General features: G+C 35.5%; 1 protein-coding gene across 12 annotated transcripts; it reads right to left on the bottom strand.

The window, feature by feature from the left end:
- Positions 1-5418: 5418 nt before the first annotated feature.
- On the bottom strand, positions 5419-25859 carry LOC121212730 (dehydrogenase/reductase SDR family member 7). Of its 12 annotated transcripts, none has more exons than XM_041086097.1 (12): positions 25627-25855; positions 25451-25506; positions 25312-25345; positions 23946-24044; positions 23695-23843; positions 14224-14262; positions 13919-14011; positions 13427-13525; positions 11287-11535; positions 11042-11125; positions 5912-5977; positions 5419-5666 (listed from the first exon to the last, which is right to left on the bottom strand). In XM_041086097.1, exons 1-12 carry the CDS (start codon positions 25703-25705, stop codon positions 5580-5582), a joined length of 1134 nt encoding a protein of 377 aa, XP_040942031.1. In that variant the 5' UTR covers positions 25706-25855; the 3' UTR covers positions 5419-5579. The 12 variants fall into 12 exon arrangements, 7 of the variants coding, with proteins under 7 accessions (XP_040942031.1, XP_040942034.1, XP_040942036.1 ...); XM_041086100.1 differs by having other exon boundaries at positions 11434-11535; XR_005908100.1 differs by lacking the exon at positions 5419-5666 and adding an exon at positions 9221-9469 and having other exon boundaries at positions 5910-5977; positions 25627-25818.
- Between the last annotated feature and the right edge of the window lie 35089 nt (positions 25860-60948).

Here is a 60948-nt window from a genome sequence, read left to right as displayed (position 1 = left end):
AAAATACTTTAAAGATTTTATACCCTAAATAACCTTTCAAAATCATTTAATACCAAATATTAGTTGTTGAACACTAAAATTGACATTGAGGAATGCCATTGTTATAGATAACTTTTACAAATAGGTATAGATTAGCTTGGTAAGGTGATGATGCGAGTGGTCAATTTTAGAAGAAGAGAAGGAAGATAGGAGGAAGAAGAAGAAAGTAGCAGAGAAGAGAGAAGAAAGAGTTGAGAGAATAATACTATAATTGCATAAAAATTAACCTCAGCATGCACTAGGTACTAAAAGAGAGAAGGAGGAATAACGGCCTTAACAACTGTCATTCAATTACAAGGCTGGGCATAAAACGCCCCGTTCTCGTTAAGCAAACCCCTCCCCTAAACGCACCGTATTCATTAAAGTATCCCACCCAAAACGTGCCATTTTTGTGTAACAATTTTAACAGAAATAAACAGAAATTAACAACTATTTTAATCCATAATTATGTGCCATAACAATATTCCCTCGTTGCAGCAGATCCTTGTCCTCAAAGATCAAAATTAGGATATCGCCTCTAAAATTCAGTCCAAATTTCCCAAGTCGAGTCCTCTGGAAATGTGTCTGCCCATTCGACTAGCACTTCCGTAATAGCATGATTCCCCTTTTTGATCATTCTTCTGTCAAGGATTCGTGTTGGTTCCTTCAGGATCGAGCCATCTGTTCCAACAGTTGGTAAGGTAGGTGAGAATGTGGTGGAACCAATATGTTTCTTCAATTGAGATACATTGAATGTAGGATGAATTTTCGTTCCCTCCGGCAGTTTCAATCTGTAGGCCATCGAACCGATTTTAGCTTCAACAGGGTAAGGACCATAAAATTTGGGAGAAAGCTTCTGATTTCACATCTTCCTCAGTGAATGCTGCCTGTAAGGTTGGAGCTTCAAGTAGACGAGGTCACCAACTGCAAACGACCGATCAGATTGTTTCATAGATGCTAACTGCTTCATTCGCTCTTGAGCTCGCTTCAAGTGGATCGTTTCGTATCTGCTAACTGCTTCATTCGCTCTTGAGCTCGCTTCAAGTAAAACCGAAGGAGCTTTTGTAGCGTTTCACGATACTGGAGTGTGCGATCCACTTGGGCTACCATAGATGATCCTGGCAGGTAGGGTAAGTGAGTTGGAGGTTCCTGACCATATAGGGCAGTATAAGGAGTATTGTTGATGGCCGAGTGATGTATGTGTTATACCACCACTCTGCCAAAGGCAGCCAGTGAACCCATTCTGAAGGTTTCTCACCAGTCATACATCACGAATATCCTTCAAGAAACCTGTTAAGGACTTCCGTTTGCCCATCTGTTTGCGGGTGGTAAGCAGTGGAGAGAAACAATTTAGTACTGAGGAGTTTGAAGAGTTCTTACCAAAAGCTGCTAAGAAATATTTTGTCTCTATCAGAGACTATGGACTCGGGGGTGTTATGCAGTTTGTATACATGCTCCAAGTAGAGTTGAGCAACACTTGCGGTAGTGAAAGGATGTGCCAAAGCTAAGAAGTGAGCATGTTTAGTTAATCTGTCAACCACCACCAAGATGGTACTTTTACCTTTGGATAAAGGAATGCCTTCGATGAAGTCCATACTGACAGCAGCCCATGCTCGATCAGGGATTGGTAATGGTTGCAATAAGCCAGGGTAGGCCGCATTGTCGCTCTTGTATTGTTGACACGTGATGTATTCTTGAACCCACTGTTTAACATCTCGTGAAAGCCCCTTCCAGTACAATAAACTACCTATGCGACGCCTCATGGTATGTATTCCAGAGTGGCCACCAACAGCCTCACTGTGAAACAAATCGAAGATTGCTCTTCTAAGGTCTGTGTTATGGCCGATCATCATCTTCCCCTTTCTCGTAAGAATTCTACCATCCCATGAGTATTTGGAATGGAGTTGAGGATTATGGAGCAATTCATTAGATAATTTCTGTAATTTCTCATCATCCAAGTTGGCTTGTAGAATTTTATCCCAGAGCTCGGACGAAGTGAGGGTCGACTCCCCCAAACATTGATGAATTTGAGCATGAGTTCTTTTAGATAAGGCATCAGCCACAATATTTTGAGACCCCTTGCGGTAAATGATGGAATAGTTATACTCGAGCATTTTAGACACCCATTTTTGTTGATATGGGGTAATAGCCTGCTGTTCTGATAAGAATTTTAGACTTTGATGGTCTGTTTTGATAACAAACTGTCTCCCCACCAAGTACGAATGCCACTTCTTAACAGCAAGAATGCAACCAACATTTCTTTGTCATATATAGATAGGGCTTGGTGTTTCACTCCCAAAGCTCGACTAAAAAATACCACGGGTTGCCCTCTTTGTTGTAACATAGCCCCTATGCCATTACCACATGCATCCGTTTTGACACAGAAGGGTTCCCGAAAATTTGGAAGGATTAACATAGGTGCTGTACAGATAGCTTTTTTGAGAGCTACAAAAGCGGTGTGTGCGGAATTTGTCCACTGCCACTGCTGATCCTTCTTTAATAATAAGGTCAGTGGTTGAGCCATGGTTCCATATTCGCGTATGAACCTCCTGTAGTAGCCAGAAAGCCCTAAGAATCCTCGAAGCTCATTGATGTTCTTAGGTGTAGGCCAAGAGAGGACTCCTTCAATCTTTGATAAGTCCATGTTGACAGTTCCTGCTGTTATAACATGGTCTAAATACTCAACCCGATCAGTAGCAAAGCTGCATTTAGACTTTTTAGCATAAAGTCTATTATCCTTTATCAACTGAAGAACTGCTTCCAAATGCTTCATGTGATCATCCCAATCCTTAGAATAAACTAAGATGTCATAAAAAAAAAGAGGACAAATTTTTTGCAGAATCGATTTAAAAACAGTGTTAATCAAGGCTTGAAAACTGGATGGGGCATTGGTTAGGCCGAATGGCATAACCAAGAATTCATAATGGCCTTCATGGGTTCGAAATGCCATCTTATAGATATCTTTTTCCCACATCTGAATTTGGTGATATCCGGACCTTAAATCCAGTTTAGAAAAGAAAGTGGCCTGACCAAGCTCATCCAACAGCTCTACAATAATAAGAATGGGAAATTTGTCTTTGATGGTCATGTTGTTGAGCTGTCTATAATCCACACATAATCGCCAGCTCCCATATTTCTTTTTTACCATGACAATAGGTGAAGCAAAGAGACTATTGATATCCTTTATGATCCCTTCCTGAAGCATTTCTTGCACTAATCTTTCAATCTCGTTCTTCTGAATAGTAGGGTATCGATATGGTCTGACTTTGACCACTCGTGCTTCATCCATTAGGGGGATACGATGATCCTGAAGTCTAGGAGGAAGTAACCTGAATGGTACTTAGAAAACATCCTCAAAAGAGGCTAACAATTGAAGTAGCATTGGATGATCGTAAGACTTTGGCAGAGTGAGTACTGTTTGTTGACTAAAAGATAATAGCATAGGTTGGGGACTGTAGCTGAAAATCTTGAAACATTTTACTGTTTAACTGCTAGACACTAGTTGAAGGCTGCCTGGAACAACTCCCTGCAAGATATGATTTTTTCCTCGATGTTCAAATTGCATAGTCAGAGAAGAAAAATTCCATATGATAGACCCCAAAGATAGAAGCCATTGGATTCCTAGCACAATATTACAGCCCTTCAAAGGTAACAAATAAAAGTCAGTAGTAAATGAAGATCCTTGAGCATCCCACTGAACATTTTTGCAGATTCCCATAGTGGACAACCGAACTCCATTAGCCACCATCACTCGTAAGGTAGCAATTTGTTCAGAGTATAAATCCAATCGCTTAGCCAACTTAGAGTCCATGAAGTTATGTGTGCTCCCTTAATCCACTAGAATAATAACTTCTTTGTGTCTTATGCGAGCTAAAAGCCTCATAATATTGTGCTCTTGCGACCCATGCAAGGCATGCAAAGAGAGTACAGGTGATGTGACCTCAGTTTTTAGTTCCCCTTGTTCCAACTTCTCCTTGCAGTCTTGAAACTCGTTTTCGGGGCTCTTTGGAACGGTCTCACCATCAGAGAAAACATCAATCACCAATTGGTACAGTTGAGATTTTTGGCACCTATGTCCTGGAGTGTATTTGGAGGCGTACCAAAAACAAAGCCCTTTACGTCTTTTATCATCCATTTCTGCCTGAGATAAAGATTTCACAGGACCCTTAGGACCCCCTGTGGCAAAAATGGTTTCAATGGTCCAACGGCCCCTCCATTGTATGGTAGTTTCTTTGCAGGTCCCGAGATAATATTCTCCATCATTCGGGCTAAACGAAATCCATCCATTAGGGTAGAAGGTGGAAATAACCTCAAATATTGTCCTATTTCTGGCTTGAGATTACTAACAAATATGGTAATGGCATGCTCCTCAGTAAGATCTATTTGATTAAGCAATCTGACAAAGGTATCATGAAATTGAGTAACTGACCCGTGCTACTTCAAAGTGACCAGCTTAGACATTGGATCTAAAAGAGTGTCGGAGCTAAACTGATCCCTAAGTCCACGAGCATAGTCTTCCCAAGATAGCTATTGTAACCCACCACGCCTCTGAACAAAAAAATGGTGCCAGTCCAATACCTTGCCTTCCAAATAAAGCATGACTACCTTGACCTTAGCCTCGTCGCTGACGCATTCAGAAGAAAAAAATTGCTCAAGCTTTGACCACCGTCTCTGAAAATCTGTGCCATCAAAACGTGGGCAATCTAGTCTGTATAGGTTATTAGTGACATCACCTGAAAAACCCCATGACAAAGTTCCAGTTTTCTTTGAATCTCGCAAAGGTTTTAGTAACAACTACTCCTCCTTTGAAGGTTCAAGAAGAACACTTCCCAGTATCCCTTTCCCTTTGTCTAAGCTTATTTCCACTGGATTTACCTAGTTGGGACCAACAGCATTAGGTGGTGTCGCTTGCCCCATGTATTGCTCAAATAAAGCTTAAAGACCCGTGCGAATCTCAGTTCGAATCTCCCTTGTTATTGTATCATGGAATGATTAGAACTTGCTATCAATCTTAATATCTAGATCTGACTTTAGCTGGGTGAACTCCTACTATAGTTGACTCATTTCCTTTTGAAGTCTAGTGGTTACCCCGTCGTTGGCCATGAGGAACAAGAGGCTCTGATACCTTGATGCGAGCGATCAATTTTAGAAGAAGAGAATGAAAATAAAAGGAAGAAGAAGAAAGTAGCAAAGAAGAAAGAAGAAAGAATTGAGAGAATAATACTATAATTGCATAAAAATTAACCTCAGCATGCACCAAGTACTAAAAGAGAGGAGGAATAACAGCCTTAACAACTGTCATTCAGTTACAAGGCTGGGCATAAAATGCCCCATTCTCGTTAACAAACCCCTCCCCTAAACGCACATTTGTGTAACAATTTTAACAGAAATAAATAGAAATTAACAACTATTTTGATCCCTAATTATGTGCCATAACAAGTGACATAATAGTAAAGATCTCAATCTAGTCTGCAATAGAAATTAAGATATTTTTTACATCCTGTGATCCCAGTAGCCTAACAAGTAAAAAAGAAAAGAAAAAAGATTTAATATGGTTGAGATCAAGCTGCCTTCTTTTTCCCAAAAAGTAATCCCAACGAGTAGGTGTTGCCTTTCTGCGCAGCAACTTCCACTCGACGCCCTCCAACCTAGACGAACTCACATTAGATTAACATATAAATCAAATAAAACTGAAGTAGTGACAAAAAGAGAAAACTATAAAGCAAAACCCTCGAAACGATTTCGAGAAATTAATCACAAGAAACATGAAATGAAACAACAGTTTAATTGCAGTTAAAAGTATTACAGGGTCTTATGGAAACTTTGGGAGACTATCAACATACAAATAAGATCATGTCGTGGAATGAACTGAAATAAGAATGATAGACCATACCTTGTCCATGAGCCAATAGCCAATTGTAGGCATGTACTGCACCAGATACATTACCGCAAGTACAGGCTGAAGAAAAAAGAGTAAAAACATCAAAATTTGTTTTCACCTACTACTTGCACAAGAAGAACGTTGACAACCCATCTCATGCATGAAAACTAAATAAAATTCTCAATTATACAACTTAAAAAGCCAAGAGGACTTTCAGACTCTAACTCCGTTATTTGCAAGTACATATTACCTGTTTCTTGCTATTGCTTGCTATTTGAATGAATTGCAAAAATATTCAACCATATGTAATTCAAAGTTTAATACAAGATTGATATAACAAATATCAATGGTAATAACAGATATAACTCAAATCTTGATACCAATTGTTAAGAACAATAATAGTTTTAAGAACATTTCCATTTAAAGTAAATTTTCTTCAAGAACTGCTTGATTACTGCAAAGAGCTTTGCTAGTTACAAATACAACCTAATTTCAATTAACAAATGTCTTATCCACATAATTTCACACGTGGACTGTGTCATAACCCTATATTCCAATTCTGCACTAGGCTGAGATACAACATTCTACTTCTTGCTCCTCCATGATACTAAGTTTCACCAACAAAAACACAATATCCAGTAGTAGACCTCCTATCTATCTTAGATCTAACCCAATTAGCATCTACAAAACACTCGATACGAGTATGCCCATTGGGTTGCCCAATGTTTGACCATGGGTGCAGACATAACTAGCTAACAATACTCACAACAAATGCGATATTCGAACTAGTTACAATGAGATAATTTAATTTCCCGACTATCCGACTATACCTCTTGAGGTCATCAAAGAAATCACCATCATCTTTTGTAAGATGCACATTGGGAACCATTAAAGTACTACAAGGTTTAGCTACCAACTTTCCAATTTTTGCCAGTAGATCAAGAACATACTTTCTTTGAGATAGAAAAATTCTTTTCTTGCTTCTCAACACTTTTATCCCTAAAAATTACAATTGACCCAAGTCTTTCTTGTAATAACAATATCAACATATACTACAAGAATGACTCCAACCTCAAATCATTTTTAAAACACCGAATGATCACAACTGTTTTTCTTCAACCCAAACTGTTGAACTCTCACTAGACTTTCCAAACCTAGCACAAGGGCTTTGTTTCATTCCATAAAAGGATTTTTTTCAGATGACAAACCTTTCCATGCTTCCCCTAAGCAACAAACCCAGCGATTGTTCCATATATACTTCTTCGAGATCCCCATAAAGAAAGACATTCTTGATATCTAATTTGTTGTAAAGGCCAATTATGAAAAGCGACTAGTGAGATGAATAGACAAACAAAGGTGAGTTTTGCCACAGAAGAGAAAGTATCTGAATAATCCACTCCATAAGCCTGAGCATATCTTTTTGCAACTAATCTAGCTTTAAGTCTAGCCACTAAGCCATCTGGATTTACCTTAACAGTGGATACCCATTTGCACTCAATAGCCTGTTTACCAACAAGTAAACCCTCTAGGTTCCAAATACCATTTTCATCTAATGCATGTATTTCCTCCAACATTGCATCATAGAAATCAGGATGATTCAAAGGCTCTTGAACTGTCTTAGGAATAGAATAAAATCTAAGGATTAATTAAAGAGTAAGGATGAGACAAATGGTTATATGAAACAAAATTAAAAATAGAATAGGTAAATTGGCATTTACTTTTACATAGAATAGAGTTGGATCTGATGATGGAAACACCGACATCAGACATGTATCGTAAGTCTCTTTTCGTCTGGAACAAATTTAAATAACTGATGGACTTGTCAGAACAAGAGTCCAAATAGTGACAATATACATTAACCAATCATCTTCCTCCCCCAGTTTTGGAAGATTTGAAGGCATCTCTTCTGAAAAGAATGATATTTGTTCTGAGAATGCAACATCAATAGGCACCAAATATTTCTTGAGGTCTAAACTGTAACATCAATACCCCTTTTGAAGACGAGAATACCCCAAAAAATACACTTTAAGGGTTTTGTGACATGAGGCCAAACATCTCAAGCAAAACAAGTACACTAGAAAATTCTTGGTTCTATAAGAAATAATGGTTTGGAAGGAAATAGAATATTGTCTGGGTTATCACCATCAAGTACAAGGAACATGCGATAGATCAAAGAGCAGGCCGTCAAAACAGTACCAACCCAAAATTATTACTTCAGTTCGAAATAAAAGAGCTCTAGCTATCTCAAGGAGATGTTTGTTTTTCTGTTCAATTACACCATTCTAAGATGGCATGCCAACACAAGAGGATTGATGAAGAATCTCATTTTTGGTCATAAAGGCCTTGCAAGAGTCGAAATTTAGCATTATTATTGCACAAAATCCGGCCAAGAAACTAAGTTCTTATCTTAGCACAAAAAGCATGAATATGAAAAAACACTTCTGATTTTTCATAAAATATATCCATGTCATTTGAGAATATTCATAAAAAAACATAACAAAATATCAAAATCCAAGTCTAGATACTACCGAACATGGTCCCCAAACATCTGAATGTACTAATTCAAAAGTGAAACTAGCTCGTTTTTTTTATCTCGATCTCAAGGGGCTCCGTCAGTGTTTCGCAAAGTAACCTACTTCACATTCCAAAAAAGGTAAGTCTTGAAATTAAGGGCATAACTTCTTCAACAAAAAAAGAGGATGTCTCAATCAATAATGTGCTTCGATCTGAGAGAGAATGGGACAAGCCATGCATGCGTAGAAAATATAAAGATCATTAAATACATGTCATTTACCAATAGTGTTGCTCGTTACAATATCCTATAAAAAACAATGATCGGGAAGATAATGAGATGGAGCAATTTAGGTCACGGGTACGTTTACTGACAGAGATTAAATTAAAGGCAATGTTAGGTAAATTTAATATTAATGATAAGGTGATAGGCATTAGGTTAATACTTCCAGAACCAACAACTTTATAAGTGGATCCATCAGCAATAGTAACAAGGGAAGGTGAATTTTGTGACTGAAAGATAGAGAAAAAATTGAGATTACCTATCATATGATCTATAGCTCCTAAATCGATAAATCATTTGGATGAAGAGGAAATAAAACATGCATTAGATTTACCTAGATCTGCAAATGAAGCAAAGGGAATAATGATATGACGAAAGCCAACAAAACCCACAAAAGGAAAGAATACAAACAACCCAAAACAGCACTTGAACAATACTCAAACAGTGGTCATGAACACCCAAATAGTACCCATCAACAGTACTAAAACAATGTGAAACCTCAAAAAATCAAAAAACAACCCACAAACCTTCAACCAATCAAGCACCCAACCACTAGGCTATGATCGGACCAAGTCGACATTGGAAACAAAAGTCGATGGCCGATCACTGCCCCATGCGCCTAGACGAGCCGACACGTGAAGAGGGTACCTGGATCTTCTAGCAGCACATGAGCCTTGATGCCAAAATTAACAGTTTGGCTGTCGAGCTGGTGGCTCACCTCCCTGTGACGGAGTTGTACCCAAAAGATGACTTTGAAAAAATAACCCCAAAATACCCTAATGATCCATGTTCAAAACAACAAATTTCACTAAATCAAGTCAAGGTGCTCTAATACTATGTTAACGGTTACTAAGAGAAGAATAGATTGACAAAAAGTTAACTATATTTCATCTCTAGAGCTAGTTTATTTATGTTTATATAGTGTAATAAGGAAAGAGAATAAAAAACATAATTTAATTTCCTTAGAATATGTAAACACAACCAAAGTTTTCAAATTTCCAAAAATAAATTTTCTTGTTTGATTAAAAATAATAGAGAATTTTAAAATTTGTAAGAAATTTCAAAATAGGATTTTAATAACTTAAAATGATATTCAAATTCTACCCCAGTAAGTGATTTTTCAATATTCATCATAATTCTATTTCATTTCATACACATGATCCTATTATAAAATAAAAAAACTTAAATGTCAAAATATCATTTTCATGTAATTCTAATATATTTTTTTTATAGTGTATATTATTAAAATATAATGATATACATATCACATTTTTTTACATTATTTATTTTTTATGTTATTTTTCTTCTTTTAATAACATTTTTTAACTCATAAAATTTCAATAGCCTATATTTTTCTAAGAAAATTATTATTCAAACAAAATAATCACAAAAAACAACATTTTGAAATAATGTGTTTTAAAAACCTACAATTTTAAAATTCCATCAAAACAAACCCTTAATGTATGTTTTATATTTTTTTAAATTTCAAAGAGTTTTTATTCCTTTCTTAGTTTTCGGTAATTTTTAAAAATTTTGGAAAATTCTGAAATTTCAAATTATTTACTAAGGTGGCATACAAAATCAATAATGAAATACATGTGAACCATCACACGGCAACAATTAACGGCCAAGTTAGGCATTTAATGATCACGTCATATTTTCAATTAACTTCTGATTAATTTGACTAAAAATAAAAGCCCAAGTGTTCATTTGCTTCAAATAAAAGGTAGGAGCAAAAATGGAAAATGTCGTAACTTTGAAAGCTAAGTTTGTTATTATATAAAAACTGAATTAGTAAATAAAAAAGTACGATAAAAAAGCATTAAGTTAAGAGAGAATCAACATGACACTTTTCTTGTAGAGCTTGAGAAATTTAAGTGATTACAGAAGTTATACCTTTGACTCCAAAGTTATTTCTAAAGCTCGAGAAAAATAATGGATTGGACTGTTTAACAATCGAAACTAAGGGAGAAGACATAGGTGCCTTAAGAAAGTAGCAAATCCAGTATCAAGTATTGTGTCTGATTTCTTTATACTTTCTTCTTTTCAATTATGCTTAAATTTTTATATTTCTTATATTTTTAATTTCCCCCAAACATTTTTCTATATTTTTGCTTTTGACAAAATTAGGAGTCACTCCAACTAAACCCCAGCCTCCTTATCCTTGGATTGCTTATCTAGATTTAACATATAGCGTATAGTTATTGGTTATACTGTTCCATACTTCCTAGTTGTAAGGATTGACACATAACATAAAAGATCATCATTAGACATAAAGTGAAAAACAAATGATAAGAAATTAAACTAGTATGCATGATCAAAAAGAAATTAAACTACTACGCAAATACCTGGTAGGATATCCAAACTTCCTTTAAACCATGAGAGGCAGCAATGATTGTGAGTTCTACACACCTTTCAGCTGACACACGCTTCTATAAACCAAAAAAAAAAAAGGAGTATTAAAATCATGTCCAGTGTCTACTAATTGGATCTGAGAAATGTTTTACACAAGTACCGCACAATACTAAATGACTGTTAAAGGGCATGAACATGAAGGAAAACTTTTCATTTGTACAAGAAAGGATGTAACAACCTTGCTCACTTCTTGTGATAGCATAACAGCAGCGAAAAAGGGACAAAAGCTGACTTTTATAGGAGTTAGGGAAGACAACAAATTTGCAGTTAACTGAAAAACATTTTGAGAACCAAAAAGTTTTACTGTTGAAAAAAATGGTCTAACCTCGGAGGAAACCTTAGTTCCAGAAGTAGTTGCTCCAGAGCCATTTGATGTTTCTATTGGCCCTGGGCAAACAACAGTAACCTTGATACCTTTCTGACAAAGCTGCATGCCAGAAAATAAAAGACCACGGGGAAGAATGAGAGAAAGGAAAAAAAGAAGCAGCAGAAGACAGATAGCCATTAGAAAACAAAACATAATTTGTGGTATATGTTACTAGCTGACAACTTCCACACTAAGTCTACAACCAGACAAATTTTTTCTTTTAGGTAGGAAAAGTAAAGTCACCCAAACTTTATACCCTTACTAATTTAGGAATAATAATAATAAATAAATAAATAAATAAACACAGCCTTTGACAAACACAAAAACTTAAGTTGTCATCAATAGTAAATCAACTTAGCCATATAAACTGCAGAAAACCACTCGCTCTTCCAAACACCTGGGATAGGTTAGAAAATGTTCTCATCCTTTATCGTTCAACAATGCCCTTTCCATGCACACATTTCATGGAGGTAAGTAGAAAAAATTTGGTCGCATGAGTTAGTGTCCCTTCAATATAAACTCTAACAGGTTTTCAAACTTCCCTAACAGCTAAGAAACCCGAAACAACTTTAATTCTAATAAAACTAGCCCACCTCTAAAAGTGTAAGGAATCCTCAACTCAAATCCCATGCTGCAGTCCAAATACTCTAAGCCAAAAACTTCTTGAAAAATTCACTTATAAAAACTATGCTAGAACCACAAATCTTTAAACAAACTCTTCCATTATTCATTAGCGTAACCCTTATTGCACTTAATATTGAAATACAGAACATATCATCACAGTTGAACCCTCTGAGATGTTGGACTTCTGTGCATTACCAGGCTTTTCAATTGCAATCTCTTTTAAATTGCCCCCTTCCTACTCTTCCCACTCCTAGATTTGAAAAAGTATCAATCAATTCACTGAGAACTTAACAATTTACCTTGTTACATGCAAAACAACGTACAAATTTTCAAGCAACGAGACCTCCACATTCAGAAGGCTGTTGAAAACATCTCAAAGCACAAAAAAGTATCCTAATCATAACACAGAGAAGCTAAGATAAAATGGTCCGAACTAGAAGACCATTATTTTTCAAATACAAGATTAGTTGTATTCTACGCAGACTAGACTTCACCAAATTCAGCATCCAACATCAAAATTGTCCCTATGACCAACAAATCCTAGGGAATTTGAACTTTTATTGTGAATTTAAGAAAGGCAATAATCTCCTTGTACCATTTGATATTTCAATTGCATAACTAAGAAGATATCTAGAATCCATATTGGAACCTTGCAAAGGATGAAATTACTCCCGGTGGCACCATTATGAAATATCAATTGTATCAATAGTAAGCTTTAGCAGAAACGGAAATGACTAAACCAAATAACACTCTTAACCCTAACAAATTACATAATAATTTTCAGCTTTCACATCTGAATTTTTTTATACTGAACAATGATTTCCCTAATCAATTATAGATAGGAAAATCCATGTAATCAGCATATGCACTACTCAAAAACTGTTGCGTCACCAAACTGAATTCCTAGTAATGTTAAGCCTTCTAAAACTCGTTTTACTTCTTTTGATCCCTAAACACCTGGTTCCGACCCAAGTCAGGAAGACTCTCTGACTCAGGATATATACTATTACTAACAGCATGTTTGTATCCCCACAACGTGTGAATGTTAACCATAGAATGATAGAACTACAGCATCAGAAACTATAGAGTAGGCCTTCTTCTTTTTTTTTTTTTTAACTAAAAACATGTTAAAATGACTAAACCTGCTAAAGGAAAAAGTTGACCTTCAGATGGAAATTGAATTTTTATAGTTTCTATGAAATGGCCCATTGGTTCGTTACAAACAAAAAACTAGTTCAGCATAGGATCTCACAAGAATCATTTCTTAGAACCTGAAACAAGGCAATGAGATGATTCCTTTTCTCATCAGGAAAGATTCTCTACATACCTCAGAACGCAAGGAATGAAAGTATCCATTTAAAGCATATTTAGAAGCAGAGTATACTGCCTGACCAGGTGCAGGTGTCTTTCCAGCAGCACTGCTCATCTGCACATGATTGCAATCAAACCAAACATCTATCACAACCAAATTGATTAAAATCAAAAGAAAAGGAAACAATATAACTCTACTTTCAGCTCTTGACAACTCAGAAAACATGCCATCAACATATAAGATGCTAAGCAACTGGACAGCAAATAGGGGAAAGAAGAAGTCTGTATCACAAAGTAAAATGCAAAGAATAGCAATTAAACTTACAGCCTGCAGCATCTGATCAACCATTTTCCAGAAGTATAAAGCCATGGTAAATGCCCCAAAAATATCATGAATTCATCCAATATTTTAAGGATGAGCTAGTCTTCACATAACTTCCTTTTTCTTACGATTAAAAGAAAATAATTGCAATTTTCTATGGGTGAAATATTATTCAGTTCCACATACCACAACAAAGTGACCTCTTCCCCTCCTCAGCATAAAAGGTGTCAGTAGCCGTGTGAGACATATTGTCCCAAATACATTGACATTGAATGTAGCCTAGTAGCAAAGAAAAAGAATGAAATATTTACTTTCTAAAGACAATAGAAAATTATACATATAATCCATATGTAATGTTCCATGATACCTAGACTGAGAACGTATATTGCCCCAGCAAACCTATGACCATTTGAAATTTTGTAGCAACATATGGAATTTCAAATATATCAACTAGATCTAAAAATTACTATTGCACAAGGACTCCGCCATACCTTGAGGCTTTCCTCGGTTACATCCAAAGCTGTTGTTTTCTGCACATGACAAAAACAACAATAATAACAATAAACAGCATAGGAAAAGCCACTCTATGCTTGAGATGCAACTGTTCAAATAAACAGCTATGAAACTATCTCTAGAAATATTATAGCAAAATATCATGTACTATCATGCACTGACTGTCAATACAAGTCAGTTTGTTTGAGTTAGAGAATTACATAATATGCCTTGTCAGTTTGTTTGAGTTAGTCTTGGGGGATCGCAACACCAAATTTTTTCACACTCGCACTTTGAGGAGAAAGAAGCAGAATCAAATAACCGCCTTAAAAATGATTTGGGAGAGTGGATCATGGATGAAGAGCAGCTAAAGATCGAAGCAGTCAATTTTTATAAATCTTTGTATGGTGAGCATCCTGGCCCGACGAGAGGTTTACCCACAAGCGCTTTCCCGACCCTCACTGACGAGGAATTTTAACCTCCTTAATAATCCAGTTTCTGATGAGGAAATCAAAGTCGCTTTGTTTGACATGGCACCTTTGAAGGCTCCAGGAAGTGATGATTTTCACGCCCTTTTTTACAAGTCAATGGGATCATGTTGGACCCTTCGTTTGCAGATGGGTTAAGGGGATTTTTGCTGGTGAAAACATTGATCCGGATTTAAATAATTCGCTTATTGTTCTTATCCCTAAAACCCAAAATCCAGAAGGCTTTGCTCAATTTCGAACAATTAGTTTGTGCTCTGTTCTCTACAAACTGGTTATGAAGGTTATTGCTAATCGGTTTAAAGTAGTTTTCCCCAAAATTATAGCTCCTGAGCAGATTGGTTTTTTACCAGGACAGAATACCACAGATAATATAGTCATTGCACAAGAGGTTATCCACTCTATGAGGAGCACGTAGAAAAATAGGAGGTGGATGGCCATCAAAATTGATCTGGAAAAAGCTTATGATAGAGTGCGTTGGGATTTCATTGACTCGTTGCTCCAAGCTGCAGGTATTCCTAATTTTTTACATAATGTTATTATGTCTGCAATTTCCAGCTCTACTATGTAGGTGTTGTGGAATGGGGTTCCAACTCCGAAATTTTGACCAGCTAGTGTCACGGACTTAGGATTTTTGCCTCACAATCCGTGCGGCCTTAGGCAGTTTCTTGCTTCAAAAACGCCTAAGTCAGCCTAACTCCCACAATTTGAGGATTCAATAGAATTCCCCTTTGAAAACCAACACAAACGAAAGCAACTCAACGATCAAACAAAGGCGAACGAAGAACGAAATAAGAACAAGCCACGAAATATCAAGAACACAAGAGAGAATAATGTTTGAGTGAATACTCTCAAGAACTCTTATTATTCCTCAAAACTCAAGTGATTTACATTGAGGGGAGAGGCCTCTATTTATAGTAGAGCCTCCCCAAATCTAACGGTACAGATCAAGTACATGAATGGCTAAGATCGAATGGTATCTACAAATCAAATCTCTAAGATTTACAAAATCATATCTCCTAAGATTACATATCAAATCTACGATTGTATATCTTCGAAGATTATGTTTCCATATGTGACGAGCTTGTAGATGGGCCTTCAATCTCTTCAAGCAATGGGTCAGTCCGATCGGGCCAAATGACCTCCTTCCCACTTGATGGATCACACGAATGTGTCATGGTTGCGGGCTCCCATGCGCAACCCATGACATTCTCCCCCACCAAATCTAGCGACGTCCTCGTTGCATCCTTCGCGTGGTAACGATCTATCTTGTCTTGAAATTGCCACAAGGCTTCAGCGGGTTCCCAACTTGTCTCACTATCAGGGAATCCCTTCCATCGGACTAGGTATTCATGCCGCGGTCGATAGTACTTTCGTCTGATCACACGATCCCCCTCTATGTTCTCCACTTCTCTATCATAGGCGGTTTTTGCCCCCATCGGTGCTCGTTTGAACTTGTTTCGGTTTGGGTCTTCTCCATCTTCATGGAATGGCTTAAGCATACTCACATGAAACACTGGATGGAGTTTGAGTTTTTCAGGCAACTCAAGCTTGTAGGCCACCTTGCCTACCTTCTTCAAAACTCGGAACGGCCCCTCATAACGTCGAACAAGCCCTTTATGCAACCCATTGTGTCGCAAAATTTGGTGCAGTTTAGCAAGGACGGAGTCACCAACCTGATATTGCACATCCCTTCGATTCTGATCCGCCCACTTCTTATTGCGCTTACTTGCCTTGTGAAGACAAGCTCTAGCCAAATCGTTTTGCTCTTGCCAATCTCTCGCAAATCGATAGGCTGCTGGATTCGGTCCCCCATAACGAGTCGCAACAGCATTAGGTGTAAGTGGCTGTTGTCCTGTTACTATCTCGAACGGACTCTGGTTTGTCGCCCCACTTCTTTGCAAATTGTAAGAAAACTGAGCCACATCTAGCAACTTTGGCCAGTCCCTTTGTGTGGCACTCACATAGTGCCGTAGATATATCTCCAACAACGCATTCACTCGTTCAGTTTGCCCATCGGTTTGTGGATGCATGCTGGTTGAAAAGTTCAAGTTCGAACCCATTAATTTGAACAACTCCGTCCAAAATCGTCCCGTGAATCGCCCATCTCGATCGCTGATGATAGATTGTGGCACTCCCCAATACTTCACCACATGTCTAAGAAACAAGCGAGCAGCCTCCTCAGCAGGACACTCCTTGGTTGTGGGGATAAAAGTTGCATACTTCGAAAACCTGTCCACCACAACAAAAATGCTTGCAAATCCATCAGATTAGGCAAACCTACAATAAAGTCCATGGATAAACTCTCCCATGGGCGCTCCGGAATAGGTAAAGGCTGTAGCAACCCAGCAGGAGCCTTCAACTCGATTTTATCTTGTTGGCACACCAAACAAGTTTTCACATAAGTCTCCACATCGTCACTCATGTGAGGCCAATAAAATCGATCCTCCAAGAGAGCTAAAGTGCGGTGCATGCCTGGATGTCCAGCCCATCTTGAATCATGACATTCCTTCATGACTTCCTTTCGTAAGTTCCCATGTTGGGGCACATATAGACGTTGTCCTTGAGTGTATAGTAATTCTCCCTCGAGCCAAAATCGCCTCGTTTTTCCCTCTTAAATTTTTGGCCGTGGAATCGTGGGACAACCCTTCTTGAATGCGCTCCAATAAGGGACTATTGGGTTGGCTTATCGTTGCAAATTCCATCTTTCGGCTAAGCGTATCAGCTACAATGTTGCCACTCCCCGGCTTGTACTCCATGCTAAAATCAAACTCTGCTAGGAAAACCTACCAACGAGCCTGTTTGGGGGACAACTTTTTCTGGGTTAGGAAATAACTATTTGCAACATTATCAGTGAATACCACGAACCTGGAACCCAGCAAATAGTGCCTCCATGTGCGCAAACAATGCACCATAGCAGTCATCTCTTTTTCTTGGACCGTGTATCTCCGTTCTGTCTCATTCAGCTTTCGACTCTCAAAAGCAATTGGATGTCCTTCTTGCATCAATACTCCCCCAATTGCATAGTCTGAGGCATCCGTGCGTACCTCATACGCCTTTGTAAAATCCGGTAAAGCAAGTACAGGTTCACTCACCATTGCTTGCTTTACTTGGTCAAAAGCTTTCTCACACCGAGAGTCCCAGTCCCATACTTTGCCATTTTTCAATAAGTCCGTCAAGGGTGTAGTGATCTTGGAGTAGCCTTCAATGAAACGTCGATAGTAGTTTGCTAAACCAAGAAAGGACCGCAATTCCGTTACCTTGGTGGCTCCCAATCGGAAATTGCTCGGACTTTGCTTGCATCCATTCGGATCATGCCACCTCCTACAATATGGCCAAGAAAAGGCACCTCTCGTTGGGCAAATGAGCATTTTTCCTCTTTGACATACAGCTCATTTTCCCGTAGGACTTGGAACACCTCTCTCAGATGTCCAACATGCTCCTCAAGCGTCTTACTATACACCACAATGTCGTCAAGATAAACAACCACAAAGCGATCTAAGAAAGGTTGTAATACCTTATTCATTAGGGTGCAAAATGTTGCCGGAGCATTTGTCAACCCGAACGGCATCACCAAGAATTCAAAAGACCCATACCGAGTCACACAGGCTGTTTTGGGCTCATCCCCTTCGGCTACTCTCACTTGGTAGTACCCCGATCGCAAATCCAACTTAGTAAACCATCTCGCGCTACCAAGTTGATCGAACAAATCTGCAATGAGAGGAATGGGATACCTGTTCTTCACAGTGATCTTGTTTAAGGCCCTATAGTCAATGCACAATCTTAAGGACCCATCATGCTTCCTTTGGAATAACACCGGCGCTCCAAATGGGGCTTTGGAAGGTTTAATGAACCCGGCATCTAGAAGTTCCCTTAACTGCTTCCTCAATTCCTCCAACTCAGGCGGAGACATTCGATATGGTGCCCTTGCTGGTGGCTCAGTATTAGGCAACAACTCAATCTTGTGATCCACCTCCCTCTTTGGTGGCAATGTCTTGGGCAACTCTGTGGGCATTACATCTTGAAAAGACTGCAACAACTGCTTCACTTCTTTTGGGATTTCCTCCTCGAATTTCTCCTCCACATTGTTCCTTAAGGTGGCTAAATAGGAGACTTCGTTTCTACGTACTCCTTTGGCAAATTGGATTGCCGACAATGTTTTGCCTTCCATGTTTCCCTTTCTTTTCATTCGCACCATATAACGATGGTTCGAATCAGAGATCATCATGTAGTTCTCGGAAGGATGAATATACGCATTAAGTCGGTCAAACAAACTCAATCCTACCACAAAATCATAATCATCAAGTGGGATTACCTTAATGGTTGCCTTGCCTGTCCACTCGCCAAGTTTGAGTTCCACCCCTTTAGCCACACCCGTTATGGGAATACTTTCTGAGTTTACCGTTTTTATTCGACCCGAATCTTCCTCCACTTTGAGACCGAGTTCCTTCGCCATCTCTTTAGACATGAACAAATCAGATGCACCAGTATCAACAAGGGCATTCAATTTTCTGTCTGCCACGATGATGTCCACAAACATCAGCCCATTACTCGTCTTGTCTTCAACACCGCCCAATATCGTACCAAGACTTTTGGTGTCAGGATTGGCCTCTTCGCGTGCTTCCATAGCATTGAAAGCGGCCCTCTTTGGACAAACACTCAACCGATGTGGACCTTGGCAAAGAAAGCATCTCATTGGCTCTTTCTTATCCCCTGGTCTACCATTATAATTCCTTGGGGCTTCGCCACTCCTTTCTGTTTGCTCTTTGTCTCCCCCACCATTGCCTTTGGGTCTTGGCTTGGGTTTGGAAGCATCATTATTGTCAAACTTTCTCCCACCAGCTTCGTAGAAGTTCTCTGCCTCAGCCATAGCTACAGTCAAATCGGTGATGCCTAGGCGGCGCAACTCTTGCTTAGCCCACATTCTTAGCCCATCCTCAAACATATAAAATGCTTCCTTCTCATTCAAGTCTGAGATCTGAAGCATCAGCTCACTAAACTCCCGCACATAATCTCGAACAGTGCCTTGTTGCGTAAGCCGACGCAACTTAGCACGAGCCTCCTTTTCAGCATGCTGCGGATAAAACTGCTTCTTTAACTCTCCTTGGAACTCCTCCCAAGTCCCAATGGTCGTTCCTCCACGTCTCTCATCCGTGGACCTACGTCGCCACCATAAGAGAGCAACATCAGTAAAGTAAATCGAAGCAGTGTTTACCTTAGTGGCATCATCCTCAATGCCCATTGCTCGAAAATATTGCTCCAATTCCCACAGGAAGTTGTCCACTTCTCTCGCAGACCTAGCCCTCTTGAACTTCTCGGGTTTTGGGACATCTACATGGCGTTGCTTCGGTCCTGAAGTCAACATCCCATTTCCCAGAGCGACCTTACAAATTGTGAGCTCCCCCTTAAGCTCAGCAATCTCCTCTTTCATGGCAGTCACCAGGGCCTCAAGAGCTTCGTCCCTTACCGTCAGCTTGTCCGAAGTGGATCTAAGAGTGTCAAGCACAAATACTTTGATGTCTTCCCTCAGTTCCTCCATACGGGTTAGGACCACTTCGAGTGTCTCCCTCATGTCACCAACAGACTCCTCGAGATTGACCACTCGATTTTCCAAGCTCGACAACATGTCCCTCGATCGACTAGCCTTCCTGGCCCTCCCACGGGTCTCCATTGGCTCATTCTCACCAACTTCTCTCGACATCCTTCAATAGTGCTTTCGAAAGACTGGCTCGGATACCAACTGTCACGGACTTAGGATTTTTGCCTCACAATCCGTGCGGCCTTAGGCAGTTTCTTGCTTCAAAAACGCCTAAGTCAGCCTAACTCCCACAATTTGAGGATTCAATAGAATTCCCCTTTGAAAACCAACACAAACGAAAGCAACTCAACGATCAAACAAAGGCGAACGAAGAACGAAATAAGAACAAGCCACGAAATATCAAGAACACAAGAGAGAATAATGTTTGAGTGAATACTCTCAAGAACTCTTATTATTCCTCAAAACTCAAGTGATTTACATTGAGGGGAGAGGCCTCTATTTATAGTAGAGCCTCCCCAAATCTAACGGTACAGATCAAGTACATGAATGGCTAAGATCGAATGGTATCTACAAATCAAATCTCTAAGATTTACAAAATCATATCTCCTAAGATTACATATCAAATCTACGATTGTATATCTTCGAAGATTATGTTTCCATATGTGACGAGCTTGTAGATGGGCCTTCAATCTCTTCAAGCAATGGGTCAGTCCGATCGGGCCAAATGACCTCCTTCCCACTTGATGGATCACACGAATGTGTCATGGTTGCGGGCTCCCATGCGCAACCCATGACACTAGAGGTGTTCTACAAGGTTGTCCTTTATCTCCTTATTTATTCATTTTGTGCATGGAGTGGTTGAGTCACAATATTCATGTTGCCATTAATGTTGGAAAATGGTCCCCTATTCGACTGGTTCGCAATGGTCCACCGCTTTCTCACCTTTTCTTCGCAGATGATTTGATCCTTTTCGGTCATGCTGAGGAACATCAAGCTCAGGCCATCAAGAATATTCTTGATGATTTTTGTAACTACTCGGGCCATAAATAAATACGAGGAAGATGAATATTTTTTCCTCCAAAGAGGTGGGTGGTAGTTTAAGGAGGCATATCAGCAGTTTTTTTGGTTTTCAGGAAGTGAACAACTTGGGGTTTTACTTAGGTGTTACCCTTTTTCACGAGAGGGTTACAAATAATACCCTACGTTTCGTGGTTGATAAGGTTCATAGCAAGCTGTCTAGTTGGGATGCCTGACAACTTTCTTTGGCAAGTAAGGTGACTTTAGCTCAATCTGTCCTTCTGTCAATCCCAAGTTACTTTATGCAAACAATGATGGTTCCTAAAGGTCTATGCGATAAGATCGAACGCATTGTTCAAAAATTCATTTGGGGATCCACTAATGGTACGCTAAGGTAGCTTTGGTAAGTTGGGATTCGATGTGTCAACCGAAATCTCATGGGGGCCTTGGTCTGAGACATTTGGATGATCATAATACTTCTTTCATGATGAAGATGGATTTTAAATTTGTCTCTAATATCAATGCTTTATGGGTTCGGGTCCTTCGTACAAAATACGGGATCCCCAGTGGTTTACCTGAAAATATTTCGAGGGGGCGTTGTTCCTTCCTATGGAGATCCATTGCCAAGGTATGACCCTTTATCCGTGAAAATCTATGGTCCGTTGGAGACGGTAAGAGTATTCAATGTTGGCGAGATCCTTGGATCCCAAATTGTGGCCCCTTATTACCTTATATTCCATGCTCTACTAACCTTAAAATGGATTGTACGCTTAGTAATATGATTGCAGGTGATGGATCGTGGAATTTAGATCTTTTTCGTTTGTGGATTCCAGAAGAGATTGTTAACAAAATTGTTGGAATTTCACCACCACATCCTTCTTTGGGACCTAACAAAATAGTCTGGGGAGCTACATTGACTGGCTTATTTTCTATCAAAAGTGCCTATCAGAAGGTACACTGAATCCTAAAGAATGTATTTGGGAGATGCCTTGGAGTTTTAGTGGACCCCAATGAATCCGGTTCTTTTTATGGCTCGCCCTCAAACATCACTTACTTATGAACGCCAAAAGGACAAGGTGAGGCTTTGGGAATAGCAGCGGTTGTGGATTTTGTGGACATGAATGCGAGGATGTTAGAGACTGTTTGCAGCCAGAATCATTTGGGATAATATTATCCCAAAAGAAAGATGATCCAGGTTTTATATTGGTTCCCTTCACAATTGGATGACGATTAATCTCAAAAATCATTTCTCTGTTTCTTTAGATGGGGTGGACTGGCTGTGCTTTTTTGGGATTATTGCTTGGCGCATTTGGAAGAACCGCAACTTCTTTATTTTTCAGGACTTTTCTTGGAGTTATGAAGAGATCCTTAAGGGCTCATACAGTTGGGCAAAGCAATACTCATTAGCATCAAAAGCAGCTTATCACAAGGCACATGGTTATCCACACACTTCGCATACAGATAGCAATTGGGTAAGCTTGAAATCTAATGGTTCGGTTAGACTGGATGAAGGCTTTGCAACAGTTGAGGGGTTTGTGTGCGATCATAATGATGGGTGGATCATGGGCTACTGCAGATATTTGAGCAATTGTACGGTGGTCGAGGCTGAGCTTTGGGGGATCTTAGACGGCTTAAACCTTATTTTGGATAGAAGTTTCGAAAGGGTCTTCATCCAAATTGATAGTATTGAAGCTGTTAATGCTATTCAAGTAGGTTCTTCAAGAAATTCTAATTCTGCACTCGTCAGAAGAATTCATTTTATCCTCAAAACACTAAAAAATTGGAGGATTCAACATATTTCTCGTGAAGAAAATCTAGTTGCCGATAGATTGGCCAAGTCAGTTCATTCTAAAAGACTAGGCTTAAGATTGATTGAGGATCCTCCTATGGGGATTTAGTTTTTATCCTTCTGTAATCTTTTCTTTTCACCAAAAAAAAAAGTGATAAAAACCTGTTTCTTTTGGTTTGGAGCAGGATGGAAAGGGGTAAGCATCTATCACTTTGACACCACAGAAACATCTATCAAGTAAAAGTATTTATTTCAACAAACTGGCAAAAGAAAAAGCATTAAATATTTTTCAATGCAACTGAAGAGAAAATAGATACCCTCAACAGTAAAAGGTTTGAAAGCAAAAGCTTTGAGAAGTGAAATATGATGATTAATAATTAAATACAGATCAAAACTTAATACCACCTTTTTAAATATTAATATTCAATTGCTGCCCCTCCCAACCAAAATAAGAAGAAAATGGCCAATACTGTGGACTTCAGCAGACATCCTAATGATTTATTTAATTTTACTATTCTATTTTCATTCATTTCAAGAAACCTGGTTAACATTAGAAAACGTAAGTTCAATACACATATTTCTATCCAGCAGTGTAGAATACTGATGAATCTCTATCAAGAATGAGGTTGTGCACACTTACAGGACGCTCATAAGCTGCATTGTGGATCATATAATCAACACCAACACCAGGAAAAAAGGATTCTGCTTTGTCTACAGCTTCCTTGAGTGTAGCCTCTCCAGATGTCAAATCAAGGGGCAAAATCTTTACCTGTTCAGGTGCATATTTACCTGCAAGCATACTAATATTATATACTAAAGAGGAGCCAACTAGGAAATAAATTTAAAATTTTTATTAAAAATTAAAAGCTAGGACCCAGGCCTCAGGCATACCAGTAAGTTGTTTCCTAACTCGCTCCAGTTCAGTTTCATTTCGTGCAGAAAGAATAAGTTTGGCCCCTAAACTTGCCAATTGTTTAGCAAGAATTTCTCCTAAACACACCATTATAAATAGAATGTGTCAAAAATGTGAAACAGCAAAGCAAATCAGCTGCAAAACAATAAAAGAAAATCTATGCCACATCATAGAAGACAGACAATCAACAAAAGGAACACAGCTCAAAAATCCCTCAAAGGCAAAAGCTATCAATAGACGAAACCTCTTAAAAGTAGGGCAAGAACTTAATTGCAATATTCAAATAAGGTTTGTCATCCTGTACTAAAATTCGGCAGAACATAGAATTTATAAAAGTGGGACATAAAACAAGATGAACGAAAAGACATTTTCAGTTCTTCACGGAATAAGACTATCCAAGAATCTGTTAAAATGTGTTTGAAATTTAAACGAGCCCTCAGATTCCACTTGTCGTAGTCACCAATTTATAATATAACATAATTATTGATTTTAAATTGGTGAGAGAGCATTCTGTCAGTAGTAAGCTATCCATACACAACCTCCACGTGTTCTCTATCTAGACCCTAGTATGTATGCTTTATATCAACATTAAAATTAAGGTACATATTTTATAGCCTTTAATTTCAGAACCCTAATCTATTTTGATGGAAAAAGCATAGATTTTTGCACCACTAAAAGTGTAAATCTAATGTGCAAGATTTAAGGCACGATAAACTATCTATTAATCCCTTTTTATTTTAGGATGACAATTCAAGATGTCACAAAAACTCTGGTCCGTTCACCCTGTTAGTTCTATTCAGGCATCATTTACCAAAGAGATTGTATTTATTTGAGCCGTTCTGAAGGTATTTACCAACTGGCCAAGCAGCATTACACTCCATCTAGGTTTGGCAATAACTCAAACCACCTTCCCTGACATTTTCTGTGGTAATTTATTGACAAAAAAGAAAGAACTAACTCAAGGTCTTGAACCATTAGTCTATTACCATAGACCAGAAAAATAGCTGACTTCTTATACCTAAAAGTCAAGCATGATTACTATTGGAACTTGGAACTGTATAGATATATCAATGAGAGTTAGGTACGAGATGTTTCTTCAATATTTGGAACAAAAAAAATCAAAAAAACAATAGAAATGGTTATTTAGCATGAGTAAACTATATATGCTCTAAGTCCCAAAAAGAAGTCTAAAATCATATAATTATCAAAGATAGCAAAAATTAACAAACAACCTCAAACCATATTGTTATGAATTGAATTTAATGAATTAATTTTACAAACCCAAAATAAGTAGCAAAATTTAGGAAATGAACAAAAATAAATAAATACTATTAGAAATTTTACCAATCCCACGGCTAGCTCCAGTAATCCACACAACCTATCCAATTTCAAGAAAAGGAAAGTGGGGAAAAAATATATAAATACCCCAAAATACAATAAAAAAAAAAGCTTAAACTTTAAGAAATAATATATAAAGAATTACCTTATCTTCAATTTCTTCACGCTTTACATGCCTTCTAGATAGTAAAGTAAAATCTCCTGAAGTGTATAAGAAAATTCCAAAAAAAAAAAACAAAGAGATACAAATTTGAGAGAATTAGATTAAATACTACCAAAGAAGAAAATGAAACTATAACAGGATTTCTTAGACAACTTTACCATCAGAAATGGCAAACTTGAAGAGAAGAGCGGAGAGAACGAGAATAAGAAATAAGGAAATGAAGAAAAGCGTTAACATTTTCTGATTTTAATTCTTTTTGCCTGTAAATAGAATGCCGCTTGACTTTAAATCCACACTACTATTTAGGGCCCACTACTGGTTATTGTTCTTTTCGACGGAGGTTTACTTATGTGTTCTCCCTTTAGTTTTCTTTTTTAGTCGAGCCATGAACAGGGATGGTGTGATTATTTTACTTTTTATGTCATGGCACAATATTATTATAATATTTAATGTTGTTATCATCATTATTTTTATACTAATTGTAAAAAAATATATTGTCCATTTAAACTTACTCTTAATTAGAACTCATGAAAACGAAAAATCATATTTAAAAAAAATATTTTTTTAGGTAAACTATATTATAAGTAACTCAATTATAATTTAGTTTTTTTAGCCATCCAACTATTAAATGTTTTAAATTGGTCACTCAATTAATTAGATTTTTTATTTTCTGTTAAGTTTCTGATAGAAGGGTGAAGTGGCAGTTAAAAAATTAGTATAATAATAAATTTAGCCATTAATTTTTATATATTATGTTAATTTAGTCATAATTTAAAAAAAATAACCCTCATCATTATAAATTATCTCAATTTAGTCTTAATTCTAAAATATATATATATACATAAATATTTTCAAAAAATATAATAAATTCTATATATAATTATCCCAATTTGGTCCTAATTCTAACTCTTTTATGTCATTTGCTTTTCAGGCTTCGTATTTCTTCTTCTTCTTTTTTCTTTTTAGATTAATTTTCTCAATTTCGCATGATTAAAATCTTCTCTCTCCCTCTCTCTTTTTTTTTTCAAAATTGACTATTGGGGTGTTTATGGTGATGGTTGGGTCAAAAGGTATAAGGGTGAAGCTTAGAAATGGAATGGTGATGATGCCAGTGAAAGATATTCAAAACGAGAAAGAATTTTTTTCCGCTTTCCCTTTCTAAAAACCTAAATGTTTGTGACAGCCCAAAATTGACCCTAGTCGGGAAGTGGTTTCGGGACCGCTAAACCGAGTCACCGAAAGGTTTGAATGTGATGTTTATTGTCTAGAATATGTAATCATGAATGTGTGAAAATTTCAAGCTTCGATTTAGTTGATTGCATGTGAATTTAGTCAATAGGACTTATATGAGAAAATTTTAAAATGTGATAGGTCAATGCATGAGGACCTATTAGTGCATGTGGAAGAAAAAGGGGACTTGCATGTCAAATTCCCCCTCCCTAATATGTAGTGGTCGGCCATGCTATGGGTGGAAACATGTCACCAACATGTTGTGTTAGTGATGTATGGTAAGGAAAATAAAATAATAAGCATGATAATTAAATAATGAAAGGAAGGGTGATGAAAAAAAAAAGAAAAAAAAATAATGGTCTCATGCATACACCCCATTGCCGTGAGCTAAAGGAAGGAAAAGAAAGGTTTTGTTCATCCTTTTTCAACCTCTTTTGACCGAAAATCCTAAGGAAGAGGATTAGGAGGAAGTTTGGCCATGCATGTAACTAGATTGAGGTATGTTTAATGTTATTCTTTGAGATTCATGTATATTTTAAGTTGTAAGTTCAAAATCTACCTAGCCATGGTTCAAACTTTGTTAAATGTTGGAGATGACATTCGGCCATGAATGTTACGTTCTTGGTTGGTATTTTGATGTCTTTGGTGATGAGGTAAGGAGATGGTTGACTTTGGGTGTTTAATAAAAGGGTTTGGATGTGAGAGTGTGTGAGAAGTAGAAATGAGGAGTCTTAGCAACTCCATGAAGGTTCGGCCATGGTAGTTTGAGGATTAGAGATTTTATTTCTTGTTAAAAATTTGATGAATCCTAGTGTGTGAAGTGTTTGAACCAACTAAGGATTAATAGATGCATGGGTACAAAGTAGGAAGAATCGGCTACTATGGTTGACACCAATGCCGAATGTAAAGATGTTATAGTAAATAATGTATGTGATTTGAGTTGATAATGTGAAAAAAGGATAATTAGATGTATTATAAATGATATAAAGATTTTAGAAATTATTTTGGTTAGGTGTGTGTATGATTAAGTATATTCGGCAATATACTTAAAGTGAGTACTTGATATTATATGGGAGTATGTATATTCGGCCACATGAGTAAATATATATATGATGTTAAATTTGATTATGTATAATGGGCATTAAGATGTGGAACTTAAGAAATGTAGTCATATGTGGAATTACATGATGTTATAGTTGACATTGTACACACATACATCCATTCGGCCATCAACATGAGTAATTAGTGAGGATGGTTGCCGAATATACAAACATACATAAGCATGTGTAATTGAATTATGAATGTTTAACAAGATGGTTAAACTAGTGAATTATTGATTAAGCTCAAGGAGCTAAAGGAGGAGAATCAAGCAAAGGCAAAGAAAAGATCACTGAGTAGCCGAGTTGGAACCGTCTTACCCAACACAAGGTAAGTCATTAAGCATGTAGTTGGTATTATTTCAAATGGTCATAATGTTTATGTATTGATGCTGAATGGAATGAATAAATATACATATATATATATATGCATGTACGTATGTGATGATGAAATTGTTGAATGAAAAGAAAAGAGGTAAGATGTACTGAGTTGTTGATCTCGGCACTAAACGTGCGGGTATAACCATTTATGACCATGAGATTGGCGCTAAGTGCGCGGGATTAAATTGTACAGCACTAAGTGTGCGATTTGACTATGTTGCACTAAGTGTGCGAAATGAATATGATGCACTAAGTGTGCGAATTGACCATGCGGCACTAAGTGTGCGAGTTTGACTATGTAGCACTAAGTGTGCGATTTGATTACGTAGCACTAAGTGTGCGAGTTGATTATATAGCACTGAGTGTGCGGACTCAATATACATTCGTGAATCATTATGGACACTATGTGTGCGACACTATTGAGTCGATCGCGGACAGCGGATCGGGTAAGTGTCTTGAGTACATGGCTAATAGGTGCTATGCTTATACTTGGTGTTGAGCTCGGTAAGTTTGAACCTATGTGACAAATATACTTGAAGTCACGTACATAAAATTTATCGTAGGATGGGTGAAAGGCCGTTTAGTCGTTTGATTGTAACGAAAATAAATTGATTTATGAAAATGCCTCAATGTCCTGTTGATGAGTATATGGAATGTGAATGCATGAATTGATATGAAACTGAATCGATAGGTTGGAGGAACTATGGTATGGTTCGGTATGGATGGAGTAAATTGTCTCGTTCCATTTTGTTTCCTCTTGTGATAATGTTATTGATGGATGGTAGTGCATTGCTTATGACTTACTGAGTTATAAACTCACTCGGTGTTTCCTTGTCACCCATTATAGGTTGCTTGGACTCATCTATTTTTGCGGGGTCAGGCCGTCATCGAAGTCATCACACCGGATAGCAAGTTTTGGTACTTTCTTCTTAGTTGGCTTAAAAGAACATTTTGGCATGTATAAGCTATTACGTTGTGTTTGAACTTTGGCATGTAAACTTTAAGCCATGCAAAAATGGCACGAATGTTCGATTGAGTTGGATCAAGGGTAGGCATGAAATGGACCTAGTTACTTTCGTAACAGATGCTGGCAGCAACAGTGTCATGAGATTGAAAAATCACTAAAAATAGTAGGAGTGGAATTAATTGATTAATAAATTATGTAATCGAAGCTCGATGAGTCTGTTTTCATGAGGAAGTAACGAAAAGATCATATGGGCAGTATATTAAGAGATAATCAGATTTTTGTGGGACAGGGCCAGAACGGTTTTTGGATTCCCTGCTCCGACTTTGGAAATTCATTATAAATTAACCAGAGATAATTAGGGGTCGTACCATATATGTACAGATTCCTCTCTGAGTCTAGTTTTCATAGAAACAAACGGCATCAGTATTGAAGCCCCGTGCAGGGAGATATCCAAGTCGTAATGGGCAAAGGTCAGTGTAGTCGACCCCTGCAACATGGGAGACTTTGACTAATAAACTGTACTAATTGGCCCGACCAAAAATTCTAGAAAAAAATACATAGATGGGCACATGAGTCTAGTTTCTGGGAAAAATCACGAAACTGATTTTCGAGTTACGAAACTCAAGATATGATTTTTAAAACGACTAGTACACAGATTGGGCAGTGTCTGGAAAATAAATTTTATAAGGGGTTAAAGTCAGTTAACACCTCGTGTTCGACTCCGGTGTCGGTTTCGGGTTCGGGGTGTTACAATGTTGGCCTCCCTTTCTTATTCTTTGTAGTTGTAAATTGCTATATACGAAATTGGAGAGAGGTTGTGGGAGGTAGATGTAACACTATCAACTCGTCTCTATCGCCAGATTAGGGTTACGGAGCATTATAGTACAATTCAAAACATTTAACTTACAATAAAATTTTCATGCGATTTAATTTATAACATTTAATAACACAACTTAATTATAGAAAATATACACTTACGGGCCTTAATCCAAACCTATGGGGCCCTAAAAATAGTTTGATGACATTTTGGGATCAATTTGAAATAAAATAGAAAATTTTGGAAAATTGAAAACAAGGGTCACACGGCCGTGTGACTTAGCATAGATCGTGTGAACATTCGAAGTCTGGACACACGACTGTGTCCCAGCCCATGTGTCTGCCCGTGTGAGTAATTAAAATATGGCCACACGGCCATGTCGCAGGCCGTGTGCCAAACTGTGTTACATACTGTAACACCCCTTACCCGAGTCCGAGGCCAGGACTGGGCACGAGGCATTACCATACTTAATTACATGCATACAATCGTTTCCGAGTCACCAAGACTTTATCAAATTTAAAGCTCTTTCGAACTTTGTTTAAACTCCTTAATGTGGGCCTATGAAGCCTTAAACTTTCATTGGAAACCATTTGGAACCAACTCAGGTCCTTAAACCGAGTAAATAAAAATAACTCTTGAAATAGGGCACACGCCCGTGTGGTCATTATAACATGGCCGTAGTAATGGCCCGTGTGACACACATGGCCTAAGCATCTAGGGACACGCCCGTGCGAATTAAATTCTAAATTTGAACCTACAGGAGTTTTCACACGACCTAACACACTCCCGTGTCCATTGCCGGTGTCCCTCACACGGCCATGACACGCCCGTGCCTAAAAATATTGACATTCTGTTTCTGACGTTAGCATCTAATTTAGGGCACACAACAAAAGCACACGCTCGTGGCTGGAAGTTGTGTCCTCCATACGGCTGAGACACACGGTCGTGTCTCTGCCCGTGTGTTTACTATCATGCATTCTAACTTATAAAATTTACGTGCAAGGGACACACGGTCGAACGACACGCCCATGGGATTGACCGTGTGTCACACACGGCCTAGACACATGCCCGTGTGTCTACCCGTGTAGACAATATAAGGCTATCTACCAAGCCTTTGCCACCCTGAAACACATTCTAACATCAACCAACATATCAAAGGTTAACTTAATATGATTTCTCAACCCAACGACCATAGTTAAGACCCATATACAGTTCATATATTCAACCATGCCAACAATTTCACATTCATGAAAGGCTAGCTTGCATTCACATAATAACTTCAATATTAGCCATTTACCATGGCCTTATACAAGATGAATCAAAAGTTGAAGTGAGCCAACACATTTGGCCAATTGACAATGACACAAAACTCAAAAGTTAGAGTCCTATACATGTCATAGTCAAAATAAAAGATCTAACTATACCAAGTGCTTCAGATGATAGTGTGACCGAAGCCTCCGGCGTCCGATGATCTTCGAGCTAATTAGGCGGCACTATAGGAAAATGGAAAGGAGAGGGAGTAAGCATAAAGCTTAGTAAGTTGCATGAAAATAAATATAACAACAACTTTACCATTCATCATCATGCTCTTAATACAAAAGTAGGTATAAGCACAACTTACTCGTCACTATCCAATACAATTCACATAGCATATACTAAGCTCACATCTCATACATTTCAAATAGGTACCTATACCACTCACAACATGGTTATACTTTTCTCGTTTAACTTAAATTGTAACTCTCACCGTTGAACCATTTGAAATGCTATCGGATATTCACTAAGCTTCAAACATAGGATATAATGTCGATGCCATGTCCCAGACATGGTCTTACACTAGCTTATCCATCAAGTCGATGCCATGTCCCAGACATAGTCTTACACTAACTTGTCACATATCAGTGCCGATGCCATGTCCCAGACATGGTCTTACACTGGCTCTCACAATGTGGTCGATACATGTCCCAGACATGTCTTACACTAGCACACAAATAACCCGAGTGTCATGGCATGAATATTCGATTTATTTTCTAAGGTTCGAACGGGAGTTCTACTATCTCAATATTCATCATACATAATCATTTCCACAACAAGCAATTTATGCTATATCAATTCAAATACATATAATAACAATGTAGTTGTATTATTTACATACAACTTACCTCGGATTACAAAATGTGGATAACTAGCTTGGCTTAGTCCACTTGCTTCGTTTTTCCCCGATCTAGGCCCGAATTTTGCAATTCTTGATCTAAAATGATAGAAATTCATTCATCTCATCAGCATATTACTCTAGACACTGGAAACTTCATAATTGGGCAAAATGACCGTTTTGCCTCTAGATTTTCACAAAATGATCATTTTACCCCTAGGTCCGAAAATCCATTTTTATCACATTTTCTCACTAACCAAGCCTAGCCGAATACTTTTCATACTAGGAGCAGCCCACAATTCTTATTATTTCACACATTTATCACCTATTTTACAACTTATGCAAAATGGTCCTTAGTTAGGGTTTCCATGAAAATTACTTTACAAAAGTTGTTTATTTCACAACCATGATTCATTTTCTTCCATAAAATTTCAAAAAACATCATGAACACTCTCATGGTAAAACCCTAGACTTTCAACCATTTTGCAAAATAGTCCTCTTTTTAGAAAGCTCATGTTACAAGGGGTCCAAAAATACAAAAATCATCAAGAATAACCTTCTAAATGTCTTACTTGCAAAAGATACAAATGGCTGATATTTTGAGCTCTCTAAACCCCCTTTTTGATGCTGAAAATTGGTGAAGAAGAAGAAGATGATAAAGTGATATCATCTTTTCTTTATTTTATTTCTATTTTTTCAAATAAGCCACCAACACCTACCAACCTTTGACTATTTGAATTCCTTGTCCCTTGGCCGGCCATCACTTATATAATGACCTAATTTCTCTTTAAAGACCCCCAATTTATGATACATGACAATTTAACACCCTTAACTCTCAAATTAAAACTTTTGCACTTTATGCAATTTAGTCCTTTTTCGCAATTAAGCTCACAAACGCTAAAATTACTTCACCAAATTTTCATGCACTAATATAAACATGCTATAACTCTAAAATAATAATAAAATACTTTCTCAGACTTCGGATTGGTGGTCTAGAAACCACTGTTCTAACTAAGCCCAAAATTGGGCTGTTACACATACTGACTTGTGACACATGGCCATGTCTAAGATCGTGTGAAATTTGCACCTAAAACAATAATGACACATGGCTATGTGGGGTGGCCGTGTGCAGCATAAGTTGCTTCTAAATCAAGCCATTTCAATCTCAAATCTTGTGCACCAAGACACACCATTTCCACAAACATTCAAATAACCGAAACACTTTAAAATATACCAAAAACATGCCAAAACCAACCAACATAGGTGTCTAACCAATATGCCAAGAATTCACACCACAATTCAACATATCAACTTGACTCAATTCAACCTTTCAAATTCATTCATTAAGCATAATTTATATATATCAAATAACCATTTCAAATCATACTATTCAGCCATATTTTACCTACTTTCATATGAGCATACATAAATGTCACATACCATATTTTTACACTTCTATTTGCGATCATCAACTAAGTAAGATACATATAAGCTTGGCACAAACTCAAAATAAACCAAATTATCATATCAACATTCAAGCCTTATTACATGCCAAAACACACTCATATTATGTAATCTAAATGTCTATCCAATATACCCACTTTGGTACTACAATTTTAACATCCTAATCATTTCAAATCCAATGCTATAAATTCATACTTTAAACTTACATCACACATCTACCATTTAACCACTTCATTCACACTTCAATGAACCAAAAGGCATCCAAATCTCAGGGCATTCACTAGTGACCAAAACATATACTTACGTGTTTAGAATTATAAGCCAACATCAAGGTATATAGGAAAATAAACTTAAACCACATCACATTGATAAATAACATAAACACTCTTAGTACGTGCCATTTATAACTAAAATCCAAAACAACCAAAACTACCAATATGACAAATGGATGTGTGATTGTGCTCCTATACGGTTCCAACCGGTCGAGCTTCTGATGATCTACAAAATAGAGAAAAGAACAACAACTATGTAAGCAACTAATGCTTAGTAAGCTCATATAAATGAAACTTAACTTACCGAACATTTTAAGTTAAACAACCAAGCATAATTTTCATTATGTCATAAGTTAACTTTCCTTTCCTATATACACCATCACACAAGGTTAGTTGGTGTATCATTGCATATATAATTCCAATCAAAACATGGCATAGAACATATCTAACATTTCACTTTCATAATACACCACTCATATATATATACTAAGTCATCTTTTCCTTTCAATTACACATTTCATCATTATTCATATAATTACTCAAAAATCATAGTTCATTTCATGTAATCACATACCCTTTTAAAGCTTTATTTAATTGTTGAACAAAATGGATCAACCTTGAATACTCGAAAAATACTCATAAACCATTTAATTCTTTAAACACACCATATTATTATTTTTTTCACATATCTAAACATATCATAATAACCCCTTCTCAAAGGACTTACCATTATCATAAACCATATTTCCTAAATTTAGCTATGCACACATATAAACATGAAATTCATTGAAACATTTTTCACTTAATACTACCAAGAATATGCAATATCATTTAAGCATATAACTAAGTTGTAATTCAATGAATACATAGCCCAATGAACTAAGTAACTTCACTCGGATACTCGGGTAACTACACTACACCAAAGGCATCGATGCATAACAAAGGCACCAAAGTGCAAACAGAGGCAAAAATGTCCAATCAAGGCACCGTAGTGCAAACAGAGACACCAAAGTGTATACAGAGGCACCGAAGTGCAATCTCATACAAGCGCACTTACTGACCCTATTGGCATGCCAATCGTATCCTAACCGTTTACTACGTTCAACCGGCATTATCATATTCACAATATTGATCAATTAATCATTCAGAGGCACTTCTTATTTTTATACACATACCATAAGTCTTTTATATTCATTTCAATTTTGGGCAACCACAAAATTTATGACTTCAGAATATTCATTTACCATTTGTACTCAATCGTAATATTTAATAATTTATAGGTAAATAATGAAATTTCACATTAAATACAATTATCCAGCAAACAATAATACAAATATAAAGTAATTTTCATATACACATACTTACACAATGAACTTAGCTATTATATACCAATGGTTGACTCGTAGGGACTACTCAGTAATTTTTCTTTTTCTTCAATTATCCTCCATACGAATCAAATCTTGATATATAATAATTAAATTAAAATTTATAAAATTCAAATACATATTCAAACTCACTTTTATGCATATGACCCTTAAGTTTTCATTATTTACACATTTTCCCTAAACTTTTACATTTATCATGAATTAGTCCTTAAACCCGAAACTCTAAATTTAACAAGAATTTTCAAATACCCATGCTAGCCGAATATATTCTTATATAAGTACAATCCATATTTATTCAAAATCCAAACAAGTTCCATGTAAATTTTAACATTTAATCAAATTGGTCCTTTAACTAAAAACTAATAAAATCATTTCACGAACTAGCTCTAATCAACAACCAAGACCATAAATTTATCATTTAACATCAAAATTAACTAAGATTCATTAATGGTAAAAATAAAAATCTCTTATAGTTTTGACAATGGAGATAGAGTTAGCTGAACTTAATTGCAACGATCTTAAAAATATAAAACATTACTAGAAACGGGTATAAAATTGCTTACATGCATGCATCCAATACTTGACCGAACCTCAAACACCAAAAATGGTGTTCTTCAATTTCAATTTCAGCAACCATAGCTTTTGGGAGATGATGATGCCGTTATTTTTTATTTTTGTTAAAGTTTTAATTACTAAATTACCAATTTACCTTTTAATAATATATACTAATAAACCAAAACATAAACCTATTATTGTCCATTAGTTTATAACATGGCATAATTACCATATAAGACCATTAATTTAAGATTCCATAACCATTTGACCACTTTAATTATTAGAAATTAACTTTTGCACCTTATTCACTTAAGTCCATTTTATCTAATTAACCTTTTAAACATTAAAATTTATTAACCAAATTTTAATATGACCCTAATATCACTCCGTAAATATTTAATAAATATTTACGGGTTTGATTTATCGAAATGAGGTTTTCATACCTCATTTTTTAAAATCACTTAAGTTTAGAGACATATCGCTTGAACCTGATTATTCTTTCAATTAGCAAAAATCATTAAATCAAATATCAACGAAATTTTATATTTGACTTGTAAATATTAAATATAATATTTATGGACTCACTTGTCGAATTTGTGGCCTCGAAACCACCGTTTTCGACACAACTGAAAAATGGGTTATTACATTAGACTGAATCGAAGGCCAGCCCGAAAAGTGGGAGGGTTTGGGTAAAAATATAGGCTTAAAAATGGGCTTGAGCAAAAAAATAATGCCCGATTAGAAAATTGGTTGAGCCTCGAGTAAGGCTTTTTTTGCCCGAGCCAAGCCCGACCCGGCCCAGCCCGAATATGCCAAAAAAATATGCTATTTTTTTTACTGTTCTGTTGCTATTTTCTTATTATTATTTTCACTATTTTGCTACCATTTCAATATTATGTTGCTACTATTTTGTTGTTATTGTATAACTCTTGTTTTATTGTTAATTTTATTACTATTTTAGAGGCATTTGCTTGTTAAGTTGCACCTATCTTAGTATTATTTAAGTGTATATATATATTTTAAAATTTATTTTTAATTTGTTGGGAAATATTTATTTTAATATTTTTAGTATTTTTGATGTATTATATTTTTTAAAAATAATATAAAAATTAATACGGTTTGGCTGGGCTCGGGTTTTAGTATTTTTATTTGGGTCAGGCTTGAGCAAAATTTTAGGCCTATTTTTCAGGGCTGGTTGGGCTCGGGCCAAGCAAACAGGCCAAAAATTTTGGTTGGGTCCGGCCTGGACCCGACTCAGCCCCACCCATGAGCACCTCTAGTAGGAGGTTTTTGAGTAAATTTTTTTACCTATATATTTTTTATATTTATTATTTAAAAAAATATGTATTTTTATATATTTTTTGGATTATTTAGATTTATGAGCAAATTGAAAAATTTTGTAATGTTAAGGGTTAATCTTTTAAAGAATTATGACAATTGATACGTTATGTAAAAGTCGTTAAATTGGTTATTATATCAATTTTTGAACTGCCACATCACCCTTTCATCAAACATCCAATGGAACTTAATGGAAAAACACCAAAAACAAAAACTTGATTAGTTGGGTAACCAAAAAAGAACCTTAACCATATTTGAGTAACCAACTATGTAGTTTTCCCTTTTATTTTTATATAATTTCTATAAGAATATTATTATTTCTTTGGTGGTACAAGAAAGCATCATTGGCTACTGAAGCACTTATCTGTAGGACCCTACTCCATTCATGTCCTCTGTAACACCCTTAACCCGTATCTGTCGCCGGAATAGGATTATAGAGCGTTATCATAAAAACATAACTTAAAAACATTCATTTCTAAACACTACCATAATCATAGCATAATCTATTCATACACATGCATATTGTCCCTTATTCGAGCCCTCAGGGCCTTCAAAAACACTTTAGAAATGATTCGAGACTAAATCAGAAACATTTGAAACATCGAGGAAAAAGTTAGAAAAATTGGGTTGCAGGGGTCACACGACTGTGCGACTCACACGGCTGAGACACATGCCTGTGTCTTAGGCCGTGTAACATTCGAAATAGGGACACACGGCTATATCCCAGCCCGTGTTCATGCCTGTGTAACTCTCTGACTTGGGTCACATGGCCAAGCCACATGCCCGTGTGGCAGGCCGTGTGCTAGGCAGTGTAACTGCCTGACTTGTAACCTTTAAAACCTACAATAGACACACGTCTGTGTCACATGGCTGTGTGTCACACACGGTTGAGACACACGCCCATGTCGTAGGCCTTGTGGACAAGAAATTGGCCAACATCAAGCCATTTCTTTCACCCATTCAAAACATGAACCTAAACACTATTTCTCATATGACCAAGGCATCATAACCTACCCAAAACATGCATAAAAATGACCAATTCATTACACCAATTATCCATACAACCAATATGCCAATAAGGCACCTCAATCAAAACAATCAAACATACTTAAACATGTGTATACTTGGCAATTTATTAACCATTCACATCTAACCTATTTCGATACCGAACTTACCACAATTGACCACATTAAAACTACGCCAACACATACTAGTATGGACATTCAAAAACATGAATAAACTTAGCCACATTAACATCAACCATCAAAGCATCAAAATACCATAAGTACCACAAATTCAAAGCAACATTACATGCCATAAGCATCAACTAAACATCAGACATAAGTCCACATATACATGCCATTATAATCTTGACCAAAACTTCAAAGTCTACCGATATAATCTCTGGATAGTGTGATAGGTCTTCGATGAGCTTCCCAATCGAATGACCTTCTAATTATCTATAAATCATAGAAAAGAAAACTACGTAGGCACATAATGCTTAGTAAGTTTGTAAAACATAAAACAGTAAGTTCGTAAAACATAAAACATAACTTACCATTTCATTAATAAACATTAAGAACAAGCATTATAAAATCCAACCACAAGCTTGACACTAGCCTAAGAACCAACAACAACATATGTTAGCATATTCAAACATGATTCACATAACTTAATATAGGTAAGTTATTATATATGAACATAATTCATTTGAATTCATCATCTTCCTTAACATAACATACTTTCAATGAACTCACCATTTCAATTCTTTTCCTAAATACATATCATGGTTCATATTGAACACTAACCATTTCTTTTCCTTTTCATGCCCATTGAACCGTTTAGAATATCATCAGATATGCGGGATAGCTCACACGAAGTGTGCTAAACATATAACCGTAACCTTTCCTTTCATTACATCATTGCTCACACAAGCTGTGAAATGGGCTTGCTCACATGAGATGTGGGTTAGAATGTAAGCTACACGGTGCTGCTCACACGAGCTATGGAGTATCCGCAAAAAATGTAGGATCTCAGCCATTGGTAGGACATTCAAGACTAACACTCAAAACATGGAAATCCTAATGAATGTCATTTGTATCCTACGAATTCTTAAGGTTCAAATAGGGCTCGATAGTTGTCGGAACATATTACATATAGTTTAAGACATAACATTAAAATGATAAACAATCATACGAACTTACTTCAACGATTAAGGTGTAGAAATAGAGTCGACTAATCTGAAGCTTTAACTTTACCCCGATCTAAATCCGTACGAGGTCTATCTTGATCTAAATAAGCAAATTCAATCTATTTAACTTACACATTATTAAATTTAATCCAAAATTCATACTTTCACAAATTTACATTTTTGACCCTAACATTTTAACTTCTTTACAATTTAGTCCTTAAGCTCGTAAATGAAAATTTATGAAATTTCATCCCTAACCCATGCTAGTCAAATTTATTATGAACACATATCAACTCATACAAATCATTATTTCACAATTTCACCATGTACTTTTAGTATTTTTAGAAATAAATCCCTAATTGACATTTTTATCAAAAATCACTTTAGAAAACTTGTTTTATTTATCAACAAGGACTCATAATATTTCATCAAACTTGATAAATCATACAAATACATTCATAGAAAAACCTTAATCCTTTAAAAATTTTACAAATTAGTCCCTAGGCTAGCTAGATCATGCTACAATGATCCAGAAAACATAAAAATTATTAAAAGCAAAATCAAAATACATACCATGCAATCAAAAGAAGATGATCGAACCCTAGCTATGGTGTCTTGATAGTTTTGATTGAAGAAGACAAAGTTTAGAAGATGATAATTCATTTTTTTCTTTTGTTTTTATTATATTGACCTTTATTTACCTAATTACATTTTTAACCTTTAAAAATATCATTAATTTCAATAAAACCAAACCCATAAATGTTCACTACCACATAAATGGTCTAATTACCATATAAATCCTTTTACATTAAAGTTCTATAGCCATTTAACACCTTTTGCTACTAGAACTACACTTTTGCAGCTTTTACGATTTAGTCCTTTTCATGAAATTAAGCATACAAACAGGAAAATTTCTTAACAAAATTTTTATATGACACTACTAACATACCATAAACCTTAAAATAATAATAAAATAAATATTTTCATGTTGAATTTGTGGTCCCAAAATCACTATTTTGATTTCACTGAAAATAAGCTGTTACATCCTTTATCAACAACGAAGCAATTTCCTAAGGTGAAAACTATAATGGCTCGATTTCACTAGTACCAGAAAATGTAATTTTGAAACTCCATTTTCATAAATTAAGTTTGTAAATATTAAATTTGAATATTTAATAGAATAATATAAAAATATATTTAGGATTGATCAATCAATTTTGTCAATTAAATAATTAATTAAGGCTTAGAAACTAAATCGTAAAGCCCAATCGCTATATAGTTTTAATTGTAAAAAGACTTGAGAACTTAAATTGAAATTATTCAAAGGTTTAAAATGGTAAGTAAACCATTTTATTTAATCAAGTGATAATGGAATATGATGGCATGTCATTAAGAATTTTAATGATTGGTTTAGTTTAACTAAACATGATTATTAATTTAATTAAGTTTTAATCTAACTATAAATACCTAAATAAGTGGAAAGAGAGAGAATTGTCATCTTTTGTCACACTTGATTTTTTTTGACCCAAGCTTGTGGGAGAATCGGAAGTTAATTGAGTAAAGTATTAAGTTGATGGGCTCTACCGAAAAATTCAAAAAATTTAAGTGGTTGGATTGTAAATAGTTGGATTAAATTTTGGTTTGTTTAAGATGGAACCAGCTGGTTCCATGATGAGAGACATAATGATTGTCAATGGATGACTAATTGAGATTTGGAAACCGTGCAAAAGGAATTATATATTTCAGTGAGAAGGGGGTCTCTTTACTAAAGGAAATCTTCCCAATTCTATTTGTAAATTCTTCTCATTTGCATTGTCTTCTTCAGTTAATAAGAGGAAAACTTGGGAGAGCTCTACATGGAGTCATAATTAAGAGATTTGAAGTTCGAAAGTAGAGAAATTGAGAAACTAGTAATCTTTCTTAGCTTTTGGTACTTGTGGATTATAAGAAAAATGAGAGTAAAGATTTTTAATAATTTTATGAATAATAGGTTATGGATTTTAAGGTTTAAGAGTGCTTAGCTTCCAAGACGATGGAGACTCTGACATTTGGAAAAGCTAAGCTGACGAGAATGAAATAGGTCAAGTGAGTTTCTATACCTTACCTTCGGGTGATCGATGAGGTTGTGTTCCTTACATGAACAACGTTTGTGTCTATACTAAGTTCATGGCGTGTATGAACCTGAGAAAAGTTTATACTGTGTGTGCACAATAATTTTATAAGTGTGTGAGCTCTTGCAAGTTTGCTTGCTGACTATTATATGGTTGTGAATTGATGATTAGTTAACTGGCGTATTGTATGTATAGTAATTAGTTGTATGAAATGCATGATTATATTGTATGTAGAGTACGAAGGTATTTACCTTAACAATGTAGTTTGAGATAGGAATAATTGGTGTATTGGAGGAATAGACGAACTAAAATGGGTATGCAATGGAGTTTGGACGGCATTGTAGAATGGTATCGATTGGATCACTAGAGTGTCACCATGACGATGATCTATCAACTTTATGGAGCAACATCGCGATGACGGTTATCAATTGGTCCTTCAGGGCAACACCTCAGAAGAGGCTTATTGATTTTTCGAAATCCAAAATCTGCCAAGACAATAAACATGATTTATATTATGTAAGACCATAGCTAGGCTATGACAACATATGGAGTCCGCCAGGATATTAAGAATGGGTTTATATTGTGTAAGACCATAGCTCAGCTACGAAAACAAATGAATCCTCCAAGATGGTGAACTAGAAAGTTGTCAGGGCATAAAAAAGGAAAATCACTATATTTCTCGTATTGTGAGTAGTACAATGGGATGAATGCGGGGCGTATGAGAACACAGGTAATCGAGATAGTATAAGAATCCACCGAACTAAGAAGAGGAGAAAATTGGGTAGAATTGTCCAAGAATGCGAGTAAGCATAAAGGAATCTGCCAAATTGTGATGGAAAGAGGAATTAGAATATGTGGTTTTAACAAGGTAGAGGTAATAGAAGGGATAACTTCTCCAAGGTATGGTGTATTCATCATTATTAGTTCACCAGTAGTTGGTGAATAATCTAATGTTGGGCATGATAAAGAAGTCGATGAAGCAAATTTTAGGCCAAATGGTTGACCGGTAAAGTCTACTAGAGATCTATAGTGAAAAAATAGGTCTAACAAGACTACGTAGCACGAGAAAGCCCGTTGAGACTAGCAAAAGAGGAAGTCTGCTAAGGACCATCTTGGATAGAAAGTCCATCAGAAAGTAGTGCAAGAAACGGGAGTCCATCAAGGCCATATAACATAGGAAAGACCATATGAGAATAACAAGGTGGAAACGGTCATGGGATACTTGAGATGGTGACAGTTCACCAAAAACTATCTATTGATGTGAGTTTCCTAAAAGATTAGACTAAAGTGAATAAGTAATTTAGGGGTTGCATCAGGGCATGAGTCCATTAGGAAAAATGGGTGTTTGTTCATTTAACTAGGCATCTTATTTAAGTCCGCAAATGAGGATATTAGGAAGAGACCTTAATCAGGAAAGGGGATCAAGCATAGGCTATGTCAAAAGGTAGGTTATCACTGAATGGTATGGAAAATCCATATAGGGATTAGTGTGAATTAAAGGGATCAAGGTAATGATCCACAGTTATGATGAATATTTGGTTGAACGACAAGAGTCATTGCCAGCTTGCAATGGCGAATATGGGTATCAGTGGTGAGGTACATCATGAAAGGTATAAAGAGGGTCTAGAACAACTATAAATATGGTTAAGAACCATAAGAGAATATTTTTAGATGGACCATGGTTATTATCAGACTGATGGTTATGTCCACCAAAGTTTGACTCATAGATAGAGCAAGTCATTGGCTACACCATCAAAACTGGTGAATTCTCCTATGAAATCCAGGAAGTTTTAACTATGCTCATAAAATCTCACCTTCCTAAAGCTTTAAGCAGTCTTCTATGGTTACCTATGTACAGATTTTACTAGGTCCTTCAAAACTTACAAAATTTACTGTATGTATGCAAGGTAGAATAAAACTTAGGAATTAAGTGGAGTGAACAAGCTAGACACTGCTAGATTTGGGAGTTGGGAGAGGTAGATGTTTCATGTATATAGAGGGGCACCCTTATAGGCATGCCTCAGGGATTAAGTTAGATATGTCTGTATTAGAGTCTTACCCTAAATATATAAATAACTATTAGGTTTATTAAGGTATCAAAGTTGTAAGAATTTATCAAAGTATGATATGAGTTCAGTCTAAGTTAAATTTTGAAATTTGAGATTTGTCTATGTAATTAAATTAGATTAGATACTTTGTTAAGACATTCCGGTTGATCTTAGCATTTGGTACGTGGACCTGGCGATTTGGGTCAGGCATAAGGTGTTACATATTCTTCTCTTTTTTACCCGTTTCAACTTAGGAATAAAATGAAGAAAACTATTTTTGAAGCTAAACCATTTGACCATTAAATTGGTACGTAATTGAAGTCATTTTCTTAGATTTTTTATAGATTTGAGGTCATGGAAGCTTGATTTAACTAGCCCATACAATAATTTGTAAAACTATTAAAGTTTTAGAAAGTTTCAACTATTGATTTCTTGAAGAATCAGGCTTGTAATTGATAGATTTTATGCTTAGAATATGGAAGGTATTAGATTGTAAAGTTATTTTAGTTTATTTTAACTTTGTCGAATCAGGGACCAAATTGAATAAATGTTAAACTTATCATGAAATTATATTAGAAATAGAAATTATAAGGTCTCTAATGAGAATATATGAAATTGAATAAATGTAAAACGTATCATGAAATTATGTTAGTGTACAAATATGAAAGTTGATTGATTCCAGGACATGTAATTGAATTACATGATCAGGTATAGGGATTGGTAATGGCATATATATGTAAATTGTGGGAGAATGCCTCTTATTTTGAGAAAAATTTATTTTGGCTTTTCTTCTCCTAGTTAAACTCTGTTTTGTGTTTCCCATTTAAACTGTAATTAACTTAGAGTTGTTGTAGTCATATATGCTATGAATTTTAGCCTATAAATAGGCCTTAGTTACTCTAAGTTTTACACAACATAAATATTTAGATTGAGAGAATTTTATTTTTTGTTTCAAAGAGTTTTTCATGTGGGGCTTCGGGTTTTTCTTTTAATTCTCTCCATCTTTTGTACTCTCCTTTGTTATAGTGAAATCGCTTTTTGGTCGTGGTTTTTATCCTCTTTTGAGGAGTTTTTCTATGTAAAATTTGTGTGTTAGATCTTTTTTATTCTTATTTTGTTCACTTTGTTCGTTGTTTAATTGGATTTATTCCCTACGAACTGGTGTCAGAGCTAGTTTGATTTTCTTAGTCAACAGATTCAAAGATGGCAACGTCAAGGTTTGATTTTAGGAAGTTTGACGGAATTACAAATTTTAGTTTGTGGGAAGTTTGAATGACGATAATACTTGTTCAGAATGGTCTAAAAAAAGTCATTATAGGGAAGAATCCCACAAATATAGATTAGTCAGAATGGGAAGATCTTAGTGAAAAGGCTCTATCCACTATTCAATTATGCTTCACGAATAATGTGTTTTAGGAGGTTATGAAGGAGAAAACAACGTCTACATTATGGAAGAAACTAGAATCCTTATATATGATGAAATCTCTGACCAATATGTTAGTATTAAAATAATGTCTCTACATGTTCAGAATGGATGAAGGTGAGCCCATTAGAACTCATATTAGTGAGTTTGTAACCATTCTTAATGACTTAAAGAGTCTCGAAGCAAAGATTAGTGATGAGGATCAATATATGTTGGTGTTATGCTCTTTTCCATCTTCTTATAAAACTTTCAATCTGATTTATGGGAGAGATAATCTATCATTCAAGGATGTGAAAGGGAATCTTAATCTGATTTATGGGAGAGATAATCTATCATTCGAGGATGTGAAAGGGAATCTTCTAAGTAATGATATACTTAATAATGAGTTAGGCCCAAAGAAAAATCAGATGGGCAAGCCTTAGTTCTAATTATAAAAGGTAGATCGAAACCAGTCTAAAGCAAGGTTTAAATCTAGAAATTGTGACAAGTATTGTGGCTATTGTAAAAGGGTAGGCCATGTTAAGGTAGAATGTTGGAAACTTCAAAATAAAATCCAAAGGAACGTCGAAAACGACAAGGATTCTAACAGTTGTAGGATAGTCATTGATGCAAATAACTTAAAAGTTTCCCGTGGGGCTCTTGTTTTGATGAGAGGACAGAAAAATGGTCGCTTATATGTTCTGTAAGGGTCAACGGTAATTGATGCGGTTTTGATTACCAAAGAAAAACCAAAATCACCACCACATTGTGATGAGAATCAACCTGATGCCGCGAAGACACGATGTGACTCTTTCTCTACCAATTCTAATTCAACCAAACTTTGGGACATACGACTAAGTCATATAAGTGAGAAAGGTATGAGAGTCTTGTGCAATAGAGGCCTTCTCAAAGACACTGGAGTTGGTAAGTTAGGTTTCTGAGAATATTGCATTTTCAGAAAACAAACCTGAGTCAGCTTCGATTCAGCAGTGCACAAAACAAAAGGGATTCTAGATTACATTTATTCCAATTTATGTGGTCTATCTTCTGACATCTCAAAAGGAGGAAATAAATATTTATTAACTTTTATTGATGATCACTCCATAAAATTTTTAGTTTATTTCTTGAAATAAAAAAGCAAAGTCTTTAGAATCTTCAAATAGTGGAAGACACTATTAGAAAAACAAACCAAAAAAATCCGTGAAGCGATTGAAAACGGATAATGGTTTTGAGTTCTGTTTGTCAGAGTTTAATGATTTCTGCAAATGAGAAGGAATTGAAAGACATCGACTCTTTTTGGAACTCCGTAGTAGAATGAAGTTGCAAAAAAAAAAGAACAGAATCTTACTGGAAAAGGCTGTTTGCATTCTTTCTAATGCAGGCTTAGGGAAGGAATTTTGGGTTGAAGGCCTAAACTTGACAAGTTATTTGGCAAATTGATCTCTTTATTGAGTATTGAACGGGAAAATTCTAGAGGAGATATGATCATGTAATCTTCCAATTTATTTTAATCTTAGAATTTTTTATTGTCCTACTTATGCTAAAGTTAGCTAGGGAAAGCTCGAACCAAGGACCATTAAATATATCTTTCTGGGATACTTTGCTGGTACAAAAGGTTTTAAGTTGTGGTGTTCAAAATCTGACAAAATCATTGTTAGCATATATGCTACATTTGATGAATCTGCCATGTTTCAATCAGAAAATGGGACTTTTACTTTTAAAGACAAAACAAATCAGAGTCTCTCAAGCAAGGTGAAGTCAAAAGCAGAAACAGAGGGTAATGTCTCGATGAGCAAATACCCAACGTCGTAACTGTAACACCCCGTACCGGAGACCGTTGCCGGAGTCGAACGCGAGGTGCTAACAGACTTAATTACTTTGTTTTCACAGTCCATTTAAAAAAATTCCAGACAGGCTGGCTAACCGCATCACTGTCGCCTTAAAAATTATATCTCGAGTTCCAAAACTCGAAAATTGATTCCGTAAATTTTCCATGAAATTAGACTCATATATCCATCTGTGGATTTATTTCTAGAATTTTTGGTCAGGCCAATTGGTACAGTTTATTAGTTAAAGTATCCCCTGATTCTGGGTTAGACTACTCTGACCTTCACGTATTACGACTTGGATATCTCCCTGTACAGAGCTTCAATACTCATACCGTTTGTTTCTAATGAAACTAGACTCAAAGGGGAATCTATACATATAAGGCATGACTTCTAATTGTCTCTGGATAATTTATGGTAAATTTTCAAAGTCGAAATAGGGGATCCAGAAACCATTCTGTCCCTGTTTCACAAGAACTTTAATATCTCTTAATATACTGTTCATATGATTGTTTCGTTACTTTCATATGAAAATAGATTCATCAAGGTTCGATTACATAATTTATTCACTATTTAATTCCATTCCTACAAATTTTAGTGATTTTTCAAATCCACACCACTGCTGCTGTCAGCATCTGTTTTCAAGGTAAACTTTACCTATTTCGTGGTTACCATGGACCAACTAGAGTTTTGTCATACATAGGTCCACATATGATCATATTTAGCCATTCCAATGGCTGATCATTTGCCCAACACTTCCATTCCAGTCCATAGTCACATCATGAAACCATATATATACATAAACACAAATGGTCTAATGCCATACTCCACTTCTACGAGCCATTTTCGCATGGCTGTACACACATACATCACAAAAAGTACTTGAAAAACAACAAAGGTTAGTCCTATACATGCCATATCCAGAGTTCAACTAAAAGAGTACCAAAAGGGCTTTGATAGTGTGGATGACTTCGACTTCGATGATCTCGAATCCGATAGCTAACGAACAAAATCTATAAAACAGAGAGCCAAAGCAACGGGGTAAGCATTTTAAAGCTTAGTAAGTTTCAAGTAATGAAATCGGCTTTGACTAAAGCATTACATTCACATAGCTAAATGAATCACTTTATTAATACACATTCTCATAATCATACTTACTTCACACTTCATCAACATATACACACACAAGGTATCAACCTATCTAAAAGCCGAAAGTTCGTTAGTCGATTGAACGAATACTATTTAAAACGAATCGACTTTTCCGATGCACATGCAAACATACCTTATCGTTTGGGTTTTTCGAGCGTATTAATTGAATTTATTACAGCACAAAACGCTCACCTTCAAACCCAAGTTTCTTCGGAATTTAGCCGGATATAACCACAAGCACAATTGTCTTCGGGTCTTAACCCGGGTATAGCAACTCGCACAAATGCCTTCGGGTCTTAGCCCGGATATATCAACTCGCACAAATGCCTTAGGGACTTAGCCCGGATAAAATCACTAGCATAAATGCCTTCGGGACTTAGCCCGGATATCATTCAAATGCTCATGCACACATATATCAATAATCATGACACATCCATATTTCATTTTCGTTACTAAGGCTCAAACACAAAACATTTATTAAACCTTTCCAATTTCGGCTCAATAGCCACACACAAAGAGCATGATTTCAATTGGCTTTATAACATAGTCTCTATGCACATTTGGCTATCCGTCATAGTATGACTAATCATTTCAATATAATTCAAGTAGGGTCATTACTCGAAGACTTACCTCGGATGTTGTCGAACGGTTTCGACGGCTATTCGATCACTTTTTCCTTCCCCTTATCCAACTTTGGTCCTCTAAGCTCTTGAGCTTAATTCAAACAGATAGAGCTTATTTAATAATTTATCAATTTAACTATTCGATTAAATACATTTATATTATACAATTAGGTGCGAATAATTTTATTGACTAGTTATTCAAGCATTATACATGTGCTCTACTCATGCACCACCGAATAATAGGACTAGCTTAATACCTTGCATTTTCGAATTCATATACATCATTTAGTTCCTCATAACATACATTTTGTCCCTAACCAACACAAGAGCCCAAAGCATCACTTACAATGCCGAATTCCAATTAAGTCTACCATCATAGCATTATCATATTTATGCACTTGGTAAGTTGCGTTTGAACACATTCAGCACTAGGTGTCCAAACAAATGTTCCTCGAACACTAAACCCAATTTATAACCAACTCAAAACTCCTTAACAACAAGCATTTAATAACAATGTACTTAACCAATTCCTTAAACATGCATTCGGCAATTACACCAAGACCATCTTAACTCGTTTCTCATTTTGCTAACAAAAACATAGTAAAGCAAATCTTCATACACAATGGTTATCAATTCATCCATTCACTAGGGACATGACCTAATGTTCAATAACAACCCCTCCTTTACCAAGTACACATTCGGCCTTGGTACATAATAAGGTAGCCGATTTCTTTCCCTTTAGCACCCATTGCTCACATATGATTATTTGTATAGTTCAAACACTCATCTATCTTGCTCATCTAAATTTAACATGGAACAACAAAATTCACCATTGTCAAATACCATAGCCGAAAGCCCTAGTCCATAACACAAATCAAAATTTCTACATGGGTTACAAAAGTAGTTTGATATCTTACTCAAGATTAACCAAAATTTCATGAACTAATATAAACTTCTTACCTTGCTATTAGCCTAGGATGACCGAATGCCTCCCTCCCTACTTCCTCTTCACAATCGGCCAAGAAGAACGAAATGAGAAAGACTTTTTGTTCTTTTTTTTCCCTTTTCCCCCTTCTACACAGCTAAGAAGAACTAAAGTATGAAGCCTTTCCCTTCTTTTTTTTCGGTCATGCATGAGAATGATGAACACATTTTTTTTTCTTTTTTTTCTTCCTTCAATTTCTTATTAGTTTATTGCCCATGCTTCTTATTTTATTTTTCCATTAACACAACATGTTTCATGACATGTTTTGCCCATCATCCCTTGTCATGGCCGGCCACTAGTACTTAAATGGGGGGAAATTGACATGCAAGTCCACCCCTTTGATTACATGCACTATTAGGCCACTTGTATTTGCCTAGCACATTTCTAAAATTTCTCACATAAGTCCTATCAACTAAATTCACATGCAATTAACTAAATCGAAGCTTAAAACTTTCACACATTTATATTCACATATTTTAGGCAATAATTATCACATTCAAATAATTTGGTGACTCGGTCTAGCGGTCTCGAGACCGCTTTTCGACTAGGGTCACTTTAGGGCTGTCACAGTAACGACGCGACAAAAAAAGGTCTTATCCCAATAAAGAGTCACATGACATCATTACGACATGACAAAATTCTAATTCTTGCAAGTTTGAAACTGTTTCAGATCTGTTTGGGGTTCCATCTGACCCTTAGGTACCCTCACCATCTCAGTTAACTAATTATAAGTTGGCTCGTGATAGGACAAGGCAAGAAACACGACAAATATAGAAATATTATGAAGGAAAATTAGTGGCTTATGCTCTATGTATTGCTGAGAGACATTTGAAGCCTCAAATTTTAGCAAATGGCTCATTTCAATGGAAGAAGAGATGAAATCACTTCAAAAGAATGAGACTAGAGACTAGCTAAACCACCCATAGGTAAAATAATCGTTGGTTGCAAATGGGTGTTGAAAAAGAAGGAAGGTTCAGGTTCGAACGAAACTAGGTACAAGTCAAGTATGGTTGCAAAGGGCTATTGTCAAGTAGAGGAGCTGATTTTCATCATGTTTTCTCTCCCGTTGTGAAACATACATCCATTCGGGCACTTTTGGCCATTGTTATATAAAATAATCTTGAGTTAGAGCTGTTATATGTAAAGATTACTTTCCATCACGGTGACCTTGAGGAGGATATCTACATGCAACAACCGGAAGACTTCAAATTTAAAGGTAAAGAAGATCATGTTTATCTCTTACAAAAGTCTTTGTATGATTTGAGGTAGTCTCTTCAATAGTGGTATAAATAGTTTGTCTCCTTCATGTTGAGTATTTGTTTTTCTTGAATTAAGTATGATAGTTTTGTTTATCTACAAGTCTTGATGATGGTTCTTTTATATATTTGTTGCTTTTATGTTGATCATATGTTAATTGTAGCTAAGAAATTGATCGTCTTAAAACCATGCTTAACTCTAAGTTTGAGATGAATGATTTAGGTACAAAAAAGAAATTTTGAGGATGAAAATTTTCAAAGATAGACATTCCAGAAAATTGTTTTTATCACAGAAAAGGTACATCAAGAAGATCCTTGAGCTGTTTGAGATGTAAGATGCAAAACTAGTAAGTACTGCTTTAGCTACACACTTTACACTCTCAATTTCAGATTCCCCACAGAATGAAGAAGATGAAAGGTACATTTCAAAAGTACCTTATTCAATAGTAGTTGGAAGCTTGATGTACATAATGGTATGCACTTGTCCCAGTATTTCACATGTTACTAGTTTTGTTAGCCGATATATGGGTAATCCTGGTAAGTTGCACTGTTATGCGGTTAAGTGGATTTTCAGATATTTATGGGGTACCTCTAACATGTGCTTAGAGTTTGGAAGAACTTAAAAAGGGTTTAGTAAGATATGTTGATTCTGATTATGTATGAGACTTAGATCGAAGAAGGTCTCTCATAGGATACCTCTATGCTTTTGAGAATTGTCCCACTAGTTGGAAAGCGATACTTCAAGCTACAATGGCTTTGTCGATTACTAAAGTAGAATACATGGCAATTATAGAAGTAGTAAAAAAAGTAATTTGGTTAAGGGGTTTGTTCAGTGAATTGGTAAGTGAAAAGAGAGCAACTGTCATATATTGTGATAGTCAAAGTGCCATACATTTCACCAAAAGTCAAATACATCACAAGAGAATGAAGCACAAACATTCATTATCATTTTGTTCGAGAGGTGATTATTCAAGGGTATATTCAGATTCTTAAAATTTGCATAGAACACAATCTGATCGACATGTTGACAAAGAAACTTCCAGTTTCAAAGTTTGAGTATTGTTTGGACTTGGTAAGTATTCGACGAAGAGTCAATTAAGCCCGTAATAGGGCTTGACAAGCGAGTTAGTCTAGATACGAGTCAAGGTGGAGATTTGTGGGAGAATCCTTCTTATTTTGACCAAAATTTATTTTGGCTTTTTTTCTCCTGGTTAAACTCCATTTTGTGTTTGCCACTTAAACTCTAATTAACCTAGAATTTTTGTAATCATATGTGCTACGAATTTTAGCCTATAAATAGGCATTAGTTACTCTAGGTTTTACACAACAAAAATATTTAGATTGAGAGAATTTTGTTCTATTTTCGAATGGTTTTTCATGTGGGGCTTCGAGTTTTTTTTAATTCTCTCCATCTATTGTACTCTTCTTTATTATAGTGAAATTTCTTTAGCTCGTGGTTTTTTATCCTCTTTTGAGGAGTTTTCTATGTAAAATTTACGTGTTCGATCTTTTTGGTTCTTATTTTATTCACTTTGTTCATTGTTTAATCAGGTTTATCCCTTACATAAATTATACTCGTGTGAACTTAGTAAAAGGTTAGGATACATTTAGCATGCCAATAGGGTTATACGTATGCTTGATTAGAGATTTTACAGGTTATAATGAGGTCTAGCATTTGTTGTGGATTCTTGGGTTATATGTATCATGGGTTTAGCCCGGACAAGTAACTTGATATAAATTTCAACTTGTATGAGCATCATTGATATAATGTCAGCTTGTGTGAGCAACCCTAATATAATGTTAGCTTGTGTGAGCAACTTAATCACTTGTGTATCTGAGCCTGTTTTACTAAAGGTTCATCGGGCTATAGTCAATTGAATTGAAATGAAAAACTTGAAATTGAATTGGAAATGAAATGGTATATGCTTATAACTTGATATGTGACATGTGATTTCCTTAATGTTAGTAATGTTATTCATGATATGTAAACATGACTAACATATTTAATTGGTAATGTTGATATGTGTATAGTTATGCCATTAAGTGTCAAGGATAGCCATGCTGAATGCAAAATTGATTAGTAGATATTGTACTTTTAATGATAAATGTAATGACTCGTTCCTAGTGGTGTCAAAAATTATGATTTTGGGACCTCTTTTTTGTAAACCAAGTCCATAAATATTAAATATGGATATTTATGGATTAATTATATTGATGAACTGAAATTTGGCTAGTCAAGGTAGCCAGAATAGTGATTAATTATGGCCTAGGGACTAAATTGGAAAGTCTAATCGCTATAGATTTTCAATTTGACAAAAGGTTTAGGGATTAAGATAGCAATTAGCCAAGGGTCTTAAATGTAAATAAACCATTTTAAAATAATATTTTGTGGATGGTGATGTTAAATTAGTAAGCATGATTAGTAATAGTTAAATGTAATTCGTTAAGTTAAATTAAACTTGAAATAGATTATAGATACCAAATTTTGGTGGAAAGAAAGAGAAAGGTAATCATCTTCCTTCTTCACCTTAGTCATCTACCATAGTTGAAGCTAAAGAAAACCTTCCAGGCTTTGAAACATCCGGCTATAATTTGATAAGCAAATTTAAGTCATTTTCTTGTAATCTTTTTGTAGATTTAAGGTTATTGGAGTTTGTTTTAGCTAGCCTATGTACCAATTTGATAAATTGTTAAAGTTTTATAAAGTTTTCAGTGTTGATTTCTTGAAAAATTAGGTGTGAAATTGATCAAAATTAAGCTCAGTTTATGAAAAGGACTAAATTGTAAAACTTAATTGTTAGTTTCATATATTAGGGACTAGATTGAATTAAATGTAAAAATGTTATGAAATTTTGATAGGAATAGAAAGTAGGAGGTTCCTAATGAATAAATGTGAAAGCAAATTTTAATTCAAAGGTAGGAATTGAAAGTTATGCTTGTCCCAGGTTAGGGACTAAATTGAATAAATTGTAAAATATGCATGAATTGGTAATTGGTTGTGAATTGGTTGAAAAATTATATTAATTTATGTTTTATGATTGTACGTAGCCAACATGGACGTTGGGCCATTGAGAGGGAAAACAAAAGTGAGAGTTATCGACGAGTTATGTGGGATCCAGTTTGTATTTTTATGATTCAGGATCAATTTAATTATTGCATATTTATGATGCTTTGCATGATATAACATTGAGGAGAGTTGTCAATGGCTATTTGAACTAATATATTTTGATTGAGATTGAATATTGAGACAGAAACTAAATTGAATGAAATGAAAAATAGTATGATTTAATTTGTATGTGTTATTTTGTAACAACTTATTTTTCAGCAGTGTTGAAAATGGTGGTTTTGGGAGCATAATTCCGACGTGTGAGTCCATAAATATTATTTATTTAATGTTTATGAGTATTCATTAGAGTCATTAAAATTTGGTTAAGAACTTTAAACGTTTAGATAGTTAATTAGTTAAAAAGGACTAAATCGTAACAATTATAAAAAGAATATTGATACTATGGAATTTTTGCAAGTCAAAATGTTTAATTATTAATGATTCAAGGTTTCAATAGGAAATTAAACCCTTTAATGGGAAGTGGACGGTTAGTGGAAGCATTCAATTAAAATGTAATGTTTTATATTATTATTATTAAACAAAAGATAAAAAAATAAAAAGAAAAAGAAAAGAGAGTTCATCTTCTTCATTTTCTTTTATGCGTTGGCCAAACCACCATTTTAGGGCTTGGGAGCTCTAGCTTCGATTTCATGCTTGCATGTAAATTTTTTTGGTTTGCTTTCATGAATTTTGTATATTTGTGATTGTTGTTTTATATCTAACTAGTTTATGGACTATTGTGTGAAGTTGTCAAAGTTTATTAAAGCTTGCCATTGATATTTTTGAAGTTTTCTTGATGTTTATGCTTGAGCTTGAAGCTTAATGATGGATTTGAACTATTTTGTAAAGTAATTTTTAATAGTTTTGAATATAAGGATTAAATAGATTAAATGTTGAAATTTGCTTAGTTTTCTTGTGAAATTTTTGAAGCTGAGGGCTGATTAAGGATGGATTAAAATTTGGCTCAATTAGTATAAGGATGAATTGTGTAAATTAGCTTTTTTCAGTTTTAGAGACTAAATCGAATAATATGTAAAAGTTTAGGGTAATTGTGAAAAATTGTAAATAGGAAGAAATATGTATTAAATTGAATATTATTGAAGTTAAAGCTAATAAATTGAAATAAACTAGTTTATGGACTATTGTGTGAAGTTGTCAAAGTTTATTAAAGCTTGCCATTGATATTTTTGAAGTTTTCTTGATGTTTATGCTTGAGCTTGAAGCTTAATGATGGATTTGAACTATTTTGTAAAGTAATTTTTAATAGTTTTGAATATAAGGATTAAATAGATTAAATGTTGAAATTTGCTTAGTTTTCTTGTGAAATTTTTGAAGCTGAGGGCTGATTAAGGATGGATTAAAATTTGGCTCAATTAGTATAAGGATGAATTGTGTAAATTAGCTTTTTTCAGTTTTAGAGACTAAATCGAATAATATGTAAAAGTTTAGGGTAATTGTGAAAAATTGTAAATAGGAAGAAATATGTATTAAATTGAATATTATTGAAGTTAAAGCTAATAAATTGAAATAAACTATTTTATAGGTAAAGAAAAAGTAGATGATCGTGGAAAAGGGAAAGTTGTTGATTAGTTCCTAAAGTTTTACCATCTTTATAGTTTAGCCCTGGTAAGTTCATACGGTATTATTTTGTGTATTTTAGTATTATTATTATTATTATTAAAATTATGTAATTTGATGACCTTAGTTATAACTAAAATATTATTATTCAATTGGTAAGAAATGGATTGAAATGTAAACCGTTATACGATTCTGTGTATCGAGCCTGGATGAACATAGGAAAGGATAAAATTAGCATGCAAACAAGTTATATTGCGTGCTATACGAGATTGGCTTGTGATGAGATAATGATTATTGACTTGTTATTGTCCACTGAATATACCGAATTCAAACATTTGTCGTAGACTATCGTGTTATATTTACAGTGATTCTGGCATATTATCGGAGGTGGATGTAAAACCTATGGGCTTGTCACTTGGTGCCCAGGTGTGTTTCCGAAGGGATGTTAGCCTATGGGCTAGGCACTAGGTGCCAAGGCATGTTTTCAGTTAGTTTGGCTCATTTGAGCTTTTCAGCCTGTTTCGGGTGGACAATCGTGTATCTATTACATCTTTCATCGGGAAAATTTCTAGTGGTAGATGACTTGTTATTGAATTATATAATTTTTTGTATGATTTTTTGATATTATCGTGACTTGATATCGAATGATCTCATATGATTGAATAGATTATGCATCTTGTATATGTATATATAAACTCACCTATTGAATGATTGTGGTTGACATGATTATTGTTTATTAATCACAATTATGTATAATTGCTATGTTTTAACAATAAGTTTTATCATTTCAACCGTTAAACTTACTAAGCTCTATTGAAGCTTAATCATGTCATTTTTCTATTTTTTTGTAGATTACATTTTGTGGAATTGGGCGATTAGATCAACCTGGAGATCATACTATCCAGATATCTTATGGTAGATTTTGACATGTTTACTCTTGTATATGTTTTGCATACTTATTACTTGTGATACATCTTATACATGGATGATGTTGTTTAAACTTGATTTTGGTTCACTTGTATAAATGTCTTTGGTTTTTGGCTTGTAAAGGTCCATATGTACAGGTTTTGGTTATTTTGTTTATGCTATTTGTAAATGAATAGGTTATGGTAGAATTAGAAATGAATGGAATGGATGAATTGTAAGTTTGGTATGTGTTTTACGTAAGTACTTGTGAACTTTGAATGTGAATTGGTTGGTGTATGAAATGTGGTTCCATTGAGGACATATTGGTTAGGCACTTAGGTTGTATGTTTTGGTATGTTTAAAGCTTGTTTCAATGTGGTTTAAAGGTATATGAATGCTTGTTTTTTGTTTGGCTTGGAACCTAAGAAATGGGAATGTTTTAGCTTGATTTGGAAGTCATTTTAGGTGCACATTGGTTGGGACACGGGCTGTCACACGGCCGTATGACATTCACTGTCTCTTCACATAGTTGTGTGTCATATTGATTTTGAGTGCCGATTTTTCCACACTGTATCTAGTTGTTACATAGCCTGAAGACACGGTCGTGAGGTTTTATTTCGAATCTCACATGGTCTACAACATGACCATGTGACCTTATTTTGATTTGCACATATTACATGCCCGATAAAGTCACACGAACTTACCCCAACACTTGTTCGCGTTAGAAATCTACTAATCTGAAACCTTTTCTTTTCCTCGATCTAACCTCGAATTAGTGTTGTCTGGATCCAATTAGGCCTTGAAAGTTTCTTTTCTCTCACCTAGGGCTTCCATGTGTTTTAGGTTGAAGATGACATATAATAAGATGATATCTTTTATCATCTTTTTAATTAATTAAGTATTTTGCTATTTTCAATTTAGTCCTTGCCCTTTTTCTATATTTCCATGGATGAGTCACCAAGAAAAATCTACATACTTTTCTCAATGGTCTAATTACCATATAAGGGCCTTAAGTTTTGAATTCCATAGCTATTTAATCCTTATAGCTACTAGAATTCAACTTTTGCATTTTATGCAATTTAGTCCTTCTCGTAATTAAGCACTTAATCGATAAAATTTTCATATCAAAATTTTCAAACTACATGCCTATTATAGTAAGGACCATATAATGAAATAAAAATAAACCTTATTTTCAGATCAGATTTGTGGTCCCGAAACTACTGTTCCGATTTCACAGAAAAATGAGCTGTTACATTAGGTCTCTATATGTCTTTGTGGGTGCTTCTTTGCAAGCCTTATGTTGGATATATTAGTATACTAAAGGATTATGAGTAATCACCACTATTTTTCTCTGATTTTGGGCATTGAAGTTGTAACAGTCTATCTTAAGTAAAATTAGAACAATGGTTTTGGGACCACAAATCTATAGTCAAAATTATTATTTTAATGTTTATAGTATGATAGAATAATTGTATGAAAATTTCGTTAAGAAATTTTATCGTTTGATTGCTCAATTTGATAAAAAGGACTAAATCGCGTAAGATGTAAAAGTGTTGTTCTATTAGCTAAAGGTTTCAAGTAGCTATAGAACCTTAAAGTAAAGGTCCTTATGTTGATTATACCATTATTAGCTTGAGTGGACAAATATGGACAAGTATTAAATGATTATTTAAGTTTTATAACTAAGGTTAAATTAGTAAATTAGTAAATTAAATAAGTAAAATAACAAAATCACAAAAGCTATCATCTTTTAGGTTCTTCATCAACTAAAAATTTAAGGAGAAAAAGCCATGGTTAGGGCTTGATATTTAGCCAAGCTTCCTAGCTCAATTGTAAGTCCGTTTTTGTCCCGTTTTTAATGTTTTCTATGTTTTGTGATCATTGCAACTAGTTTTAGCTAGCCCAGGGTTATTTTGCAAAATTGATAAAGATTTTAGATATTTCCATTAATGAATAAGCATGTGTTTTGAAGTTTCTTGATAGATTATGAATGCTTGTAGGTAGATATACAAGTTCTGTTAAGTGATTTTTAGTGAAAATGCAAAATAAGGATTAAATTGTGAAATGTTGAAACTTTGTGGTTAAAATTTGAAATAAATGAAAAATATGGGCTACTAGGGGAATAATAGTAATTCAACTAGCATGGATTTATTTTGAATTTCATGAATTTGTGATTTTGTGTAGTAAGGATTAAATTGTAAAAGTGGTGAAATTCTAGGGGTAAAAGTGTAAATGTGCTTAAATGTGTGTTTTGGATTAAATTGAATAGAGAGATTATTAAATAAGTTAATTTTGAATACATTTAGATGAAGAAAAGTGAAATTCGGATCTAGATCGGGGGAAACTAAAGTTATCGACTAATTAACTTATTCCGTCGTTTTCACATCCGAGGTAAGTTCGTATGTGATAAATTTCATTATAGATGTATTTTAAATGATTTGATATTGTATAAGTTGTGAACATGAGATTTTGATTAAGTTCGACAATGACTCGATAGTATTTCGGTGTTCGAAATCCTGGTTGAATCGTAGGAATAGTTTAGGATAGTAGTGACATGTCATTAGGGAATACATTGAATTGACTTCGGGCCATGACATTAGCACTCCGAGTGCAAGTTATACCGATTTGGCTTCGGGCCATGAATATTGGCTGATTTGGCTTCGGGCCATGATATTAGTACTACGGATATAGGTTACCTTGATTGGGTTTCGGGCCATGGTATAGGTACTTTGTGTGCAGGAATCCTGAGTATCCTACTTCTATTCCGAATGGTTCAACAGGTAAATGAATGATGAGTTTGAGAATGAGATTGGTACGAGATGGTGCAAGCATGTGTATAAATCATATTAGCTTTGAATCGAGAAAATGGTGAAGAAAATATGTTATTTTGTGAATTAGTAATTGAAAGGTTTGGTATTTGATGTGAATTCATGTATTTATATTCAATTGTTGAATTATGTGTTTATGGTTATATTGAGTTTATTTCATACAAGCTTACTAAGCTATAAAGCTTACTTTGTTTATTTTTATATGTTTTATAGTGATTACAAAGCTAGCTCGGATTCGGGGATCGTCGGAGATTTCGTCACACTATCCTACTATTAATTTGGTACTTTTAAGTTTATGTTTGAGTATATGGCATGTATAGGGACTTTGGTCATGTTGGTTAAGTTTTGGTAATGATTTTGGCCTTTTGAATTGGCTTATAATTGTATATGTTTGGTTTGTATATATAGCCAAGAGTGATGGCTTATTTTGAGCTATTTTGGTATAGTTGAATCATGTATATATATGTTTATGCTTTGTGAAATGTGTTAAATGATTAAGGTTGGATTCATGATGCTTATAGATAATAGGGAATTTGAATGTCAATAGGTGATGATTTGTGAATTAGTATGTTTGTGGAATTGAGCATATTGATACATATTTGTTAATGGCCATTTTGATGAATTGAGAAAATAAAGATTGGTATGAACTTAGATGGCATAATGTGGTATTTATGTTTTTCATTGATTGGTATTGGAAATGGTATAAATTATGCTTGATTTGGGATTGAATTATATGTATATTGATGCTATGTTTTGTGCCATATAAGTTGTGTAGGTGTGCCTAAGTTTGGGTGGAAAATTGGCATGGTAAATAGCCTATTTTTGTCCACATAGAGAGAGACATGGGCATGTGTCTCAGCCGTGTACGACATACGGTCATGTTACACGGCCGTGTGTCCCTTGGTGTTGAATTTGAAACCAAGTCAGTATGCTCCACATGGTCTCACACACGGGCATGTGACTTGGCTGTGTGGCATAAGTCTGTATACCCTACAGGTTTGACACGGCTTAGCACACGGCCTGGCACACGGGCATCTATGGCCACTTTTAGAGCACACGAGCTAGCCACACAGGCGTGTGTGTTGGCCATGTGACCTAAGTCAGAGAGTTACATGGGGTCGAACACGGGCTAAGACACGACCATGTGCTCCCATTTCGAATGTCTGCACGACTTGTGACACGGGCGTGTCTGTTGGCTGAGTGAGACACACAGTCAAGCATCAGGGGCATGTGTCCCCTGTTTTGAGAAAAAATTTTAAGGTTTCATGAAAGTTTCCAAAGTTGTCGATTTAGTCTCGAACTATTCCCAATGTATGTTTAAGGCCTTGTAGGCTTGTATTAAGGACAAAATGATTAGCTGTGAATGAAATGTATGTGATTTTATTATGTTTGAATGTATTATAAATCCGATAATCCTTTATAACACTATTTCGGCATTAAATATTGGTGAGGGGTGTTACAGAAGCCCTGATACATGTGGAGAGATAAAGGAATGTTGAGCTATGCTCCATTCACTAGGATAAGTTGCAGTATGGGAGAGTGTATTGCTTCGCACTACACTTATGGGACATGTTCTTGGACTCATTCTGAGGCATTATAAGGAGATCTGCATATCCAATGAGACAATATTCTGGTAAACGAACTGGTCTTGCGACCTAAGAAAGACTTTGTTTGTGTTCTTTGAAAGGTATGTACGGGTTGGCTTCGTGACCTAAGGCAAACCCCAACTCGAGTTTTTAAATGTTTTTGTTTAGGAAAAACAGGCCTCGCGACCTAGGGCATGCCCTGTTCACAAACTTTGAGATTCAACTGT

This window comes from Gossypium hirsutum, chromosome A13 (genome assembly GCF_007990345.1).
Source record: "Gossypium hirsutum isolate 1008001.06 chromosome A13, Gossypium_hirsutum_v2.1, whole genome shotgun sequence".
NCBI lineage: Eukaryota > Viridiplantae > Streptophyta > Magnoliopsida > Malvales > Malvaceae > Gossypium > Gossypium hirsutum.
This window is presented reverse-complemented; position numbering and strand designations above follow the sequence as displayed.

Bases quoted from the DNA above. Each gene is read 5' to 3' on its own strand.
- LOC121212730 (XM_041086097.1), bottom strand. From the start codon at position 25,705: ATGTTAACGCTTTTCTTCATTTCCTTATTTCTTATTCTCGTTCTCTCC. The intron at 24,045-25,311 runs GTAAAATTTCTA...TGGTGTGTTTAG, and splicing joins TGGAGCTAGCCGTGGGATTG to GAGAAATTCTTGCTAAACAA. The intron at 5,978-11,041 runs GTATTTGCGTAG...TTTTTTCTTCAG, and splicing joins AAGTTTGGATATCCTACCAG to CCTGTACTTGCGGTAATGTA.